The sequence below is a fragment of the Symphalangus syndactylus genome, chromosome 20 (genome assembly GCF_028878055.3).
Source record: "Symphalangus syndactylus isolate Jambi chromosome 20, NHGRI_mSymSyn1-v2.1_pri, whole genome shotgun sequence".
In the NCBI taxonomy this organism is placed as follows: Eukaryota; Metazoa; Chordata; class Mammalia; order Primates; family Hylobatidae; genus Symphalangus; species Symphalangus syndactylus.
The window spans coordinates 35,047,727-35,119,815 of NC_072442.2; the positions used below are offsets into that span (position 1 = coordinate 35,047,727).

The 72,089-nt window shown below is 40.9% G+C and overlaps 2 long non-coding RNA genes and 1 pseudogene across 6 annotated transcripts; 2 read left to right on the forward strand and 1 right to left on the reverse strand.

The window, feature by feature from the left end:
* Positions 1–22,931: 22,931 nt before the first annotated feature.
* Positions 22,932–58,612, reverse strand: LOC129482831 (uncharacterized). 5 transcript variants are annotated; one of them, XR_010117942.1, is made up of 4 exons: positions 58,396–58,612; positions 56,023–56,152; positions 54,335–54,434; positions 22,932–23,183 (listed from the first exon to the last, which is right to left on the reverse strand). It is a non-coding gene; the product is annotated as an uncharacterized lncRNA (long non-coding RNA). The 5 variants fall into 5 exon arrangements; XR_008657824.2 differs by lacking the exons at positions 22,932–23,183; positions 54,335–54,434 and adding an exon at positions 23,206–23,577; XR_008657822.2 differs by lacking the exon at positions 22,932–23,183 and having other exon boundaries at positions 54,431–54,518.
* LOC129482830 (carboxy-terminal domain RNA polymerase II polypeptide A small phosphatase 2-like) lies at positions 52,897–53,811 on the forward strand (annotated as a pseudogene).
* A 6,324-nt stretch (positions 58,613–64,936) lies between the features above and the next one.
* LOC134735160 (uncharacterized) lies at positions 64,937–67,300 on the forward strand. Its single transcript, XR_010117945.1, has 3 exons — positions 64,937–64,999; positions 66,627–66,748; positions 66,924–67,300. It is a non-coding gene; the product is annotated as an uncharacterized lncRNA (long non-coding RNA).
* Positions 67,301–72,089: the final 4,789 nt, after the last annotated feature.

Here is a 72,089-nt window from a genome sequence, read left to right on the forward strand (position 1 = left end):
GAGCCCTAGCAGTAGAAGAAACTCACATCACCTCGATGCTGAAGTCAGCCACATGTCACAATACCCCTGAGAAATGAGCCCAGGCAAAGAGTCACATCATTTAAGTGAGAGGCCCATAGATATTTTGTAATGCCTCCTGTGGGTAGCGCTCAGTAAAAGACAGTCACATAACTTAGAGTCTGTCCCCAGCGATTTGTAAGAATCCCAGCTGTGAACAGCCACCAGGCAGGACAAAAGAGTCCCATCACCTGGGTGATCAGTGCACAGATATGTCACAATGCCCCCTGTAGGCAAAGCCTAGACAAGAGATACATCACCTGGGTGTTGGACCCAGCAATATGTCACAATGGCTCGTGCGGGCAAAGCACAGGACAGAGTCACATAACAAATTGCCAGGACCAGTGTTAGGTCATGATATCCATTATGGGCAGTGCCAAGACAGGAGAATAGAAGGATATTAATTATTAATTAGGTGCTGGATTCAGGGATATATCACAATCTCATCTGTGGGCTACACCCAGGCAAAAAGTCAAATCACTAAGGTGCTGGCTAGAGGTGTACTTCAGAATCACACCTGCAGGAAGGTCCATGGATGAGATTAACAATCCCACATAAGTGCCGGTTCTGGGTATGAGAGTCAACGCTTCCTGTATGTTGCATCTAAATGCATAAGTCACAATCTCAATGGAGGAATGGTTTTTTTCCATGAAAGCCTTAATCCCTTTTGAAAACTGAGTTATCTTAGTGTAGTCACAGCCTCACAAGTGTTTTGGATCTTGGTCAGAGAGTCACAAACCCACTTGCAGACAATATCCACTTATAAGAGCCAATTTTCAAACTTTTGACTGCCTCTGAGTATGAGTTTCAGAACATCAATTATGGTCCATGTTCGTGTGAGAGAATGACAATTTTGACAGATGGCTGGGCTCAGGCAGAAGACTTTCATCCTGCAGGTGCTGAGACAAAGGATACATCAAAATACCCAAAATATGCTGGGTGCAGGCAAAAGAAGAGGCTCACATTAGCTGGTTGCTGGTCCAGTTATATGTCACCACCTCTCTTTTTGGCAGGGCTAAGGAAAAAGAGGAGAGTCAGAGCTAAATAAATGTCATAATGTCCCTGTGAGTAGGGCCTATGCATAAGAGTTGCATCACCTAGTCATTGAACCCAGCCATATATTGTAATACACAATGTATACAAGGCCCAGGCAAGAAAGGAGAGTAATATCACATAGGTACTGGGTCCAGCAATATGTCACAATACCCCCTGAGGGGAGGCTCCAGGCAACAGGGTAACATTACCTAAGTGAAGCACCCAGAGAGATGGTTCAATGCCCCTGGTTGGTAGGACTTTGAAAAAGGAGAAGTTACATAACCTAGGGGCTAGGCCTAGCTGTGTGTCACATTCATCTCCAAGATGGAGCTCAGACATGAGAGAAAAGTCACATGATGTAGGTACTGGGCAAAGTAATATGTCACAATCCTTATGTGAGCAGTCCCTAGGAAGAAATAGAGAGTCACATAGTCTAGATGATGGGCCCAGAGGTACTTGACAATGACTCCTGTAGGTAAGGACCAGGCAGAAGAATCACATTACCCGTGTGCTGTGCCCAGTTATAAAAGTCCCACTTCCTTCTGTGGGCATGACCCAGGCAGGGAGAAGAGTCACATCATCCCTGTGCTAGACCCAGAGATATGTCACAATCTCTCTTATGGGCAACGCTCAGGTAAGAGAGGAGAGTCACATCAAATAGGTGATGGACCCAGAGGTATTTTACAATGCCTTCTGTGAACTCGGTCCAGGCAGAAGATTCACATCAACATCAACTTGATGCTAAGCCCAGCAACATGTCACAATCCCTTCTGTGTAAAGGGACCAGGCAGGAGAAGAGAATCACATTACCCAGCTGATGAGCACAGAGATATATCACAATGCCCCTGTAATACAGGGCCCAGGCAGGGGAGTTACATCTCCTGAGTAGTGGACCCAGCAATACACCACAGTGTCCAATATGGGCAGTGCACAAGCCGGAGAGTCACATAACCTGGGTGCGAGGCCAAGCTATATATCACAACGCTTCCTGTGGGCAGCGCCAAGGCAGAAGAGGAAACTCACATCACCTGGGTGCAAGGTCTAGAGATATGTCAAAATGCTCACCGTGGGCAGTGCCAAGGAAGGAGAATAGAGTTACACCCTCAATGCGCTGGATCCAGCAATATGTTAATATCCCATCTGTGGGCTGGGTCCATGCAAGACCGTCAAGCCACTCAGGTGCTAGGCACTGGCAAATTTCACAATGAAAGCTGCAGAATGGTCCAGGAATTAGATTAACAATGCCACAATTGTCTCAGTTGTAGGCATGACATTCAACACCTCCTGTATATTGGGTCAAAGCCCAAGAATAATCATCTCAACACCAGACTGGATTTGTGCATGAGAGCCTCAATTCCTCTGCAGACTGACCTCTGTTCCTGTGAGATGATGACAATAGTTACTCTTGGCTGGGTGTGCATATGAGTGTCACAATCTCACCTGTGTGCTCGGCCCAGTTAGCACGCTCTGTGTACTACCCAATGGCCCTATACAGTATGAATGAGAGTTGCAATCAACTTTGAGACCTTCCTAATGGTAGGGACCCATGATCGTACTTGTAGCATTAAGCCCAGGTATGAGAGTCAACATCATTACAATTAACTAGGTTAGGATAGGAGAGTCTTCCCTTGCCTATGAGCTGGGTTTAGAAATGAGCCACCATTTCAACTCTGGTTGAATGTTTATATAGGAACATGGGCCTAGCAGCAAGGTGATGTGCGTCTTTGGCCTGGACACTTCAAGCAGGAGGCAATGTGACATATCTCTGGGCCTAGCAACTATTTGATGTGACCTTCCTTTTTTACCTGAGCTGTCCCCATAAAAGAGATGTGACATATGTCTAGACCAAGTACCTGGGTGATGTGACTCTCCTTTTTTGACTGAGCCATGTGTATTTTGGGTATTCTGACTTATCCCTGGAACTAATATCTAGAAGACAAGAAGATCCAGCATGGGCCCTGCCAAAAAAGTTTCTTGTGACAAATTTCTACGTGAATCACCTTGGAGATTTGACTCTTCTCTTTTACCTGAGCTTTGCCCATAAGAGAGATTGTTAAGTACCTCTGCAGCAAGCACCTAAATGCTGTGGCTCTTCTTCCTTGCCGGAGTCATGCTCACAGATGAAAGCGTGGCTTATCGCTGTGTCCAGCACACCAGTTATGTGATTATGCTGCCTGATCTCTGCTCACAGGAGCCATTGTGACATATTCCTGGGCTGAGAAACTATTTAATACGACTTTCGTCAATGACCTTAACTTTGTGCACAGGATAAATTGTGACATATCTTTGGATCCAGCACCTAGGTGATGCAACTCTCCTTTTCTGCATGGGCTATGCCCACAGGAAGGAGGCTGACTTATTGCTGTGTTGACAGCTGATGTGATATCTCTGTTCTTGTCTTCTTAGTTTTTAAGAATTTAAACAAGAGACACAAAGAAAAAAAGTGCAGCATAATTTATTGGAAAAAAAATATTTGAAAGTTAAGTGCAGAATACAGTACACGGTGAGAGAGATACTCCAGGGCGGGCTGCTCATAAGAGTGAGACAGCGTGGATGGTCACTGGTGAAACCCCCTTATGGGAGTTTTACATTATTATTAATAAGGAGGGGGGAAGAGGAGTTGCTAGTAAGCATGTCCTGAGTGGTCTTCTGGGTGCACATGCGCAGTAGCTGTACGTGCTTGTTCATGTGTTGCATGTCTTGTTGGCGTCTTAGATCTCCACCCAGGAGTGTATTTCTGTGTGTTTGTTTGTTTGAGACAGAGTCTCACCGTGTTTCCCAGGCTGGAGTGCAGTGGTGTGATCTCTGCTCACTGCAACCTCCGCCTCCTGAGTTCAAGTCATGCTCATGCCTCGGCCTCCTGAGTAGCTGGGATTACAGGCATGCACCATCATACCCTGCTAATTTTTGTATTTTTAGTTGAGATGGGGTTTCACTATGTTGGCCAGTCTAGTCTCGAGCTTCTGGTTTGAAGTGATCCATCTTCCTCAGCCTGCCAAAGTGCTGGGAGTACAGGTGTGAGCCACCGTGCCTGGCTAGGGGGTGTATTTTTTGCTATTAAAATAAGCATAACTTAAGTTTGAGGACAGGTAAAATCAAAATGCACATGCTTTCTAGAACAGAAAGTCCTTAATAAGGATTGCTTTGCTTGAATAAGCCCAATTGCAATGCAAATGCTAAGGCTTATTGTGTTGGCTGACAGTCACCATGGTTTCTGTATCCTGAGATCATGGTCATTTTCTGGACTATCTATTCTGCCTCAATTTCACCCTAAGAGATTTTAGGGCAATAATCATATTGGAGGTTGAGGGGTTAGGCCATTTTTTTCTGGAGCTGCTTCCTGCAGAGTGGGTGTTACTTCTGCCTAGCCTGGGCGTTAAAGTTTCCCCTGTGTGATCTAACCGGGTGTAAACCATGTCGTCCTTGGGACCAGTGGGCAAGATGTTGGCAGCCAAATGTTGAAAGCCTTACAAAACCATCATGCAAACATGGAGTTGCCGCAAGCAAGAGAGCAAGAAATCAGTTAACATTTCAAACAAAATTGGAACAAAAGTAAAAGCTGAAAGTATGATAATGATTGGTAGTATTAAAGAGAGCAAGGCAGACAATGGACATTGCTTTCATGTTCCCATGGAAGTTCCTAGGGATTCAGCTTTGTCTGCCTGGGTGATGATATCGTTAATATTTTCTTGGACTAAACCAGGCTGATTGATCTCAAAAACAGCATTCTTCTTTTAGATATAAACATGCTCCTCTTTGCCTGGCTGAGAGAAGATCCCAGGCTCTTTGGTTTTGTCGGACTACAGTGGCCACGGGGTCCCAACGTTGTTGAAGTCTATCGAGGCCTCTGCTGCTTGTTGGGGACCCACTGAGGTTTTCTGAGATAGTTTCTACTGGATTCCCAAGGCTCCACCTTATGGCGACATTTGTGCTGCAAAGGAATTCTGCATTAAAATGGTGAAAGCAGCAAAAGTTTTAAGTCTTTTCTATTTTTTGCCAATAAGCAAAAGTTTTGTGCAGCTAAGTGGTCAGCAGTCATTGGGTCCATTTATGGATGGTGAAGTTGAATGGTGGTCAAAGTTACAGCCTCGAAGGCTTCAATAAATGCGCTGAAGTTCTCTGAGAGCCATCACAGCTGTTGCTTGCATTGGATTAGATCATTTATTGAGAAGAGAAGCACTCTGATGGTCCTCTCTCCATTTGAGACTTTCTATAAGGGGAGCAATTTCTCTGGCCCTGCACGGTGTGAAGCTCCACGTGAGTAACTACAGCTGGGCTGGTCTCTATTGTACATGGCAAAGGCTGATAGAGAGGAGCATAAGGAGGAGGTGAAACAAGCTTAGATTCTACAGACGACTCTGATAGTGTGGGGGATGCTGCGGATTCTAAAGGAGGTGTGGGCCACTGAAGGCCCATGTGTGGAGCTGGTGTTGGGCTGTGGGGTCTGGGGTCCCTTCCCCTTAATAAGAGATGATCTAATGCTTCTGAGGGGCTTTCTGGCTTACTAGGCTTTAGCCCACAGGTGCTGCATAGAGCTGGGTTTTGTTGTCAGGCCATAAAGGTTTGCACATAGGATTTTCCCTGATTTCTACAGACCATTTTCCCTGATTTCTACAGAAAAGATCTAGCTGTAGGAGGGTGTTAAAGTTCACAGTCTCATTCTCCAGCCATGTTTTGTTAGCTAATCTGTATGCAAGCTAAATAGTTTTACAAAAGAAGATAAGTTTTTTCTTTTTTTTTTTTTTTTGGTTCATCTAGCCAAAAGCTGTTTCAATTTTTAAATATACATCCCAGGGGTGTTTCAATGACAGTAGAGGAAGCGGCTCCCATGGTGCCGAGAGAATCTTGCAATGTCAGAACATGTACTAAAGTCCAGGAGGCCATGGGCATCGCAATGGGACAAGTGGAACCACCAAGGTGTCCAGCGCATCCCCTCGAGACCCCATTAACTGAAGCTCTAGAAGGTCATAGGCATTTGCTATACACCGTCCTAGCTCTCACCAGCGGTGGACATCTCCAGCCTTGCCAAGATGACCCCCGCTTCTGGCTGGGGGGCAGATGTCTGGCTGACAAGCCTTTCCCTAATTTACTGGTTTGCCATTTATGATGCCCAATTACAACACCTGCAATGCTCAGATTCAAACCCCATGACCGGGCATCTACCTGACTGTGCGTCTTTTGTTCAGCAAAGAAAACCTGTTGAAGAACAATTTCAGGGAGCTGGGAAGTGCATAAAGCCTGAAGGGACAGGGTTCTCTTAATGTTCCACTCAAAACTAAACAAAACAAAATTGTAAACAGAAAACCTGACGAGAAAAATAAAGTACAATAGCCACTAGGTGGCGATCGAGTATTGCTGAAGGGACAGCAAACGATAAGCTGAGTCTGAAGTGTGGCCAGAAAAATGTGAAAGTAAGCGGCAAAGTAGCCCGAATATGAAATGTTGAGACAAACCCATGTGGTTAGTGTATTTATCAATACCACAGAAGCAGCAGCCAAAAGGAGAGCCGACATATATTCTCTCTCTAGAGAATATAGGTGATTTAAACATGTTTCCCCTAGAACTTTAGTGAAACAGCGCTGGAACAAGCAGCAATAGTCGGCCAGGTAGTCTGGAACTGCCATAGTATTCACTGCAAGTAAAGGGAAACTGAAATTAATGAAGAGGACAAAACTCTCTCCAGGCCATGGCACCAGAAATGTTGACGGCTGATGTAATACCTTGGTTCTTATCTTCTTAGTTTAAAAGAATTTAAACAAGAAACACGTAGCAAAAGAAGTACAGCATAATTTATTGCACACAAAAAAGAAAAGAATACTTGAAAATTAACTGCAGAATAGACGGTACAGTCTGAGAAAGAGATTCCAGGGCAGCCTGCTGATAAGAGTGAGACAGCATTAATCGTTGCTGGAGAAACCCTCCTTCTGGATGTTTTACATGATTGATTATTCACAAGAAGGTGGAAAGAAGTGTTATAGTAAGTATGTTTTGAGTGGCCCTGTGGGTACACACATGCAGTAGCTATATATATTTGTGCATATATTGCATGTCTCATTAGCATGCAATGACATTCCACCCAGGAATGTGTTTTTACTATTAAAATGAGCAAAGATTCAGCTTAAGGACAGATAAAATCAAAATTCACATGATCTCTAGAAGTAAAAGTCCCTACTGAAGATAGAGGGTTTCAAATGACCCCAAGTGCTCCACATCTTAAAAGCTGCTCCCATAAAGCTGGACCACTATCTGTTCCTGAGGGATCAGGTCCCATTTTTGTCTCTGAGACACTGGCAAGCCAGGCCTGACTTAAGATGAGACTATTGATTTCAAGTGTAAAATGCCTAAATAGTCAGCATCTTCAGGTTGCATTTTGGAGCTTGTCCACTTAAATGGGTTGATGAAAACGGCTCACAAGACTCACGCCTTGGAAATGGGGTTTTCTCCTTTGCTCTTAGCAGATTTTCCGCAACTCAATAATTAGCCTTCCTGATGCCTCGACTTTCACATTCGTGAAAAAGGCGCCATTGAGAGTGACGTTTCCAGGAAGGCACAGCACTTGTCAGCCCCTGCAGAGCTACGAAGCTGTTCACAAGCAGGCCAGTGGAAGATTTCTCTAAAAAGCGATTGAGCACGCGCTCTGGCTAGAGAAAAAAGAGGGTTGCGTCACAATGGACAGTGTCTCAGACATCAGGACAGTTTCCACAGCAGTTTAGGAAAGAAGGCAGCGCCCTGGGCTGCAGAAGGTGCAATGCTCTGGAAGGAACCCTGGGTGCAGCCGAAAGAGGAACCTGAGAAGCATAGGGCCAATCGGGTGAGGACAACCCGCCCGATTTGGGCGAAGGTAAGGTATCTTCGTAGGGTAATACCCCCCTCAACGCTCAGCCCAGACCTGTCCTCCAGGTCCACCTCTGTACTCACTCTCCGTGGCAAAGAGTCAGCATAGCATAAGAACTCAGCAGTGCTTTGGACCCTGGGAAGTCCACACCGCTCTGTCCCTCCCTCCAGAGCTATGCACCCCGGATCCCGGTACATGCTGGGATTATAGTTCTGAAGCCTACGGACAAACAGGCTGAGAGCAGTTAACAGACTACAGCTCCCAGCATATTAGCTGCGGCGTGTACCACTTCGCCCCTTCTTCCAGGGCTATGCCTCATCCCGGCGACTGGCGCATGCTGGGATTGTAGTCCTGTGGCCCTTTGACCAAAGGGGTGGGAGAGTTTATGAGAATACATCTCCCAGCAAGCCTAGGGAGGTGCACAAAACCCCGCCTCTTCTTCCAGTAACACTCATTGTCCCTGAGACAGGTGCATGCTAAGATTGTAGTCCTGAAGCTCTGCGACCAAAGGGCTGGGAGTGTTTATGAGCATATATCTCCCAGCAAGCCTAGGAAGATGCACACAGCCCCGCCTCTTTTTCCACAGACGCGCACTGTCCCTGACCCCAGTGCATACTGGGATGGTAGTCCTGCAGCCCTGTGACGAAAGTTCTGGGAGTCTTTATGAAACTACATGTCCCAGGAAGCAAAAGGAGGCGTCCACAGCCTAGCCTTTTCCTCCAGCAATGCGCACTGTTCCCTGAGGGCATGCTGGGATTGTAGTCCTGCAGCCCGGTGATGACAGGTCTGGGAGTGTTTATTAGACTACATCTCCTACCATGCCCAGCGAGGCACACACAACCCTGCCTCTTTCTCCAGTGACGGGCACTTTCTCTGAGCCTGGTGCATGCTAGAATGGTAGCGCTGCCGCACTGTGACCAAAGGACTGTGAGTGTTTATGACACTGCATCTCCCACGAAGCCCAGGGAGGCGTGCAGAGCCTCGCCCCTTCCTCCACTGATTAGCGCACGCTCCCTGAGCCCCATGCATTCTGGGATTGTAGTGCTGCAGCCCTGTGACCAAAGGGCTGGGAGTGTTTATGAGAATATATCTCTGAAAAAGCATAGCGAGAAGAGCACAGGTCCACCTCTTCCTCCAGTGACGCGCGCTGTCCCTGAGCACGGTGCATGCTGGAATTGTAGTCCTGAAGCCCTGTGACCAAAGGGCTGGGAGAAATAATGAGACTACATCTCCCAGAAAGCCCTGCAAGGCGCTCACACCCCTTTCTCTTCCTCTAGTGAGGCGGACTGTCCCGGTGCCCGCTGCATGCTGGAATTGTAGTCCTACAGCGATGTGATGAAAGGGCTGGGAGTGTTTATAAGACTACCTCTCCCAGCAAGCACAGGGAGAAGCGCACAGACCTGCCTCTTCCTCCATTGACTTGCACACTCTCCCTGAGCCCGATGTATGCTGAAATTGTACTGCTGCAGCCCTGTGGCCAAAGGACTGGAGTGGTTATGAGACTGCATCTCCCAGAAAGCCCAGCGAGGCACGCACAGCTCCACGTCTTCCTCCAGTGACACACACTGTCCCTGAACTCACTGCATGCTGGGATTGTAGTCCTGCAGCCCTGTGACCAAAGGGCCAAGAGTGTTTATGAGACTACATCTGCCAGAAAACCTAGCGAGACACATAAAGCCCCACAGCTTTTCCCAGTGACGCATACTGTTTTTGATCCCGATACATACTGGGATTGTAGTCCTGCAGCCTTGCGACAAAAGGTCTGAGAGTCTTTATGAAACTACATCTCCCAGCAAGCGCAGCGAGGTGCGCACAACCTTCCCCACATTCTCCAGTGAAGGGGAATGTCCGTGAGCCCCAAGCATGCTGGGATTGTAGTCTTATAGCACTGTGACCAAAGGGCAGGGAGAGGCCATGAGACTACATCTCCCTGGAAGCCCAACAAGGTGCACACTGCCCTGCCTCTTTCTCCTTAGACTAGCGCACTGTCACTGAGCTGGGTGCATGCCAGGAATGTAGTCCTGCAGCCCTGTGAGCAAAGGGCTGGGAGTGTTTATGAGAATACATCTCCCAGTACTCCCAGGAGGTGCACACAGCCCTGCCTCTTCCTGCAGTGACCAACGCACTGTCCCTGAGCTGGGTGCATGCTGGGATTGCAGTCCTGTGCTCTATAACAAAAGGGCTAGGAGTGTTAATGAGACTACATCTCCCAAAAAAGCATAGCGAGAAGCGCACAGCCCTCCCTCTTCCTCCAGTGACGTGCGCTGTCCCTGAGCCCAGTGCATGCTGGGGCTGGAAGTCTAGTCCTTCAGCCCTGTGATGAAAGGGATGGAAAGGTTTATGAGAATACATCTCCCAGCAAGCCCAACAAGTAGAAAATAACCCCGCCTTTTCCTCCAGCGACGCGCAATTTCCTTGAGCCCGGGGCTGGCTGGGATTGTAGTCCTGCAGCCCTGCGACCAAAGGGTTGGGAGTGTTTATGATAATACATATCCCACCAAGCCCAGCGAGCCGTGGACAATCCTGCCTCATCCTCCAGTAACGCGCAGTATCCTTGATCTTGGTGCATACTGGGATTGTAGTTCTGCAGCTCTGTAATAAAAGGTCTGGGTGACTTTATGAAACTACATCTCCCGGCAAGCCAAAGGAGGCGCCCAAAGCTTTGCCTCTTCGTCCAGGCACACGCACTATCCCTGATCCTGGTGCATGATGGGAATGTAGTCCTGCAGCCCTGTGACCAAAGGGCTGGGAGTGTTTATGAGACCGCATCTCTCAGCAAGCAAAGCAAGGCCTGCACAGCCCCGCCTTTTCCTCCAGTGACGCACACTGTTCACTAAGAAGTGTTCATGAGATAACATTTTCCAGCAAGCCCAGCGAGTCATGCACAGACATACCTCTTCCTCTAGTGACGTGCACTGTCCCTGATTCCGTTGTATGCCGGGATTTTGGTGCTGCAGCCCTGTGACCAAGGGGCTGGGAGTCTCTATAAGACTACATCTCCCAGCAAGCCCAAGAGGTGCTTACAGCCATGCACCCCCCTCCCGCCCCACTTTTCCTTCAGTGCCGCGCACTGTCCCATGAACCTGGTGCATGCTGGAATTGTCCTGTTGCGGGATTCACGAGGACGAGAGAGACCTCGGGTTGAAACAGGAGAATCTTTATTAAGTGCACTCAGGACCAGCTGACTCACGTCAAAAAGACTGGGCTTGCAACAAAGACAGCACCTGACTTTTATACATACTTCACAAAAGGGGCGAGCTAGCTTGAAGCAAGCTTACAGTGGCACGAAAGCAGGAATACAGAGGCAGGAAAAAGACAGGATTGCACATGACGGTTGCCAATCAACCCACATGTCCATTATCTAAGTTTCCCAGGGCATGGGCTTATCCTATAACCCTCACTATGGTGCCCAAACAGCTGCAGTTCGGCATATTCAGGCTTCTCATGACTTTCATTGTACTTCTTAGATAAAACAGAATACTTGAAGTCAGTAGTTACAGAGAACAAGAATCTATGAACTCATTCCATAAAACAAAGAAAATTTGTTTTTCTTTTCCCTGTGTTGGGGGAGTGTTGGGAGAGCCTCCAGAGCACATTAGATAATATTATCAAGACTTTTCCTGGGTCTGGGCTGTGCCTATTGCTGCCTCTGGGACAAGTCAGCCTAATACAAGAAAACTTATGTCAGTTTCCTTCCTTAGCCCCGCAGCCCTGTGACTAAAGGACTGGGAGTGCACAGTTACACATCTGTTCATTTGTCATGAGACTGTTTTCCCCCCATGAGAATACTTATAATAGCTTCTTTCAAATCTTATCTACTGATTAGAGCATCTTGCACTTCCTGAGAATAGGTTCTATTGTCTGCTTTTTATCTTGTGAGTCGATTACATTTTCATGCTTCTTCACGCATCTCATGAATTTTTAAATTGTGTAATAGGAACTACAGGCACTCTGGATTCTGTTGTATTTCTTTGAAAATTATTATTTTAAGAGGGAGTTAATTTGAATAGATTCAAACTCCAATCCTTATCTCTTCTACAGTGGCATAGCTAAAACCTTCATTGAGTTCTTCTAAACAGTGTGCATTTCTGTATAGCAAAATATAGTATTTTATTAAGATTTATTATGGTTATCTGTGAAATAGTTATTCAACAAACTAGTCTACTTCATTACTACTGGAAGCCAGAACCTCAGTTGCGTTCACTTTTTGGATTTTATATAAGTGAAATTATATAATATGTATACTTTTACATCTACTTTCTTCTATGCAACTTTATATTTATGATATTAATTCATGCTATTGCAGATAGCTATAGTTTGCTTATTTAAAAAATATTTTTTACATTGTGGTAAAGTATATATAAAATTAACCATTTTAGCTACTTTAAGTGTGCAGCTGAGAAAAATTAACTACACTCACATTGTTTTGCAACTATTATTCCCATTCGTGGGGACCTTCTTTCAACTTCCAAAACCAAAATTCAATGCACATTAAATAAAAGCTCCCTGTTACTCCCCCTCCAGCTCCTAGGAACCACTCTTCTACTTGGGTTGCCGGAATTTAACTACTCTAAGTATCTCATAAGTGGAATGATACAGTATTTGTCCTTTTATGACTGGCTCATGTCATTTCGCACAATGTCCTTAAGGTTCATGCATGACGTACAATGTGTCAGAATTTCCTTATTTTACATAACTGAACAATATTCCAATGTATGTATAAATCACATTTTATTTATTTATTCATTGATGATAATTCAGACAACACGGGTAATTCAAAAACCTTTTGGGTGATGTGAGTAATGCTGCTGTGAACCTAGGTGTACCTGTATTATTTTGTGTCTTTGCTTTCACATCTTTTGCTACATACTCAGATGTGAAATTGCGGGATCATATGGCGATTTTATGTGTAAATTTTTTAGTTACTATGCTGTTATTTTATAGCAGCTGCAGCATTTTACATTTCCACCAACAGTGTACAAGGGTTCTAATTGCTCCACGTCCTCACCAACTCACAAGTGTTGTTTTGATTTTCTGTTTTGTTTTCTTTTGGTAGTAGCTATGCTGATGACTGTTAAGCGATATATCATTTGGGGTTATATTTGCGTTTTACTAATGATTGGTTTTGTTGAGCACCTTTTCATGGACTTATTAGCCACTTCACATAATTTTTAGAGAAATGTCTGTTTAAGTATTTTGCCCATATTTTAAACAAGTAGTTTGTTTTATTATTGCTGAATTATTCTTTATATATTCTGGATAGAGTCCTATTTATCTATTTTTCTTTAGTTCCTTGTGTTTTTGGTGTCCTGTTAAAAAAAAAAATCACTGCCAAATCCAGTGGATGACATGTTTTACCTACATTTTATACTAAGAATTTTGTAGTTTTAGCTCTTACATTTTGGTTTTTGATGCCGTTAGTTAACTTTTTCTTATGGTATAAGTTAAGGGCCTAGCTTCACTCTTTCACATGTGGGTACCCAATTTCTCCAGCACTAATTGTCGTAAAGGCAGTTCATTTCCCATAAAAATCATTTGACCATATATATGAGGGTTTATTTATATTGGCTTTCTGTATTACTCCATTAGTCTATTTGTAGCATCCTATTTTGGAATTTTGTAGGAAGTTTTGAAATCGTTAAGTATGATGTCTATAACTTTGGTATTTTTTTTTCAAAATTATTTTTGCAATTTAGGGTCCCTTGAGATTCCTCATAAACTTAAAAATTGATTTTTTTATATCTACACAAAAGTAATTGGCATTTTACTTCTTGGTTACTTCCTAAGTATTTTATTCTTTTGATGTTATTGTAAATTGAATTGTTTTCGCAGTTTTCTTCTCAGATTATTCATATTACTACATAAAATACAGTTTACTTTTCAATGTTGATTTTGTATGCTACTACTCTGCTGAATTTATTAGTTTTAATATTTTGTGTGTGGAATCTTTAAGATTTTCTACATAAAAGAACATATTTTCTGTACAAAATTTGATGTAGTTTATTTCATTGTCTTTTTTAATTTCTCTGAGTGAAACTTGTAATACTTTGTTGAATAAAAGTGGCTGGCAAGAGCAGACATTCTGTCTGTCTTCTGAGCTTAGAGGAAAGAATTTTGGTCTTTTTCTCTAGAACATGTTGTTTGCTGTGGGTTTTTATATGTGAATTTTACAAAGATGGTTTTCTTTTATTCGTAATTTATTGTGTTTTATTATAAAATATTTTGAATTTTGTAAAATACATTTTCTGTATTAATGAGATAACGTTTTCTAAAAATTTTGTTAATGTGGCATATGCATTGATTAATTTTCATATGCTAAAACTTTTGTAAAGAAAGGCTAGTTAAGTGAACCAGTGAGACTGGAAAAAGAATAAAGAAATCTATACTGGTTGTGATCAATTAGTTGTAAACACCACTGCACTGAAACCAGCCAAATGCTAAAACTTCCTTGCATTCCAAAAATAAATTCTCCTTGGTCGTGGGGTGTAATCTTGCTAGTATACTGCTGAATGTAGTTAGCTAGGGTGTTGCTGAGTAGTTTTGCATCCGTGTTCATGAGGGATATTAGTCTATGGGTTTTTGTAGTCTCTTTGTCTGGCTTTAGTATGAGCTAATGCTGGCACCATGGAATAAGTTTGGAACTGCTCTCTTCAGTTTTTTGGTAGACTTTGGAAAGGATTTTTGTTCTTTAAATGCTTGATCTAAATCACTAGTGAAGCCAACAAAACAAGGGCTTTTCTTCATGAACAGGTGTTTACTGATTCCATTTCCTTAGTAGTTGTTTATTCAGATTTTGTATTTCTTTGTAATCAATTCTTGTATAACTAGGAATCTGCCCACTTTATCTAGGTTTTCCAATTTATCATCCTATCATAGTTCACAGTATACTTTTTTAAACATTTTATTTCTTCAAATTAGTAGTAATGTCCCACTTTCATTTCTCATTTTAGTATGTGAATATGCTGTTAATTTTTTGTGTGTGTAGCTGAAGGTTTGCCAATTGTTAATTTTTTGAAGAACTGAGAATGAACTTTTTTGGTTTTTTGGAATTCTGTTGTTTGTATAATCTCTATTGCATTTATCTCTGCTAAAATTTTTAATATTTTCCTCTTTCTCTTTGCTTTGCATCTAATTTGGTGTTTTTTTCTAATTTGCTAGCTTATAAAGTTATTATTTATTTGAAATCTTTGTTCTTTTTAAACGTATTTTAGTTGCAAACTTTTCATCTTAGCACTGTTTTTGCTGTTTCCCATAACTTTTGATATGTTTTGTTTTCATTTCTCTTCCTCTGTAAGTATGTTCGTACTTCCTCTGTGATTTCTTCCTTTACTTATTGGCTGTTTAATTTATACAATTTTGTAAACTTTCTAGCGTTTCATCTGTTATTGATTTAATTTGAGATCTACTATACAGCCCATCCTGGAGACTTCCCCATGTGCATTTGAGAAGAGTGTGTACTCTCTTTTGTTGGATGGAGTATATTGTATATATCTATTAGATCAATTTGGTTCATTGAGTCAGTCAAGTCCTCTATTTCCTAATTTATCATCTATCTCATTTTTCTATTCATTACTCAGAGTGGAGTATTAACATCTTCAACTATTATTTTAGACCTGCCTGTTTGTCCCTTTAATTCTGTCAACTTATGCTTTCTATATCTAAATGTTTTATTATTAGGTATGTAAGTGTTTAAACTATTTCTATCTTCTTGCCAAATGGGCATTCTATGGCTATATAATGTCTTATTGTCTCTTGTAACTTTTTAAGTCTATTTTGTCTGCTATTAATATAGTCATCCCCAGTCTCTTTTTCATACTATTGGTATAAAATAATTATATTCTTCCTTTTTTTTATAACCCTGAAGTCCTGCGGAAAGCTAACAGCAGCATTGCTTAATTTAAAAAGCGGAGAAATCTTAAATCAATAGCTTAATGTTTGTAAAAGCATTTAAATGGGAATGAGCTACCCAGTCCACCAGGAACAAAGGATATCAGTTGGGCCTAAGAATAATCATGCCGAAAAGCTCGAGGAGGAAAAGCTGCTGGGAATGAGGACTGTGATAATGGTCTTCGGGATCAAGAAGGAAATGGGGAAATGGGGATGCTCAGGGTCAGGTACATGCTTAGCCAAAGGCCCAGAAAACCCTAAGCTCTCACCTCTGTATTTTAAACTCTGCACAAGTAGAAAGTAGAGGCGCAAGGAGAGTTATAACTTTATGCTGATTGGTAAAGGCATGCTCCAACACACATACATAGGTCCCAGGTGAAAAAATCAGAGATTTATTTTTAGTGAGGGTTACAAAATCTGGAGTCTTACTTTCCAATTAAGGTTTAGTGAAAATATTTGGGGAGAATTGCATTGATCAATTCATCCTGAGGTCAAGAAAATCTTGATTTTGACATTTGGAGCCTCCAGTAAAGGATTAGCCTCCACCTAGAGGTGTTCTTTGGCCTTTTGGACTCAGAGCCATCTTGACACTACTACTTGTTACGCTGATTTGAAAGTCAGCTAAGAGCTTGCTACAGAACTCCTGACAAACTAAGTTTGACCTATAGAGGGCTAGGGCATCCCCAGCTGGTAGAAATTTTGTGCCTCCTTCTATCGTCTGAAGCAAAACTGCTGTCTCTGTTGGGCCCCCAATTGACTGAGCATTTCCTATATGACTGCTCCTGTTTCATAGATGAGCCAGGGAAGCTGAAACCTCATGATGTCCACTGGGCTGCTCTGGCTGTTTAACCTGTGCCAGCCATACAGAACCTGAAATGAGTGGTTGCTCCTCTCAATGGTCAGAACTCAGGGTTTGGGGTAATTGCCCATATTCTATCTGTTTGGTTATCTACAATGGAAACTGTAGACTGTCTGAATGTCTTTGGGCTACAAACCGGAAACAGTCTCAGATGCTGATCTAACTGGGTCACTCATCTAGAAGTCCATAGTAAGCGTTTGTTTTCTAGAGAGTAACCACAATCAAGCTGCAGATTGAACCAAAATCTGTGTCTAACGCAGAGTCTAATACTGCAAGCCAGACTTGGGGTTGCTGGTGAAAGTTGACCTATTTGTCTCATGGTTGAACAATTCCTAGACCATACCTAGCAGAATAACCAGAAGTGGACTTTTAGCCCACTTCTTGAGATACCAGTCAGCACTGTTGACATCTTCAGCGTAATAGTCAGCTGACTCCAGCCATACCATGTGTCCCTTGAAGCTAATCTGTCCCACCTTTTAGGCTTTTCAGACCAATTGAGATCTGACTTTTTGGCATGTATCACCACATCTACTAAAACTGGCCAACTCTATGATGTTCCCTCTTTTTCCACACATGTTGGTTAGATAATTTGTTGATTAGGTATGCTTTTCTCTAAAAGGGGATTATCTGTTCCTGACTGCCTCCAAGATAAGGATGAAATGGTTGGGGGATCTAGGAATCTATTTCTCAAATTTGGAATTTCATGCTAATAATTCCTGGGTGAAATATGTCTTTCTTTCCCATAACTGCAATTCTAGGCCAGCCTGGCTTGTGTACCCTCTGAGTTGCATCCCAGCCTAGTAGCACTTATGGGACTCCAACTTAGTTCTGGTTAAGTTTTATGTAAATATTCTTGTCTCTATTTTACCTGGCTCTACTAGATAAAATGTCTAGAAAAAAGTAGAGGGCGTCTAGAATAAAGGTGAGATTATAGGTACCAGAATGAGACGCACTGGATCTGTGGAGGTAGAGGGAGAACAACAACCTGGAACCTGGGGAATTAATAACTTAGACCTCAGAAGCTACAGAAAATGGTGGGACATTAACAACTTTTTTTCTTTCTGAATAACCCCTTGTGCAGCCCACGAAAGAGTCTGGGAATAGTATTAGTTTGATCAGACGGTAAGGCAGAGGCTGTGGATTCAGCTCCTTTCGGTCCCTCACATTACTCTTAAGAATCCTTTGAGACTATTCTATCTCTGTGATGTAGGCATGAAACTCTAGTGGGCAGTGTGCATTCTTGGTGCCCATGGTTCAAGGACACAGTTTTTCAGATGATGGACAACCATTGCTTCTTCCTGATGAGACTTAGTACCCTGTGGCTGAGCTTAAGCGGGACCCCAGGCAGCATTGATTGTATTTTCTTCTTCCTCTATGAACTGGGATTTCTCCTTCTGTTTTTCTACTACCTAGAGATGAATCTGTATTTGTCAATATTTAGGTAAATCACAGCTTCTAGCATAGCTCAACTCTTGCCTATTTCTCTTCTCACTTTATGACATCAATTATATTGGCACAGAGAGATACCCTTAGGTGGTGTCTTTCAGGAGCAACTAGAGAAGCATACTTCTAGAGAAGCTGGTAGGACAGGGCAGGCGGGCCAGTGAGGGTCAAAGCTTCTGTACAAATTTTCGAGCCTAGCTGTGTGTGCCAGATGAATCCAGGAAAGATCCCAGATCCCTGGAAGGGATTATTAAGAGAGGATCCATTAGATTAGAACGCTAGGGTGGGTGTTCATCCGTCACCTTCTGAGTCAGATTTTCAGGGTTAAGTCTGTGGCAGGGCTGCAGAGAATTGCTCACCTGGGAAAGCCTCTGATCACGTGCAACATAGGTGGCTCCGGCACAGGCCGAAGTCCTCTATTTGAGGAACACCATACGTGTGTGGATGTATCTGTGCTCTTCCTCAGCAGAGCACCATTGACTGAATGATTGTTTGAGAATTACGCGTAAAGTGCCCTATATTATTTGGAATTTAGTAAATTTTGGAACAGAAACAAACAATATTATCTACTTTCAAATTGAATAACAGCATGAGCAACTTCCAGGAAAATGTCACAGGAGGAAACTCCGGGGCCTTGCTCATCCCTGGAAACCTTGAACATCCTGATGCAACCTGTAGGGTTAAATTTATCAACACTTAGCTTTTTAGCATATAGATTTTTATTTATAAAAAGATATTTTCTTTGGACCTTTATTTTGTTATATGCCATGAAGAATAATTTATTTTCTTTGTGATAAGAACATCACATTTTTACACCTCACGTATTAATGATGCCATCCTCCATGTAGTTTTTGTTGCTATGGCCTGAATGTTTATGTCCCCTTCCAAATTCCTATGTGGATAATTTTAGGCATGTGGCCTTTGGGGAAGTGGTGAAGCCAAGAGTTCTTCATCTTCATGAATGGAATCAGTGCTGTTTCAAAGGAAGTTGAAGGGAATGCCCTTATCCCGTGTGCAAGATGGTACCATCTATGGGGAACAGGGCTCTCACCATCTACTAAATTTGCTGCTGCCTTGATCTTGCACTTTCTAGCCTCCATAACTGTGAACAATACATTTCTGTTGTTTATCCTTTACCCAGTCTAAGGTATTTTGTTATAGCAGCCTGGATGCACTATGACACTTTCTTAGTCACTTTGGTTTATTTCTGAATTTTTAGTTTCAGTGACCTATGAGATTTTTAATCAATCAAGATTTTTCACAGGGGTTGCCAGTCTTGTTTTTTTTTTCTTTTTTTTGGAGTTTTCTTGTCTTTTGTTATTTGTGTTTTCATCTATACAATATTTTATAGTAACGTGTACTTCCAATATTTAATGGTATCTGTATAGGAACAAAATTGAATTTATAAATAAACTTAAGGACAACTGATGTTGATAATATTGAGTTTTTCTGCCAAAGAATATGATACAAACTGTCTATTTGCTTATGTCTACATTCATATATTTTATAAACTTTCTATGTTTTTCTCATATTCTGTACACATTTTTGTAATATTTATTCCAGTTTATTTTATTCTGCTAAAAAGTAATGTGAGACACAATGAAATTGTAAAGCATTTATTTGAGTAAGAGCAATTGATAAGTTATAAAATATCAGACCAAAAGATATTTAGTGCTTCATTGACAGTGTAAGAAGCAAGTATTTATTGGAAAAATGTAGAAACAAAGAAATCATTTGACTGGTGGTAGCACAACATTTTTTATTGTTTTTTGTTTGTCTGTTTACCTTTTTGGACAGTTTCTATTTATATAAGGTTATTGGCTACTCCTGATTGGTTGAGCTTCATTTCTCCTTTTTAAATAGGCAGCTACAAGAAATAATTTAAGTTTTGCTTGTATTTGCAAATCAAGCAAGTTTGCGATCACTTATGAGACCTAACTAATTTTGTCTGCTCAGAGATTGAGACATGATCTCCATTTTAACTTACTTTAACAAGTTTTCTGTACTTTTACTTTCCATCTAAACTGTAACTTATAAATTATTATTGTTGTACATAGGTAGGCCCCTGTTGTGTATGCTTTGAAGATATGTCCTGCTTTCAAACTCGTTTGTATTATGTTATTATTGAATTTGCCCCATTTATTGGAATTATAAAATGCAATCCCCCAACTACAAGAGGTATGAGCTCTGAGGAGATCACAGTAAAGATGAATCAGAAGTGAAAACAGTTCTCCAACCCACACATACAGTAAAAACAAATTTCACGTGGGTTCAATGAGTAATTATCTAAAACTTAAAATACCCTGAAAACATCGTTTATCTCATTACGATGTAATATGGAAATTACAAGACAAAAAAACCCTAAGACTTATTTTTAAAACACAAATGAAGCTTTTTATATGATGAAATAGTCCATAATTTAAATGTAAAAAGCCAATAGGAAATATATGAAATAAAATAAAATTATATGTAAAAGTGACATTGCCTGTATTAATTTAACAATATCTTACAATAAAATAAGTTGAAACCTACAAAATAGAAGGAAGTTTAAAATTAGGCAGATATTATCAGCCAGGTGAAGAATAAATATGTATGTCAATAAGCATTTAATGTATTTTGTGTTAGATTTTATATGAAATAATAAAAAGTAAACAAACCAATAGCATGGTAGTTTCACCCTGATTGATTCAAACTGAAAAAATATTACTATTTCTCCATTAGAAGTTGGATTTACGGATTGGCCTCATGCTGCATTCAAGGCACTTTGGCCAGGACCGAACACTCATTGCCAAGAGTCAGCAGGCTAGAAGTTTGCTTTTAAGATGTTCCCCGGCCTGCGACCAAGACACTTCGTCTTGACTACTTCTTCAACTCTGACATAGGTTTTGCTGATATAAATGCAAATCCAGCTCTATACCTACCAAGCATCTACGTGGCTAGAGCTGCAAATTGAGCATTAGGCACTAGGCAAGAGGTCTTCCCAGGTTTCCAAGCAGACTTTCTAGAATTTCCCACAAATACTGATTTTGTCTTTTTCAGACCCCATCTCCCAAAGAGAATCAGAGAAGCGGGCTGGAAGCCATTTAGAATCTCCAGCCTCCAACATGGTAATAATGGACTTGGCTATAAAGAGGCAATCTAGTGACCTCAAAGACAGCAGCCCAGATTCTGGGCATTGAATTCCTGCCTCCCCATGAAAGATCTCATCTGAGTCACATCAAAGCCCACACTCTTCTTCAACGTTCACCTTCCAGACACATTCCAAAACAGCCCCTCAGAATTGTCTTGAGATGAAACAAAAGGTGATGAAGCTCCAGGTTTGGAATGCCTGCCTCATTCCTCCCTCCTGAAAAGTCTACACCTGCTGGTTAGAACTCTCACACCTTAGGGAGCCCGGCCTCTCAGAGCACATCCTCTAACAGGACCTCCCGGCCTTTTCCTCCTTGGAGGAGAGTGCCCAGGAATAGCAGGGAATACATGGCCTCCACTCTCACGTGACTTGATTGACTGATGAACTGATGTCTGAGGAGGAAAAATATGCAGGGAGCAGCCTGGGTTTTTGAATCCCTGATCCCCAGCTATGACGCCTGTGCAAATGGAGGGAGAATCCCCAAGTGTTATTGGGTGGTAGACAGATACTGCCTAATAAAATTAAGTAAATGTAAGGTGACTTGAAGGGGAATTTATCATATGTCATATACAAAATTTTAGTTAGTGAACTTTATTTAAAAACAGTCACAATTTGTAAGGGCAATAAAATATAATTTTAATAGGAAGCTATGAAAATTATCTGCACTTGCTATGTAAATGACTGAGTTTGGGGTAACTAACTGAAGGTCATGAGCTTGATATCTGCTACTTAATTTCCAAAGTCATTTACTTGGAAATGGTTGTCATTTTTGCTCTAACTATATGAAAATTTTTGCTTGCAAAGGGCATTTCTATGAAAGAAAAAGTAGAAATTTTGCCAATTTCGGTTATTAAAACGATAAAATTCGTTGGTTTGTTATTCTTAACCAAATGCTCCTAAAGATAGCACGTAGTACCATGTTTTGATCGGTTTTTCTTTTCCCACCTTAGGTCAATTGCTTTTCATTTTATTCATCAAACTGTATTTACTGCAAATAGACACTGCAGTTGTCATGTACCTTATGGATTTGTACTTTGTTAGAAATACGAATTCTCAGGCCGAGTATATTGTCTCACGCCTGTAATCCCAGCACTTTGCAAGGCCGAAGCATACGGATCACCTGAGGTCAGGAGTTCAAGACCAGCCTGGCCAACATGGCGAAACAGCATCTTTCTACTATTTACAGTTCACATTGTACCTTGCAATGAATATACATTTTATCCAAAAACCTAAAAAATAATGAAATTGGGGGTAGGGGCATGGCTGGAAGTATAGCTAAAACAAAAATGACACATGACTAGTAGTTGTTAAAACTGGGTGACTGGTCTGTTATACTTTTTTTGTATTTTGTATACGTTTTTAATGTTGTGTAATAAAATACTTGTACAAAATGACAAAATTTATCTACACTTAGCTCTTAAGGTCTTGGTTACCTTTGGGAAGGAGAAAGTGTCAGGGGCATGAACAAATCTGATTCTTGGATACACAAGTGTACTTATTTAGTAATAATTCATCAAGCATTCCATAAATGTTTTGTGCCTGTATTGTATGCATGTTATACATCAATAAAAATTTAATGAGTACATATTTGCATAACTATCCTAAATTAATATTTCGGAATAATAGTAATGTTTTGTTTTGTTTTAAAGTGGGGTGTGTTCACTCAAGACATCATCAGGTGTATGTTAATGTTCCAAGTTATTTATTTATGTTTTAACTTTTGGGTGAGCCCCCCTAGGTCTTTTAATTTTTACCTCAACACAGTAAGTAACATGGTTTTAACTTTTTGGAATGCAGCTTTGTTTTCAGCAAGCTTCTCCCCGAAGAATGACGCTCCTCCAGGCCAGGGAACACAACACAGTGACCGGTGCACAGGATGCACTGAGCACACACGGCACTGGGTGAATCGGGAACACAGCGAGCAGCAGAGCCTGGGTCTGCAAAATATACATTGTAGGAAAAGCAGGTAAAATTGAAAGGTCACAATTCAGCAGCAAACGTTTTTACATTCATTTGAGAAATCCTTTCTAACAAAAGCTGCTGGTTAAAGCCATGGTTTTATGGCTTGCCTACACATTGTAATCACTTGCACAACTTTAAACCATATTTTTTTCAGATCCAGCTCCAAGGATTCTGATTGAATTGATCGGTTACAACTTGGGTTTAAGGGATTTTGAAACTTTTCCTCCCTGCAGGTGATTCTGTTGCGCCAGGGGTAAGAAGTGCTGGATAGGGGTGAGGGATGCTTTAGCTGTGAGAGATTTCCACGTACGCTTCAGGATTTGCCCCATCACATATCTGGAGTTCGGGATCTTAGAAAACATTCTTGCCCTGTTAAAAATTAAAGGATGGCTTCAATACATACTTAGCTGTTTGGCTACACTGCAGAAAAAGAAAATGCCTTTCCAGAGATCAGTTTTCTGAGACAGGATTTTGCTCTGTCAGCCAGGCTGGAGTGCAGTGGTGTGATCATGGCTCATTGCAGCTTTGACCTCCCAGGCTCAAGTGATCCTCGAACTCCAGCCTTCTGAGTAGCTGGGATTGAAGGCATGCACCACCAGGCCTGGATAATTTTTCAATTTTTTTTTTTTTTTTGTAGAGATGGCTTTCTCTATGTTGCCTGGGCTGGTCTCAAACTCCTGGCCTCAAGTGATCCTACCACCTCAGTCTCCCTAATAGTTCAACCTACAGGCACCAGCAAGTATGTCCGGTGTATTTATTAAAATGTAGCTACTAGAATATTTAAAATTCACATGTGCATCACATATTATTTCTTAGAGAATTGCCTCCCTTTTGAAATCTGAGGCTGCCTGCTGTAAAGCCTAGATGTGCCAGGAAAGTAAAACATCTGAAATTTTAAAATAACTGTCATTATATTGCTTCCATGTATGAATAACACATATATATTATTCATAAATGCAAATAATCTTACATAGAAATGTAAATGCAAATATTTTACAGGCAGGGCCAGTTTCTAGTGCATGGAGGAAGCGCTGCCAGAAAAGGATCCAGGAAAAACCTATAATTCTTGCTTTATTCAACCCAGTGTCAAATCACATATGTCACTCATGGCCTGAGGGGGCGGGGTAGGGAATTGAACTATATCCAATCATGGGTGCTGGAGGGGAAAGTATCTAATCAGGTGCACAGCTGGAGAAGAATGGGCAGCTTTTTGGATCTAGGGAGGCCTTTGCCTGTCGCTCCACTCAGAGCTCAGGACACTAGAGCCACCTCAACATAATCGCCTGTTTTTTAGTTGTTTTAACACTCCAAAAGAGAACTAGTTTTCTCATGCGTTTTCCAAATGTGTGACGAGCAGAGCCTCAAATCTACCACCCTGTTACCCCAGCCTAACTCTGGCTTGCAGTCAGATTTTAAATTTCCAGTTTTTTCCTGACACTCACCAACACTAACTAAACTTCCATAATTCCAGCATTATCAACTGTTCTTTATTGTACATTTCAGATGCAGTATTTTAATTCTTCATTTTTTCAAAAAGCAGTGGATGTCACTTTTTAAAAAAAGATTTTCATTTGTAAACATTTTACAGGAGATGAAAGCAGAGAATAATCCCCTGACACCCCACTGTAAAAAAAAAAAAAAGCAGAAAACTTTTGTGCCCCTTTCTTTCATCTTCCCCTGGCACAGACACCGCATCAGAAAGTCTTTGGTTTGAGGTTTCATTTTGGAAACTTCACAGGGCAATACATCCTCAGCCATCCTGTTATTTTCCTGGTTTTGAGTTTCAAAACTGCTTGAGAATTCCCCAAGATGCCAACAGTGGCCATGACTCTTGAAGTGTCTGGTAAATAGCATCCCTTGTGTCATCTCCTCTCAGGGAACAGCCCAAGGTATGGGAATGCAGCCTCTCTGTGGAGTGGTTGGATGCACTGTACCTGGAAGGAATCTCCAGGTACACCCATGCGCTAAAAGCAAACCCCTTAGGACATTAAGATTTTCTTACCCCAACGCTTAGTTTCCATTCCTTAGAGACACATTGCAGGCCAGGCAACTGGATGCTGATATTGAGGAAAAAGTGTTCTCATATTGGTGAAGGGAGAGAAAATATTTCAAAGGACAAAGAAATATTTGTCCTTTGAAAATATGCTCTACCTCATCAGCCACCGAATCTGCAGTGGCAACCTGGTTTTTTCACCATCCCGGGTTTCTGTGCCACCTGATCACAATCTCATCTTCCTGTATGGACATAGAAATAACTCAGAGCAAAGTTTCACCTGGGTCAGTATCTGTAGCATGAACCAGTCCTTCAACCAACCCTGTACTGTCTCCCACTTCTGGGTTCTTAATAGCACTTTCCCCTCTTTTACCTTTTAGTTCCCCACGAACCCTTTTTTTCATGTGCACACCGTGTGCCCAAGGCAACCCTTCAGTTGCCTGAATCCAGCACCTACTAAAATTCAGATGTCCAGTAGTTTAAAACCATGGGCCTAGACCAAGTTTTTGCAGAAGGAAATACAAGTTAGAAATTAGCGGATCTATTCTCCCATTTGAAAATAAAGAGATTTTTTTCCCTTTTCTTAATATAATTTAGAAAACTTTTATTATTAATGTTTGTCACAGAATCTTACTCTTTTACTTAGCCTGAAGTGCAATGGCATAATCATAGCTCACTGTAACCTTAACCTCTTGGGTTTGAGCAGTCCTCCTGCCTCAACCTCTTAATTACCTAGGACTATAGGCATGCACCACCATGCCTGGCTAACTTGATTTATTTTTTTTAATATTTTTTTTAAGACAGAGTCTTGCTCTGTGGGCCAGACTGGAGTGTAGTGGCATGATCTTGGCTCAATGCAACCTCCACCTCCCAGCTTCAAGCAATTCTCCTGCCTCAACCTTTTGAGTAACTGGGATTACAAGCACTCACCACCATGCCTGGCTAATTTTTTATTATTATTATTTTTAGTAGAGAAAGGTTTTCACCATTTTGGCCAGGCTTGTCTCGAACTCCTGACCTCATTATCCACCTGCCTCAGACTCCCAAAGTGCTGGGATTACAGGCTTGAGCCATCGTGCCCAGCCATATTCATTTTATTTTATTTTTTTGTAGTGACAGAATTTCACCATGTTGCCTGTACTGGACTCAGACATTTGGCTTCAAGAGATCCTCCTGCCTTGGCCTCCCCAAATGCTGGGATTACAGGCATGAGCCACCGTGCCTGGCCTGGAAAAATTTATATGTACCTTCTTTCTCCTCTTCTTTGAAATATAAGCAAATCATTTTAACACCTAAATAAGCTTTTTGTCATTCTTCGTGACACAGAATTCTCTTTATCTAAGACCTGGAAACTATTGCTTTGTTTTTTAGTTTGGCAAAGATTTATTTATTCTTTATTTTCAGTCTTTTAAAGTAGGCACAGCTCAGCACAGTGGCTCATGCTTTTAATCCCAGTGCTTTGGGAGGCTGAGGTTAATCGCTTGGGCCCAGGAGTTTGAGACCATGCCAGGCAGCATAATGAGAGTCCTTCTTTGTAAACAATTAAAATCAACTAGCAGAGCATGGTGACACAGGAGGCTGAGGTGAGAGAATCATTCGAACCCAAGAGTTTGAGGCTGCAATGAGCCATGATCACACCACTCTACCACTGTACTCCAGCTTGGGTGACAGAGGGAGATCCTGTCTCTAAATAAATAAGTAAATAAAAAATGTGTTTTTACATACATAAAAATAAGTAAATAAACAGATAAAAATAGACATGGATTCGCTTAGAATAAAGCTAATTATAAGATAACAGAAAAGTGAGCATCAAAGATGGGGTTCACCCTAGCAAATGATTCCAGCCTATTAGGACACTCACAGAATATTCCCTGCAGCATGACCGACATGAAAGTAGGATGTCATCATGTCAGGCTGTACCAGTGTCAGAAAACTAAACACTGTGGGGAAGAACCTCCCTTATGGAATGTTATCAAAAGGTGAGCCCAGATCCTGCTCTGATGGGCTACAGAGATGAGTTCTTGAGATAACACCTTGCCAAAACATGCATAGAGTAGTTTAACCTTTTTTTGTGTGTAACACTTTCTCCACTTTCCTGCGAAATCCTCCCTAGTAATAGTGTTAGCTTTTAAGTTTTGAGGGTCTGCTAGAATGGAAGCTGCATGCTGCAGGAGACACCTGGGGCAGGAAACTAATACAAACTGTAGCCACAGGCATAAATACTCATGGCCTAATGTAAAGTGAAAACAATACAAAAGTCTTTACTGTTATTCGCACAAGTGAGTGAACAGAGACATTCCACGTAACCAACTTGCCACTGAGACTAATGAAGGCCAGATTCCACTAGAACCAGACTATGAGTTACTCATAGGAAGGCCATAGGACAGAGCCCAGAGAGTTTTCATATTTGAGTCTGGGTCCTGGGTCTGTCCTGGTCTTCTTGGGTTTCTGTCTGTAGAGATCCCTATGTGGCTGCTTTCACCATAGACTGGTGCTGGCTGTGGTTGCTGGTTTAGTGCACTTGCTCTTTTTCCAAAAAGAGGGAGGAGTTGGCCACATCAAACAGCTCTTCATCAATCTGAATGCAGCACTGCAAAAAGTGCGTAGAAGCCACCCAAAGAAAAATCAGTATTTTCACCATATGTGACACCTCCATTAGAAATTCTGCTTTTCTCTGCATTCCAGCCTGGGTGACAGAGCAAGACTCCATCAAAAAAAAGGAAAGAAAGAAAGAGAGACAGAGAAAGAAAGAAAAAAAGAAAGAAAGAAAGAAAAGAAAGGAAAGAAAGAAAGAAAGAAAGAAGAAAGAAAGAAAGAAAGAAAGAAAGAAAGAAAGAAAGAAAGAAAGAAAGAAAGAGAGAGAGAGAGAAAGAGAAAGGGAAGGGAAGGGAAGGGAAAGAAAAGAAAAGAAAAAAGAAAAGAAAAGAAAAGAAATTCTGCTGTTCAGATTAGGCACATATGGAGAATCTGTATAAATCTCCAGCAAGGAAGGAAACCAGAGGACAAGTTAAAGTCTTGGAATTCACATCTGAGTACACAGACTCGGTCTCTAACCCTCTTTTTATTCTTCCATCTATGGATTGGGTATGAACATGACAGTTACATAAGAGTTCCAACACCTGACAATCTGCTTCAGTCCAAGAAGAGTGCCCTCCCTCTTCTTCCCCCTACAACTCATGGTACTAAGAAGTGGTGTGGGACTGCCCAGATGAATTGACAAGAGAGGTCTGGCATGGAGGAGCCTGTCCTGGGCTGCCCTGTGTTATTTGTAGGTGCACCCCGCCAGTAGCTAGGGGCATCAGTGATGAGGGCTGAGTTGACATCTGTGTTTTCAGATAAGGCTTTTACATTGAGCCTTTGTAAGGCCAAAACTCAAAAATATCAAGACACAATAAAAGAACATCTCCCTCTCTTGAGCATCTGTCACCAACGAGTTGGATACAGAGCTGTCTCAAGAATGTGGGTTCCTGGTTTCTTAACTGCTGTTGGGTTCTGTCACAAATAAAATGTGTTAAACTCTTCAAGTTTCCATCTCCTGGGCCCCTTCTTTCTATAAGACCTACCCAAGGGCTCCACTATGCTACTGATTGCTCAGTCTCCTCTTTCACGTCAACTCTTCATTTGTACACAATTATGCAAACACAACTTCCCCTTAATTTCCTGGAAAGACCTTAATGCAGCCTGGGTTCCAGGAAAGAAGAGACAGCTGGAACATAACTTTGTTATTCTTACCATCTCTGGGACCCAATAAAAGTCACTGTGTATTCAAGGCTTCCCCAGCCTCCTAGCATGCACAGTGGGGATGATGCTAACATCTACTTCCTAGGGAATATATCAGATGTATATAAGATAAAACATAAAAATCATGATGTGGTGTCACCTGTAGATAATGCACACATTTACAGATGGAAGCATTAGGAGAATAGGTGGGAGGTAGCATGGGCCACAACTCAAACAGGCCTGGGGTCTGCCAGGGTGATCTTGGGAATGTCACTTCTCCACTGGGCCTTTTTCGTTCTGCTCCAGTATGAAGTTGAAATTAAATGTAGATACTGTCCTCTGGCATTTACATAGTTTAGCCGTGTGTCCCACCCAAACCTCATTTTGTATTATAACCCCCAGGTGTTAAGGGAGAAACCTGAGGGGAGATGATTGGATTATGGGGATGGGTTTCCTCGTGCTGTTCTTGTGATAGTGAGTGAGTTCTCACGAGATCCGATGGTTTCACAAGCATCTTGTGTGTCCCCTGCTCTCACTCACTTCAATTGTCAGCAACTGTAATTGGAAGGTTTCTGAGCCCCACCCCCCTACACCATTATGCGGAACTGTGGGTCAATTAAACTTCTTTTCTTTATAAATTACCCAGTCTCAGGTACTTCATCATTGCAGTATTGAGTACTGACTAATACAGGCATTCAACTTCCTAGTGCTTTCTCTTTACATTTAGAATCATATCCATGTGCCTTATCTCGCCTTTGTCAGGGGAAGCCTTCACAAAGTCTCCCAGTACTGCGTGGTTACTGACTCAGTTTTTTTACTCAAAAAAATGGCCTACTGCCTGATGCCAGTAGTATGGCACTTGGGTTTTGAGGAAAATATCATCTTGTAGATTGTCCAACAAGGAGATAGGAGTCCAGCTCAAATTTGTTTTCTTATACTGGCTTTAAGGCAGTGATTAGAAAAGGCCTAAGAGGTGGGTTCTGCAGGGGATTGCTGGAAGGAAAGCAGGAATATGGAAAGTGATGAGACATGCACAGTCATCTCTTCTTGCCTCTTCACAGGTCATATGCAAATTCAGGGAGAGTTAGCATGAAACACACAATGGAAATTTGGGCCTTAACGTCAGCAGACTGATTCTTCATGGACTTCATTTGGCCATACTGGTTCCTACCAATTTCGGCCAATGTTTAAAACTCTTATAAGCAGAGAAAATTTTAGTGTTTCAACAAGCCCTTTCCTATCTTTCATTCTGAAAATCCATTTTTTAAGTCATTTTTTAACAGTGTAGGAGTACAAATTCAGCTTCTGTCTAATGAAACACAGAAAAGGATATCACTTTTGTATTAGTTCAGGCTTCTATGCCAAAGAGCCATAAATAGGCAGCTTATAGAAAATAGGACTTAATTTCTCATTATTCTAGGGGTTCATAATTTGAGATCAGGGTGTCAGCATGGTTGAGCTCTGGTGATGACTTGCTTCTGAATTTCAGACTGCATACTTCAGGATTTATCCTCATTTTGCAGAAGGAGGATGAGAGCCCTCTGCGGTTTCTTGTATAAAGCCACTAATCTCTATTATAAGGGTCCCACCCTCAGGAGTTAATTACATCCTACCTCCTTATAGCATTATACAGGGGATTACAATTTTAACACAAATACAGGAGAAAATTTATTGTAACTCTCAAGTTTTTTTTTCTTTGTTTGTTTGTTTTTTGTTGTTGTTTTTTTGAAATACAGTTTCGCTCTTGTATCCCAGGCTGGAGTGCAGTGGCGTGATCTCAGCTTACTGCAACCTTCATCTCCCAGGTTCAAGTGATTCTCCTGCCTCAGTCTCCCAAGTAGCTGGGATTACAGGCATGTGCCACCACACCTGGCTCATTTTGTAGTTTTAGAAGAGACGGTGGTTTCACCATGTTGGCCAAGCTGGTTTCAAACCCCTGACCTCAAGTGATCCAGCCGTCTCAGCGTCTCAAAGTGCTGGGATTACAGGTGTGAGCCACCACACCCTGCCAAGATTTTTTTAAAGCTCTCATTTTTCTCCTACTGGGTTTTTCCTGTTTGCTCCCTCGATCTTTCTCTCTCTGTCTCTTTTTGTGTAAATCTTTTTGTCTAATTCTATCTCTCTATTGTATGCCTTAAACACAGGAAGCAAGCTCCAATGCTATGAGATGCTCCATGTAGAGACCCACATAACAAAGAGCTGAGGGAGTGCTCAGACCAGTAGAGAGAAGGAAAGTCAGGGTCTCTGTCCACACTACTCCCTACCAATTATCACATGAGTCAGCTTAAAGGCTGATGCTTTCCCAGTCCAGATTCAGTTAAGAACACAGCCCCTGTCTCATAAAAGATCTGAAGGCAGGGGAAGCCAGCGGAACTGTGTCCGGATTCTGGTCCATACAAATTATGAGATATTATATGCTGTTGAAAAGCGCTGAGTTCTAGGGCAATGTTGTCAGAAAGGAGCAGATATCTAACCTCATCTCCCAGGTCCCAGGATTCCCCATCCCTCTGCTTATCTCTTCCTCAGGCTGTCTGCAGCCAAACTACTCCCTTTCTAACCTCTGCCAAACTCACACCTATGAGTCTCTTCACTAAGGGTGGCTTCTCCCTGACACATACTTGTGCAGATGCCTCCCTGTTGTCATCCTCTTCATGGATTAAAAGTCACCTCAGTGAGGCCTTAGGTCCTCCCATGCAATAATTTTCCAGCTTTTCTTCTCAACATTCTACTTTATATTATAGTCCTTGCTCTTTTCTTTCACATATACTTGCTTCAGTGCTTTTGTCCAGCTGTCCTCAGACCGTTTGGTCCTGGGTTGGGGGGTGCAGGCATGATGTATTAATTTTCTGTACCACATGTTGGACCCACCAGGGTAGCTGGCAAAGGGTGAGTACAAGGGAAAAAAGACTGGCTAAGTGATTATATGGGGGATCTCTAATATCCCTTCCTCTTTTGACCACCTGATAATGTGGAGATCATTGATAACAGCATCAGGTGTGTGACTCTTTCTTGTTCTAGCTGCTCCAGCAAAGCTCAGCGGGCACCAGAAACACAGCGTGCTGTAACCACCTCCAGGCCATCACTAACACTACAGCCCCATGCAGGAGCGCTATGGAACAAATCAGGTACCTTTATTTTTGTGTCCTCAAGACACTGGTTCTTTAAGGTCCTAGGGGACAAAGTAGCAGGATCTGAAGGCTCCAAGTACAATGAGTGACCTTGGAATCTCCCTTTGCCACACTTTTGCCTCTACCTTTTGGGTTGTGCTATTTATTCATGAGGTATCCTTCCCTTATCCAGTGAAATTATTTTTTACCACTTTCAAATGAAGACCTTAAGAACCCAACAGTATCTGGGATTTTCCCTGGACTTCAGACTCAGAGTCCAACACTCTGGCACATTTAGCTCTATCTCATCTTCATTTACCCAAGATGCCTCTGAAGTGGCCATGCCTCCCTCTGATTTGAAGGACATGCAGAGAGTGTATGCATTTTTGCACAGTCTCAGAGCAAAGTGTCTTGGTTCGCTAACGAAGAACCAACGCTGGCAGACACTTATGAGTATGTAAAATCATTGAGGTCACCCACTTTAGACACCCCTATTTATGAAGAAGAAAACAGGCTTTCCTGTAGGCATTGTCTACATTAGGCTGAGGTGGAGCATAGCTCATTTTACTTCCAGGTGCCCACAGAGCTGGATGCAAAACCCCAATCCTGTCATCTTGAAACTGACATGGAGAGGTCCCCATGTGAAGAGAACCCTGGATCTGCTCATTCTCTGTGCCCCTGAATGTGAAGCTGCGGACTCTAATTTCCCACCTTCAGCCACCACTTGCTCTGTGCTTCCCATATTGTAGGGAGCTGATGACAATTCCCATTATAGTGAGGGGGCACAATAAACTAGACGTGTGGGCCTGGAGAAAAGGAAAAACACTTTTCTATTTCTCTCAAACTGCAGAATCTCTTGTCAAATATTTAATTTTGATTATATCTGAGCTTGATAATATGTTCATGTGTTAACAGCTGCTTAAATTTATTTTTTCTGTGAAGTGTGGGATAATGTCTTTTGCCATATTTTAAATCAACTTCTAAAACCTCTCTTTAGAGTGGACATGTGAGCATCTTTGTGATATGAACTGCACAAGTTTGTTGTCAGTTTGTTCTTTTCGTTTTTGTTAAAATGTTTTGTTTTATTCTGGTTTGGATGTCTTTTGGAGTTTTGTTTTGTGGCTATTTATTACTTCAGTGTAACTTCTCCCCTAATTGACTTACAAGTTTGTACATACTCAATGAAATATTTTGGTAAAATCTTTGTAAAAACTCTGTAGTCAATTTTACAGTTTACATAAACATAAAACAGTCAAGACTATCTGATGAAAAAGAAAGGTTGAGAGCTTAAAATGTAAAATATGACATAGCTAAAGTAGTGTGTAAAGGGAAATTTATAGCACTAAATGCCCACAAGAGAAAGCAGAAAAGGTCTAAAATGGACATCATGACATCACAATTAAAAAAACTAGAGAAGAGCAAATAAATTCAAAAGCTAGCAGAAGACAAGAATTAACTAAGATCAGAGCAGAACTGAAGGAGATAGAGACACAAAAAAAACCCGTCAAAAAAAATCAATCAATGCAGGAGCTGGTTTTTTGAAAAGATCAAGAAGAAAAATGGACTGCTAGCCAGACTAATAAGGAAGAAGAGAAGAATCAAATAGACACAATAGAAAATGATAAAAGGGATATAACCATCGATCCTACAGAAATAAAAAGTATCATTAGAGAATTTTATAAATACCTCCTTGCAAATTAACTAGAAAATCTAGATGAAATGGATAAATTCCTGGACACATACACCCTCCCAAGTCCAAACCAGTAAGAAGCTGAATCCCTCAATAGGCTGATAACAAGTTCTAAAATTGAGGCAGTAATTAATAGACTAACAACCAAAAGAAGTCAAGGATTCACAGCTGAATTCTACCAAAGGTACAAAGAGGAGCTGGTACCATTCCTTCTGAAACTATTTCAAACAATAGAAAAAGAGGTACTCCTCCCTAACTCATTTTACGCGTCCAGCATCATCCTGAAACCAAAACCTGGCAAAGACACAACAAAAAAAGAAAATTTCAAGCCCGTATCCCTGATGAACATCGATGCCAAAGTCTTCAATAACATACTGGCAAACCGAATCCAGCAGCACATCAAAAAGCTTATCCACCACGATCTAGTCAGCTTAATCCCTGGGATGCAAAGCTGGTTCAACATAGGCAAATCAATAAATGTATTTCATCACATAAACAGAACTAATGACAAAAGCCACATGATTATCTCAATAGATGCAAAAAAGGCCTTCAATAAAATTCAACACCTTTTCATGGTAAAAACTCTCAATGAATTATGTATAGATGGAACCTATCTCAACACAATAAGAGCTATTTCTGACAAATGCACAGCCAATATCATATTGAATGGGCAAAAACTGGAAGCATTCCCTTTGAAAACCTGCACAAAACAAGAATACCCTCTCTCACCACTCCTATTCTATAAACTATTGGAAGTTCTGGCCAGGGCAATCAGCCAAAATAAAGAAATTAAGCATAATCAACTAGGAAGAGAGGAAGTCAAATTGTCTTTGTTTGCAGAAGATGTGATTGTACATTTAGAAAACCCCATCCTCTCAGCCCAAAATCTCCTTAAACTGATAAGTACCTCAGGAAAGTCTCAGGATACAAAATCAATGTGCAAAACTCACAAGCCTTCCTATACACAATAATAGACAAACAGCCAAATCATGCACGAACTCTCATTCACAATTGCTACAAAGAGAATAAAATACCTAGGAATCCAACTTAAAAGGGATGTGAAGGACTTCTTCAAGGAGAACTACAAACCACTGCTCAAGGAAATAAGAGAGGACACAAATGGAAAACATTCCGTGCTCATGGATAAGAAGAATCAATATTGTGAAAATGGCCATACTGCCCAAAGTAATTGATAAATTCAGTGCTATCCCCACCAAGCTACCACTGACTTTCTTAAGAGAATTAGAAAAAAAAACTACTTTAAATTTCATATGGAATCAAAAAAGAGCCTGCACAGACAAGACAATCTTAAGCAAAAAGAACAAAGGTGGAGGCATCACGCTAGCTGTCTTCAAACTATACTAAAAGGCCACAGTAACCAAAACAGGATGGTACTGGTACCAAAACAGATATATTGACAAATGGAACAGAACAGAAGCCTCAGAAGTAACATCAAACATCTACAACCATCTGATCTTTGACGAACCTGACAAAAACAAGCAATGGGGGAAGGATTCCCTATTTAATAAATGGTTTGGGAAAACTAGCTGGCCATATGCAAAAAACTGAAACTGGTCGTCTTCTTTACTTGTTATACAAAAATTAACTCAAGATGGATTAAAGGCTTAAATGTGAGACTTAAAACCATAAAAACCCTAGAAAAAAACCAAGGCAATACCATTCAGGACATAGGCATGGGCAAAGACTTCATGACTAAAATACCAAAAACAATGGCAACGAAAGCCAAAATTGACAAACGAGATATAATTAAACTAAAGAGCTTCTACACAACAAAAGAAACTATCATCAGAGTGAACAGGCAACCTACAGAATGGGAGAAAATTTCTGCAATCTATCCATCTGACAATGGGCTAATATGCAGAATTTAGAAAGAATTTAAACAAATTTACAAGAATAAAACAAACAAACACATCAAAAATGGGCAAAAGGTATAAACAGACACTTCCCAAAAGAAGACATTTATGCAGCCAACAAACATATGAAAAAAAGCACGTCATCACTGGTCATCAGATAAATGCCAATCAAAAACACAATGAGATACAATTTCAAGCCAATTAGAATGGTGATCATTAAAAAAATCAGGAAACAACAGATGCTGGAGAGGATGTGGAGAAATAGGAACACTTTTACACTGTTGGTGAGAGTGTAAATTAGTTCAACCATGTGGAAGACAAGGTGGTCATTCCTCAAGGATCTACAAAGAGAAATACCATTTGACCCGGCAATCACATTACTGGGTTTATACCCAAAAAATTATATTCTATTTTAAAGACACATGTACACATATGTTTATCATGGCACTGTTCACAAAAGTAAAAACTTTGAACCAAACCAAATGCCTATCAATGATACACTGAATAAAGAAAATGTGTCATGTACACACCATGGAATACGATGCAGTCATAAAAAGGATGAGTTCATGTCCTTTGCAGGGACATGGATGAAGCTGGAAACCATCATTCTCAGCAAACTAACACAAGAATAGAAAAGCAAACACCACATGTTTTCACTCATAATTGGGAGTTACACAAAGAGAGCACATGGACACAGGAAGGGGAACATCACACACTGGAGCCTGTCGGGAAGTGGGGGACTATGGGAGGGATAGCATTAGAAGAAATATTCCTGGTCTAGGCCACTATTTAGATTTTCTAACTTTTGTTTCAAAAAATTGATGTTTCAAAAATTGATATTGATATGTAATTATATAAATATATATTTCAGAAAAAGGAATTAACATCAATTTTGCTTTTCCAAAATACTTTATGGTTTTGAGCACTTCTAGCCGTGACATTTTTGCTCTAGGTTGTTGCTCTATATCTGGTATATTCATCATAACATCTTTTGTGCCCTTCACACTTATCCTTCAAATTCCCACTCTCCTTAAGTGTAAATTTTCAAGGCCAGAGCTCCCATATCTTTCCAATATTACTTCTTGAAAAGAAGCTTCTATGTACTGCTTTCTCCATGGGTCTTGGTTGGATATAATGCTAAAAGAGCTGAAAATATTAATTTTTTTAAAAAATTCAGTTATGAGATTAAGGTAAATATATCTTATAAATCTAATATACAAAATTAGGCCAGCTGAGAACACAATGATAGTTGAAGCAAAAATCTGAGATCCTGTTTCTCTCAATTGATAGATGAACTTAACTACAATTGGGCGAGAAAAGCCAGTTGAGTTTGTAGCACTCTACATGAGAAAAAAGTCAACCATAACCAAATTTAGATGAAAGAAAATTTGGTAACATTTATGCACTACAGAACAGTGTAGTTAGATAAATATCTGTACACTCCATGATTCTCCCTCAGGAAAGAAAAAAGAATGAAATGTGTATGCAAACTTCTGACTTATTGAGTTACACCAGGAATATCCAAAGACTGGATATTGCTTCCTTTAACATGTAGTGCTGACGAGAATAGAGATAGAGTTTAAATGACAGCTTGAGTCAACTGAGAATAAAGACAAATGCTTCTTACAACAACAGAGACTGTAGTGCCTGCAACAGTGACCAAGGGAAGAGACTAAAGGCTCTCAAGGGGAAACAGAGGTAAACCTTATTAACAAGAAAATACAGTAGTCTAAAGAAGACACATTTTGACAACAGATTGGAGAAGCTCCCAGAATGACTATTGTGTCTGAATGTTGTCAATTTTCCCATGAACAGAGCAGTTCCATAAAGGATAAAATAGGTAGTGGTTTATTAATGGACCAAAACCTTAACAAAACCACAGTATCTAAAAGCAACCAGGAAATATAGCCTAATCAGAGGAGCAAAATATATGTTCAAGTGAACCTAAAGAAGTGGAGATCTATAAATTATTTTTTTAACTTACAATCATTTTATTTTTCTTTATTTTTTCATTTTATACACAGGATCTTACTCTATCTCCTGGGACAGAGTGCCGTGGTGCAATCATAGCTCACCGTAACCTCAAATTTCTGAAGTCAAGCAGTCATGCCACCTATGTCTCCTGAGTAAATATGACCACAGTTGTGCACACTACCACACCTGTATAGTTTCTTTAAAAAAATTTGTACAAACAGAATGTTGCTATGTTGCCTCAGCTGGTCTCAAATTCCTGGTCTCAAGCAATCCTATTGCCTCAGTCTCAAAGTGCTGGCATGAGCCACCATACCTGGAATTTTTTTCTCTTTTAAGGAAAAAGGACTTTAAATCATTAATAGTAAAATAAAACAAAGAAAGGCATTGCATAACAATAAAGGGTTCAATTCAACAAGAAGACTTAACTATCCTAAATGTAGATGCACCCAACTTTGGGGAACATAGATTATAAAACAAGTACTTCTAGAACTACAATAAGACTCAAGTAGCCACACAATAATAGTAGGGGAATGCAACTCCCCTCTAACCGTGTTTGACAGATTATCAAGGCAGAAACCTAACAAATTCTGGAGTTTGATTTGACACTTGATCAATTGAAACTAATAGACATTTACAGTATACACCACACACCATCTAAGGAATGTAAATTCTTCTCATCTGCTCACAGAATATGCTCTAGGATTGACCACTTCCTAGCCATAAAGCAATTCTCAATACATTTTTAAAAAATCAAAATTATGCCAACCATACTGTCAGGTCACAATGGAACAAAGATAAAAATCAAAACAAAGAAAATCTCACAAAATCACAGAATGACACTGAAATTAAACAACTTGATCCTGAATGAATTTTGGGTAAACAACAAAATTAAGTCCTTAAATTAAAAAATTTTTGAAATAAATGAAGAGTCAGAATATACCAAAATGTCTGGAATGTAGGAAAAGCACTGTTAAGAGGAAAGTTTATAGAGCTAAATGCCTGCATCAAAATGTTAGAACGATCTCAAACTAACAATTTAACATCACACCTAGAGAAACTAGAAAAATAAAAACAAACTAATCCCAAATCTATCAGAATGGGAAAAATATTCACAATCTATGATCCTGACAAAATCTAATACTGAGAACCTATAAGAAACTTAAAGAATTCACAAGCAAAAAATAACCCCATGATCAAAAGAACACATACAAGTGGCAAAATAACATATGAAAGAAGCTTATCATCATTAACCATCAAGGAAATGTACATCAAAACCACAATAAGACACCGTTGTATACCAGTTAGAATGGCTTTTGTTAAAAAGTAAAATGATAATAGATGTCGATGAGGTTATAGAGGGAAAAAAAACCTTTATACACTGTTAATGGGAATATAAATTACTTCAGTCACTGTGGAGAGCAGCTTGGAGATTTTCCAAATAACTGAGAGTTGAACTATGATTCAACCCAACAATTTCACCACTGGGTATGTACCCAAAAGAGAATAAATTATTCTACCAAAATAGTTCATGCACTTGTTGGTTCATCACTACACTATTTATAAGAAGAAAGACATGAATCAATCTAGTTGCCTATTAGTGGTATTTTTTTTTCTTTTTTTGAGATTAAGTCTCACTCTGTTGCCCAGGCTGGAATGCAGTGGCACGATCTCAGCTCACTACAACCTCCGCCTCCCAGGTTCAAGCAATTCTCCTGCCTCAGCCACCCAAGTAGGTGGGACTATAGCCACATGCCACCATGCCCGGCTAACTTTTGTATTTTCAGTAGAGACAGGGTTTCCTTATGTTGTCCACTATGGGCTCCATCACCTCATCTCAGGATCCACCCACTGAGGCCTCCCAAGGTGCTGGGATTACAGGCATCAGCCACCTTGTCCAGCCTATTAGTGGTAAATTGAATTTAAAAAGTGTCACATGGACACCAATAGTACTTCGCCTTAAAAAAAAAAAAAAAAACAAAAGAAAACTTATACTTTGCAGCAACATTAACGCAACCAGAGGCCATTATACAAAGCAGTTAATGCAGAAATGAAAAATGAAAATACTGCATGTTCTCACTTATAAATGGAAATTAACACTGGCTACACATGGACGTAAAAATAATAGACAACTCTTAGATGGTGGAGAGAGGGAGGGATCAAGAACTGAAAAACTGTCTATTTAGTACTATGCTCACTGCCTGAGTGATGGAATTACTCATACTTCAAACCTCAGCATTATACAAAATACCCATGTAAAAATCCTGCGTAGGTACCTCCTAAATCTAAAATAAATTTGGAATTCTAAAAAGAGGTCTTACTCTCTCACCCAGACAGGAATACAATACCATGATTATAGCTCAATGCAGCCTCAAATTCTGGGAAACTGAAGCAATAATCTTACATCACCCTCCAACTTCCTGACACTACAGGAACATTCCACCATGCCTGACTAATCTGTAAAAATATTTTTACATATAGCTTCTCACAATATTGCCCAGGGTGGTCTCAAACTCCTGGCCTTAAGTAATTGATATGGTTTAGCTCTGTGTCCCCAACCAAATCTCATCTTGAATTGTAATAATCCCCACATGTCCTGGGAGGGACCCCATGAGAGGTAATTGAATCATGGAGGCAGGATTTTCCCATGCTGTTCTCATGATAGCAAATAAGTCTCACATGACCTGATGGTTTTATAAGTGGAGGTTCCCCTGAACAAAGTCTCTTGCTTGCTGCAATAATGATGAGACCTCCCCAGCCATGTGAGTCCATTAAACCTTTTTTCATTATAAATTACCTAGTCTTGGTTATGTCTTTATTAGCAGCATGAGAATGGATTAATACAGTAATCCTCTTGCCTTAGCATTCAAAGTAGATGGAACTACATGCACATGTCATTGTGCCTGGCTAAAACACCTAGCTTTAAAGATGCTCAGTCAGCTAAAGAAGAACATAGAAAACTAAACAGAAAAAGAAAACAATGCATGAAGATGATGAGATTATCAACAAAGTGATTAAAACTACAAAATAGAAACATAAAGTGTGGAGCTGAAAAGTAAAATACCTGAATTTAGAGATTCACTAGAAGGTCCAACAACAGTTTGGTCTAGCAGGAAAAAATGCAGCAAGCTTGATAAGAAGTCATTTGAAATTACAGGGTGAGGAGGCTAAAAATAATTTTAAAAATTAAGAGAGCCTAAGAGACTTATGGGATACCATTAAGATGGCCAATATACTCATAATGGGAATTCTAAAATAAAAACAGAGAAAAGAGAGCAGCAAAGTTATTTCAAGAAACAATCAGTGGCTGAGAACTCTCAAAATTTGAGGGAGAAAATGACCTAAAATTTAATGAAACTTTATCAACTCTAACTAGTAGTAACACAGGGAGACCCGTGACAAGACACATTATAATAAGAGATTCAAAAATTAAAACACAGAGAATCTTGAAGTCAGCAAGAAAAAAGGGACTTAGCATGTACAAGGCTACCTCTATAGGATGACCAGCAGATGTCTCAGCAAAAAAACTTACAGGCAAGAGACTGTAGGATGACATACTCAAAGTGCTGAAAAAAATGGCAAGTACCAACCAAGAACACTATGTCTGCCAAAACTATCCTTTCAAATGAATTAAAAGATAAAAATAAAGAATATCCAAGATCAATGAAAACTGTATAAATTTATATACACTAAGCCTGTCTTAAAAAATGCTAGTCATTCACATTAAAACATAAAATAATGATGAGAGCAACAGAAAATTATGTAAATATGTTTTCTAATAGAGATAATTATGTACACAATTATAATATTCTTTGTTATTATAATGAAGATGCAAAGAATACTTTTAATTCTGCTATGTATTTGAGATTACAAAGACTTCAAAATGACTATAAATCTGTGCCAATAGATTCATAATACAAAATGATACAATTTGATACATCAATGAAACACATAGGGAGCCATAAAGGGGCAGGATTTTATATGCAGTAGTAGTTCTTTTTGGCAATATCTACAGTAACAACAAAGAAAATACCTATAGTACTTAGGATTTTGAGACTAGTCTGGGCAACGTTTCTCTATGAAAAATAACAAAATTAGCCAGGAGTAGTGGTCACATCTGTGGTCCCAGCTACTCAGAAGGCTGAGGTGGGAGGATTGTTTGAGCTAAGCCTAAGAGGCACAGCTTGCAGTGAGCAGAGATTGTGACACTGAACCCAAACCTGGGTGACAGAGAAAGAAAGATCCTGTCAAAAAAAAAAGGAAATACCTATAGTACACACACACAAAGACACACACACACAGAGAGTAGTGAGAAAAGAATTAAAACATGTCACTACAAAAATCAATAATACACTAAGAAAGAGAGCAAGAGAGAAAAACAGGAACAAAATAGTTACAGGACCGGCCAGGAGCAGTGACTCATGCCTGTAATCCCAGCACTTTTGGAGGCCATGGCAGGTGGATCACGAGGTCAGGAGATCGAGACCATCCTGGCTAACACGGTGAAACCCCGTCTCTACACAAAATACAAAAAAAAAAAAAAATAGCTGGGCGTTGTGGTGGGCGCCTGTATTCCCAGCAGCTGGGGAGGCTGAGGCAGCCTCTGTCTCAAAAAAAAAAAAAAAATTAGCTATAGGACCTGAAACAAAAAAGAAACAAAATGCAATAGGAAATCATTCCCTTTTAGTAATGACTTTATATATAAATAAATTATGTCAATCAAAAACATACTTTCACAAAATAAATTCATGAAACAAAATTCAACTCTATGCTTACTACAAATGAACAAATTATGATCTGGAACACATAACCAATACATCAAAGAATTAAAAAAAAATTAAATGCAAAATCAAATTCTGCCATGGTAGACAAAATACATATTATATCAAAAACTTCCTCAAGAGACAAGAAGAAAAGGACAACAAAAACATCAACAATAAAAGCAGCAACAATAAAACAACATACAAAAATAAAAGCAACAACAGTAACATATGTGCCTTACACCACAGTTCCCAAATATATGAAGCAACATTTTACAGAACTGAAACATGAAGTAGCCAGCACCTAATAACAGAAGATGACTTTTATATCTGACTTTTAGTAATGTAAATTAAAAAAAACCATAAGATGAATAAGTAAACAGAGTACTTAAACAACACAATAGAACAATTAGACCTAACAGTCACATTTATAACTCTCCAGTCAACAGCAGAATATGCAATGCTTTTAATCACACATGCCGCAATATTCCAAATAGACCACCTGCAATATTCCAAATAGACCACCCGTTGTTAAGTCAAAAAACAAATCTTAGCAAATTTAAGCAGATGTAAATTACACAAATATTTCTAACTACAATACAATAAACCAAGAAGTTAAAAACACTAACATGTCAAAGAATAAGTAAAAATTAAACAACAAATTCTCAAACACACTGTTGCTCAAGAGGTTATAGACTTAATATTGTTAAGATGTCACTACTACTGAAAGTGGTCTATGGATTCAATATTCTTTCTTTTCTTTTCTTTTCTTTCTTTTCTTTCCTTTTCTTTTCAGATGGAGTTTTGCTCTTGTTGCACAGGTTGAAATGCAATGGCGTCATCTCAGCTCACTGCAACCTTCATCTCCTGGGTTCAAGCAATTCTCCTGCCTCAGCCTCCTGAGTAGCTGGGGTTACAGGCATGTGCCACCACACCTGGCTAATTTTGTATTTTTATTAGTGACGGGATTTCTCCATGGCTGGTCTCGAACTCCTGACCTCAGGTGATCCACCTTCCTTGGCCTCCCAAAGTGCTGGGATTACAGGCATGAGCCACCACCCCTAGCTGATTCAATGTACTTTCTATCAAGATACAAATGAAACATTTTGCAGAACTTTTAAAATATTCTATAATTTTTATGGAATTTCCAGTGACCACAAACAGCCAAATAATGTTGGGAAAAAATATAAAGACAGAGGCATCATACTCTCTAATTTTAAAACATACTACAAAGATATAGTCATCAAAACAGTTTGGTACTGACATAAAGACAAATGAATGATGAAACAGATGAGAGAGTCCAGACATAAGTCCTCATGGATATAATAAAAATATTTTTAAAAAGTGTTCCAAGAATTCAAAATAAGGAAAGAACTGTCTCTTCAACAAACAGTATTGGGAATAATAAAAATTTACATAGAAAAAATAACAAAGTTAGACCTTACCTTGCACCAGATGGAAACATAAACTCAAGGCTGGGTGCCGTGGCTCACATCTGTAATCCCAGCACTTTGGGAGGCTGAGGCAAGTGAATCACAAGGTCAGGAGATCAAGACCATCCTGGCCAATATGGTGAAACCATGTCTATACTAAAACTACAAAAAAAAAAAAAATAGTTGGAGGTGGTGGCACATGGCTATAGTTCCAGACACTCGGGAGGCTGAGACAGGAGAATCTCTGGAACACGGGAGGCAAGAGTTTCAGTGAGCTGAGATCACACCACTGCGCTCCAGCCTGGTGACAGAGCGAGACTCCACCTCAAATAAAGAAATAAACTCAAAAAGCTAATTTTTGGTAGCTATTAAAATGAAATTTTAAATTTTATTATTCAGATAATTTGCTATCAGCATACAGAAAGCTACGACTTTGTTGATTTTCTGCAATTTTACTGACTTTGTTATGTAGTTCTAACAGTTTTTGGTGTAGTGTTTAGAGTTTTTCACATATAAGATTATTTTGTCCACAATCAGAGGTCATTTGGCTTCATCCTTTCCAATTAGAATGATTTTTATTTCTTCCTCTTGCCTAATTTCCTAGGCTAGGACTTCCAGTACTATGTTGAATCAGAGGGCTGAAAGTGGGGAAGATTTTCTTGTTCCAGATCTCAGAGAGAAAGCTTTCAGCTTTTCCCTAATCAGTATAATGTTAGCATTACTTTGTCACAAATGGCCTTTATTGTGTTGAGGCACATAACTTCTATTCCTAACTTGTTGAGAGTTTTCATCATACTGAATGTTGAATTTCATCCAATGATTCTTCTGCATACGCAAAAGCTACAAAAATTAAAATACCTAATGTGATGGTTAATACTGGGTGTCAAATTGATTGGATTGGAGGATAGAAAGCATTGATCCTGGGTGTGTCTGTGAGGGTGTTGACAAACGAGATTAACATTTGACTCAGTGGGCTGGGAAAGGGAGACCCACTCTTAATTGGGTGGGCACCATCTGATGAGCTGCCAGTGGATATAAAGCAGGCAGAAAAACATGAAAAGGAGAGACTGGCCTAGGCTCCCAGCCTACATCTTTCTCCTGTGCTGGACGCTTCCAGCCCTCAAGCACCAGACTCCCAGTTCTTCAGCTTTGGGATGTGGACTGGCTCTCCTTGCTCCTCAAACTTGTAGACAACTTATTGTGGGATCTTGTGATCTCTCTAGGGAACCCTGACTAATACACCTAGCAAGAAACTTAACTAAAAAGGTAAAAGATGTCTACACTGCAAACGACAAAACGTGGATAAAAAATATAAAATACAAATGAATAAATGAAAAAATCTTGTGTTTATACACCGGAAGAATACTGTTAATATAACTGCCCAAAGTGATCTACAGACTTAACGTGATTTTTATCAAAATACCAATGACATTTTTTCACAGAAATAGAAAAAATATTCTAAATTTGTATGGACCCACAAAAAACTCTGAATAGACAAAGAAACTTTGAGCAAAATAAGCAAAGCTAAAGGCATCACTTTATCAAACTCGAAAACTTGCTATAAAGCTATGGTAACCAAAACAGCACTGTACTGGCATAAAAACAAACACATAGGCTAACGTGTCCAATAAGCCCAGAAGTTAATTTATACACCTAAAGCCAACTGATTTTCAACAAAAGTGCCAAGAACACACTTTAGGGAAAAGCTAATCTCTTCAATAAATGGTGCAGGGTCATTTAAATATTTACATGCAGAAAAATAATACTAGACATTTGTGCCTTGCCATATATGAAAATCAACTAAAACTAAAGACTTAATTGTCATGCCACAAATTATGAAACTATTACAGAAAAATGTAAAAAAATGCTTTATAACATTGGACTGGGAAAAGATTATTAAAAAAAGATTTCAAAACATAGGCAACAAAGTCAAGAACAAGCACACAACATTATTTCAAACTAAAATGCTTCCTCATATTAAAAAAACAAAAGATTGAAGAGACAGCTTAGGTGATGAAAGAAAGTGTTTTCAGGCTATACATATGACAAAAGGCTAATATTCAGAATATATAAGAAACTTTAAAATCTCAAAATAAAACACACTTATAATCTAATTAAAAAATGCAAAAGGTCTTAATAGATGTTAGTCAAGAAGAGGGATATAAAAATGGCTAACTGGAACATAAAAAGATGTTCTACATTACTAATCATCAAGGAAATGCAAATCCAAACCACAATGAGGTACCACCTCACTCCCATTAGAATGGCTATAATAAAAATAAATAAATAATTAATTAAAACAAGTACTAATGAGGATATAAAAAAAGAGTAGATGTATCCATTGTTGGTGGAATTGTAAATTAGTATGGCCATTATAGAAAAGAGTATGGAGGTTTCTGAAAGAAATTAAAAATAGATCTATTATATGATCCAGCAATTTTACTCCTGGGTGTATATCCAAAAAAAGGATATCACTGTGTCAAAAAGATATTTGCATTCCCATGTTAATTACAGAACTATTTATAATAGCTTACATATGGAATCAATTCAATTGTAGAGCAACAGATGAATGGATAAAAAAATGTGCTATATATACACAGTGAAATCCTATTCAGCCATAAGAAAGGATAAAATTCTGTCAGTTAAAACAGCATGGATGAACCTTGAGGATACCATGTTAAGTAAAATAGGCCACATAGAGAAACACAAATACTTTATGATCTTATTATCTCACTCATTTGAGGAACCTGGAAAAAAAGGGTTGATATCAGCAAAGAGTACAATAGGGGTTACCAGAGACTGAAGCAGGAGGATGGGAAAAGGCTGCTTCACAGGTATTGTGTTATGATTAGATAGGAGAAATAAGTTTTTGTTTTTTATTACATAGTAGAATAAAAATAATTAATGAAAAGTTATCGCATATTACAAAATAGCTAAAAGAGACCAGTTGTGGTGGCACATTCTTGTAATCCATAAATTTTGGAAGACTGAGGTGGGAGAATCACTTGAAGCCAGAAGTTCAAGATGAGCCTGGACAACATAGTGCAACCCTCTCTCTATGAAAAATTAAAACATTAGCCAGCATGGTGGCAGGTTCCTGTAGTCTCAGCTAATTGGGAAACTAAGGTTAGGAGATTGTTTGAGGTTACAGTGAGCTAGGGTTGCGCCACTGCACTCCAGTCTGGGTGTTAGAGAAAGATCCTCTCTCTAAAAAAATTAATACATAAAGATAAAATAAAATAGCTAGAGAAGAAGCTTTTGAATGTTCTCACCACAAAAATAACAAATGCATGAGGCAACAAATATACTAAGTACTCTGATTTTTATTGTTATACAACATATATATATATGTTTCCCCAAAATATGTACAATTACATGCGTCAATTTTAAAAAATGAATGAAGACTATAATGTTAAACCTATAGCTGTAAAATTCCTAGCACAATACAGAAGCGTGAAGCTTCATGTCAACTGGTCTCGGCAATAATTTGGGGGATGTAACATCAACGGATGAGACAACAAAAGCAAGGGAATACACATGGTACTAAATCATTGTATGAAAAATATCCCAAACAGGCAAAGCAGAACATGGAATAGATATATGCACACTTATGTACATTGTAGTATTACTCACAAACATACTACCTAGAAGCAAATGTCCCTTTAAGGATGAGTAGATTCAACAAACAGGGCACGTATATTCACTGGGATAGCATTCAGCCATAAAAATTAGGAAATCTTGAAAAGTACTACAATAAGGACAAATCTTCAAAACATTCTGCTAAGTAAAATAAGACAGTCAGAAAGGAAGACTGTATAATTACACTTATGTAAAATATTTAGTCAAAGAAACCAAGTGTTATAGTCTCAGCAGTGCACCAAGATGTAACAGTCTCTGGTTGTCTGCGATAACACCCAGAGTTCTTTGTTCTACCTCTAAGGAGATTAAGGAGCGTGAACACAAAGGTGAGGTTGGAGTGAAAGTTTAAGAAGCAAGAGAAGAAAGCTCTTTGCCAGCAGAGATAGGTGTCTGAACGCGGTGCCCTCTACGAGGCTGGGGTCCAGGGTTTTTATGGACTGGGAAGGGAAGGGAACGTGCCCAGTTCACAGGCTGTCTTGAAAAATGTGTGGCTCAGCTTGGCCCAGGACTTTGTCCCAGGACCAATCAGGAGCTGAAGGGATGATTGATAGATGCTACTTAGCTTGGCCCAGGACTTATCAGAAGCTAAGGTGAAAGCTTGGCCCAGGAGCTTGGCCCGGTAGCAATCAGGGGCTGAAGTCATTATTCAGAGGTCAGACTTACAGTCCAAATAAAGGAGAGTGTCAACTGGAATGCACCAGAGCCCACTGTGCCCATGCCGACAAAAGAAGAAGAAACTTTTTCCTGGGAGCCCATTGACTGTACAAAGACAAAGGCATTTCTTTTTTTCTTTTTCTTGTCTTTCTTTCTTTCTTTTCTTTTTTTTGAGATGTAGTTTTGCTCTTGTTGCCTAGGCTGGAGTGCAATGGTGTGATCTCGGCTCACAGCAATCTCCGCCTCCTGGGTTCAAGCGATTCTCCTGCCTCAGCCTCCCAAGTAGCTGGGATTACAGGCCTGCAGCACCATGCCCGGCTGATTTTGTATTTTTAGTAGAGACGCGGTTTCTCCATGTTGGTCATGCTGGTCTCGAACTCCAGACCTCAGGTGATCCGCCCACCTCTGCCTCCCAAATTGCTGGGATTACAGGCCAAATAAAGGCATTTCTATGCTAGGTCAGTCTTGTTCCTTTTTCTGAGTGAGCTGGAGGTTTGTACAGGTTTTTATCTAAATGGGCCAGAGGTTTTTCTATTTGTGCAGCCATGGGCATGTCTCCAAGCACAACGCTATGTGCTAGTTACCTTGTTGGTGTCTGCAGCTTGATATTTTCCAGGCTTCGTTATACATTATGTAGGGATGAGGCACTGACCAGGGACTTTCCAGGGACTCTTCTCTTGCTATATACCTAAGGCAATCTAACTAACTTCTTTCTTAAGTAATGAGCATTTACTTTTACTTTTGTAAGACAAAAACTCTCTAAAACCTATTGCAAAACAATAGAACTATACTTACCACTTCTAAACCATATACTTAAAATGTTAGAAATGACAATGGCATGTTTTTAACTACAATTAGAAATTTAAGGCTACCTAAAAGGCACAGTTAGAAAATCTTTCAAACATTACCTTCAAATAACAAAGAGTTCTTCTCACATAATTATATAGATTTAAAGTATAAGTTGATTATGAATTTAAGATTATTTCCCTGACTACTCACCAAGATAAAATAAAATAATTACTAGAAACCAAGAAAAGAGGGAAATTTATAGCATTAATGTCCACATCAAAAAGCTAGAAAGGTCCTGGCGTGGTGACTCATGCCTGTGATTCCAGTAATTTGGGATGCGGGGGCAGGCAGATCACTCGAGGCCAGATGTTCAAGACCAGCCTGCCCAACATAGCAAAACCCCATCTCTACAAAAAAATACAAAAATTAGCTGGGTGTGGAGATGCACATCTGTAATCCCAGCTACTCAGAAGGCTGAGACAGCAGAAATCACTTAAAACTGAGAAGTTGGGGTTGCAGTGAGCCGAGATCATGCCACTGTACTCCAGCCTAGGTGACAGGGTGAGACTCTGCCACAAGAAAAAAAAGTAAACTAGAAAGATCTAAAGTTAACAGACTAACATCTTGATTAAAAGAACTAGAAAACCAAGTGAAAACGAACCAGAAAGCTAGCAGAAAACAAGAAATAACCAATATCAGAGTAGAGCTGAAGTAGATAGAGACACTAAAAACTCTTCCAAAAAAAAAAAAGTCAACCAATCCAGGAGCTGTTTTTTTGAAAAAAAATTAATAAACTAGATGGAACACTAGCTAAGCAAATAAATAAGGAAAGACAGAACAACAAAACACAAATAAAAATAATAAGGGAGATATGTCATCACTGATCTGACAGAAATATGAACAACCATCAGAGAATACTATAAACACCTCTATGCACATAAACCAGAAAATCTAGAAGAAATAGACAATTTCCTTGCAAAATAAGCCCTCCCTAAGACTGAACCCTGAATAGATCAATAATGTGTTTTGAAATTGAGGCAGTAATAACTACCCTACCAAGCAAGCTGAATTTGACCAGAGGTACAAAGGTACAAAGAGGAGATGGTACCTTTTCTCCTAAAACTATCCAAAAAAAAATTGAAGACAAAGTTCTCTCTAACTCATTCTATCAGGCCAGCATCATCCTGACACCAAAACCTAACACAGATACTACAACAACAACAACAAAACATCATGCCAATATCTTTGATGAAAATTGTGCAATAATCCTCAATAAAATACTGGCAAACCAAATCCAGCAGCACATTAAAAAGTGCATCCACCACTATGGAATTGGCTTTGTCCCCAGTATGCAAGGTTGGCTCAACATATGCAAATCAATAAATGTGACTCATCACATAAAGAGAACTAAATACAAAAACCACATGATTATCTCAATAGATGCAGAAAAAGCATTCAATAAAATTCAACATTCCTTCAAGTTTAAAATTCTCAGTAAACTAGGAACTGAAGAAACATACCTCAAAATAATAAGAGCCATGTACAACAAACCCACAGCCAATATCACACTGAATGTGCAAAAGCTGGAAACATTCCCCCTGAAAACTAGCACAAGAAAAGGATGCCCTCTCTCAACATTCCCATTCAACATAGTATCGGAAACCTTGGCCAGGAAAATCAGGCCAGAGGAAGAAATAAAGAGTATTCAAATAGAAAGAGGAAGTCAAATTATCATTGTTTGCAGATGACCTGATACTATATCTAGAAAACCCCATCATCTCAGCCCCAAAGCTTCTTAAGGTGATAAGCAATATTAGCAAAATCTCATTATATAAACTCAATGTGCAAAAGTAGCTAGCATTCCTATACACAAACAACAGGCAAGCAGGGAGACAAATCATGAATGAACTTCACATTTGTAGCAATTCACAATTGCTACAAAGAGAAAAAAATACCTAAAAATACAGCTAAGAAGGAAAGTGAAGGACCTCTTCAAGGAGAACTACAAACAACTGCTCAGAGAAAACAGAGTGGACACAAAACAAATGGAGAAACATTCCATGCTCATGGAGAGGAAGAATCAGTATCATGAATATGACCATATTGCCCAAAGTAATTTATAGATTCAATGCTATTCCCATTGAACTACTGATGTTCCTCAGAGAAATAGAAAAAAAAAAAACTTCTAAAATTCATATGGAACCAAAAAAAACCCTAAATAGCCAAGCCAACCTTAAGGAAAAAAAAAAAAAAAGCTGAAAGTGTCACTCTACCTAACTTCAAACTATACTAGAAGAGTACAGTAACCAAAACAGCATGGTACTGGTATAGAAACAGACACATAGACAAATGAAACAAAATAGAGAGCCTAGAAATAATGCCACAAACCTACAACAACTTGATCTTTGACAAAGTCAACAAAAACAAGGAATTAGGGAAAGGTCTCCCTATTCAATAAATGGTGCTAGGAGAACTGGCTAGCCATGTGCAGAGAATTAAAACTGGAACCCTTCCTAACACCATATACAAAAATTAACTCAAGATGGATTAAAGACTTAAATGTAAAACCCAAAACTATAAAAACCCCAGAAGAAAAAATCTAGATAATACCATACAGGATATAGGCATGGGCAAATATTTTATGACAAAAAGGCTGAAAGCAATAGCAACAAAAGCAAAAATTGACTAATGGGGTCTAATTAAACTAAACAACTCCTGCAGAGCCAAAGAAACTATCATCAGAACAGACAACCTAGAGAATGGGAGAAAAATTTTGCAACCTATCCATCTGACAATTGTCTAATATCCAGAATCTATGAGGAACTTAAACAAAATTTACAAGAGAAAAAAAACAACCCCATTAAAAAGGGCTCAAAGAACATGAACAGACATATCTCTAAAGAAGACAAACATGTGCCCAACAAACATGAAAAGCTAAACATCACTGATAACTGGATAAATACAAATCAAAACCACAATGAGATACCATCTCACACCAATTACAATGGCTATTAATAAAAGGTAAAAAAAAAAAAAAGATGCTGGTGAGGTTGTGGAGAAAAGGGAACACTTTTACACTGTTGGTAGGAGTGTAAATTATTTCAAACATTGTGGGAGAGAGTGTGGAGATTCCTCAAAGACCTAGAAGCAGAAATACCATTTGACCCATCAATACTATTACTAGATATACACCCAAAGGAATATAAATAATTCTATTTTAAAAATACATGTATACATATGTTCACTGCAGCACTATTTACAATAGCAATGTCATGTAATCAATCTACATGCCCATCAATGATAGACTGGATAAAGAAAATGTGGTACACATACACCATGGAACACTGTGAAGCCATAAAATGTAATGAGATGATGTCCCTTGCAGGGACATGGTTGGAGTTTGAAGCCATTACTCCCAGCAAACTAATGCAGGAACAGAAAACAAAACACCACCTATTATTATTCTAACTTATTAGTGGAAGCAGATCAATGAGAACACATGGACACATCAGGAAGAAAAACACACACTGGACATCTGTTTCCTGGCATGGGGGAAGGGAAGGAGAGCATCAGGAAGAATAGCTGCGGATTCTGGGCTTAGTACCTGGGTGATGAGATGATCTGTGCAGTAAAGCACAATGGAACACATTTATCTATGTAAGAGACCTGCATATCCTGCACATGGACCCCTAAACTTAAAATAAAAGTTGAAAAAAAAGTGTTTATCACATATGGACCCCTGAACTTAAAATAAAAGTTGAAAAAAAATGAATATCTGGTAGATTCTCTATGTTAGACCCAAACTGAGGATCCTGAAGCTCCCACTGGGGGAATCGTGGCTGGGGGCACATTGGGGAGCCGCTGCCAAGGCCATCCACCCTCCTTACAGGCCGCCTCCCTTCCCGGCCAGTGACGGAAAGGAGAGGGGGAATGTGAACAGCTGTGGAAGTCAGACTCTCAGGAACTGAATTAGGCCCCAGCCCATGCCACCCAGCCAAGTCCAGCCAGCATGCCCGCCAGTCTTCCCAGCCAGCCAGCCCAGCACTCAGGATTGTTAGATGGAACAAGGATCCATCATCACCCAGGCATGGAGGAAAGATGCCCTGGTCCTTACCAAGGAAGGCCTGGTTTCCAAAGTCCTTTCCGAAGAGGCCTCATGTTTGTCACATCTTTGAAGGCCCCTTTCTGCTATTCTTGCTCCCAGCATGTCGGGCAGTTAAGCTCCCCCGCTGAGCTCTCCACACATAAGGAGGAAGTCAACACCATTGCTATGTCGGATCAGCTCCAGGGTCTCCAGTATCAGTTTTATCAGATCCCAGGAACCTGCCTGCTCCCAGAGGTGACAGAGGAAAATCAAGTAAGGATCTGTATGGTCACGGACCTGGATGAAACCCTTGTGCATAGCTCCTTTAAGCCAATCAGCAATGCTGACTGCCTACTGCCTATAGAGATTGAGGGGACCACTCCCCAGATCCATGTGCTCATGAGGCCTTATATGGATGAGTTCCTGAGATGAATGGAGGAACTGTTTAAATGTGTTTTCTTCATTGCTCTCTTCATTCCAGCCTGAGCAAGTATGCAGATCCTGTGACGGGTGTGCTGGACCGGTGTGGGATGTTCTGGGGCTACCTATACCATGAGTCGTGTTTGTTTCACCAGGGCTGCTATGTCAAGGACCTCAGCCATCTGGGGAGGGACCTGAGGAAAACTCTCATCCTGGACAACTCGCCTGCTTCTTACATCTTCCACACACAATGCAGAGCCTGTGCAGTCCTGGTTTGATAACATTCCAGACAGCAGCTGCTGCACCTGACATCAATCTTTGAGGAGATAAGTGGAGCAGAGGGCGTCTACACTAGCCTTGGGCAGCAGTGGGCCCTTAGCCTTCCCTGCTCCTCAGCAATGGCCATCACAGTAGGGGACTTTCCCACACTGTGCCTTTGTGATCAGCCTGAAAGAGTGAAGACTGGAACACCTACTCACATGGGCCTGGAAAGAGTGAGAACTGATTGAAAAGAGCTTTAGGACAGCTTCGATGCTGAGTGGGTGAATGCCAGACCAAGGACACCCAGAGCTACCTGCCATCAAGTTGTTGGGTTCCCGAGATGTGGGTGTGAGAGAAAGAGAGCATGTGTGTTTTTCCATGAACTGGGGCCCCAAGTATATAGTGTTTCAGTGGGGGAGAAGCTGAAAGACAACGACTCTTCCCAAGCTAGCTTGTCTCCTCTCCTGTCACCCTATGAGCCCCTGAGCTCCATAGGGATGAAGATGATTGAAGGCTCCATTGCAAACCTGGTCTTTCTTCAGTGCTGCAAGGCCTATGCCAAGGAGAAAGGAAGGGTATGCCTTTGGGTGTTCCAGACACACATCTTTCTGAAATATTTCTCCAGCCAGTTGTTGCAGACAAAAGATGACATTTCTGGGAAGATGGGGACTTATGTCCAGACCAGTACCCAAGCTATCAGGTCTTGTGGCCCAAAGGCTATGCTTACTTACCTCCAGCCAAGTGCCTGGGACGGATCTTTTCTGCATCTCCCCAAGGCTCACCACTTAGCCATAGCCTCAAATCTGTGGGGAAGGATGTTGTCTCCCCGCCCTGCAAGAAGACAAGTAACTGATTTGTGTTCTTTTGACTCTGTTTTAAAATTCTCTTAAAAAAAGAAAGAAAACGTATCTGAAACTGAAAAAAAAAAGGAAAAAAGATGACATACTTACATAGGTGAAAAACGCATAGATATATCTATGAGAAACGAACGCTGCTAATTCACATATAAATTAAACATCACATTGTCATAAAGTGTACCGAGTTAAAAATCATCATTCAACTCATGATATCAAGCTTTAAAAGCAAAAATACAATTACCTGATCTGAGAAAACATACCTCCGCAGAAAAGAAACACAATAACACAGAATTGAAAATAAGAAGAGATTTTAATGCATAAAATCCTGAATACAACATAGACATACAATGAAAAATAACTCCTTTCATTTTATTAAGACGGAGTCTCGCCCTGCCGCCCAGGCTGGAGTGCAGTGGTGCGATCTCAGCTCACTGCAAGCTCCGCCCACTGGGTTCACGCCATTCTCCTGCCTCAGCCTCCCGAGTAGCTGGGAATACAGGCACCCGCCACTACGCCCGGCTAATTTTTTGTATATTTAGTAGAGACGGGGTTTCACCGTGTTAGCCAGGATGATCTTGATCTCCTGAGCTCGTGATCCACCCGCCTTGGCCTCCCAAAGTGGTAGGATTACAGGCGTGAGCCACCGTGCCGGGCCGAAAAATAACTCTTTAGATATCTACAGCTTTCAAGTGTGTGCACTCATGAACAGCAGACATTTTAAGTCATTGGCATTTAATAAATTGCAGTAAAATTATACAGAAAATACATTACAATCATTAATAATAGGCTCTAATGGGAAGAATTTAATAAATAATCATTAAAAAGACAGGAGAATTTTATTATGTTCTCAATATGTTGCTGCTATTCTTACCACATAATATAATAAAACTATATGACTATAATATAGCTTTCAGGAGCTAAAAAAGCCTTCTATTTTCAAATAAAAGAACAACATAAATTTTGCAAAACACAATGAGCATTACTGAAGTATAAAGTAAATATTTGGAATTAAAATATACCATCATTTAGATACAGACTAAAAAAAAGAATAGAAATGTTAATGATTCTTTTCTGCCTGAAGTGAGCTTAAAATTACAACCAAAAATTTTAATAAATATGTAGCACCTACAAGAAATTTTATTGACAGCTTACATAAAGTGTAAATTTGAGCAATTTAGTTTAGAATTTCTTAATCTGAAAATCACCAGCTTGACATTCATTTCAGAAAGTGAAACATAAAGGAGAGTAACATAAGCAAGAAGACAGAATGGGAGGTTCCGCATGCACATCCCCCACAACATAATGCAGCTGCCACAGCAAACATAAGTGCATTCATGAAAGCCTTGGAATCCAGTTCAGTTTGTGACACCCAGCTGGAGGCAAAGACCAAGGAAGACATCTTCAGAGGGTGAGCATTTGACCAAGTGGCAAGCTTGCCAATCATGGTCTTGGCTTCAAAAGAGAATACAGCCACATCTTACTGTAGACTTGGATATAATTCATTTGACCTTGGTCCTGACACTGCAACAATCTGCCAGAAACACAAGAGAATTCATACTCACCTGAGACTTAGGTGACAGGCCTGCAGAACTTGGTTCTCTCTGTAGTCCCTGAATCAGGCAAAACACACCTTCTTTCCTTCTCCAGCCATGGTCCAGAAGAAATCTTCACATTGATACGATGAAATGCTAACTAACAATATGAAAAATACTAAAGTATAAATGTGACTACAAATGGCAAATACACGCTGAAATACAGAATACACTAAATTGTTATCATCTTAAACTAGACTATTAAAATACAAGATGTTTTACATTAAGTCTCATGTTAACCACTAGGAAAAAAAAGCTGTAGAAAAGGAAGTAATTAAAGCATATACAAACAACAAATTTACACATTGGATATGGTGGCTCCTGCTTATAATTCCAACACTTTGGGAGGTCAAGGTGGAAGAATCATAAGCTCCTTGGGTGTTGTGGTATGTGTCTGTAGTCCAAGCTACTTGGGTGGCTAACGTGGGATGATTGCTTGAGCCCAGGAGTTTGAGGCTACAGTGGGCTGTGATATGCCACTGCACTTCAGTCTGAGCAAGAAAGTATAACTTTGTCTCAACAAAAATTAACAATACCACAGGAAAGACAGAACCAGAAAAAAAAGAAGCAAACTTAAAATGGACAGAAAACTACAAATTTAAAATAGTAACTGCTTACCTATCACTACTTTACATATAAAAAGATTAAATTATCTAACAAACAGATACTGCTATAGGCTGAATGTCATCTCCAAAATTTAGGATAAAATTTAATAGCCAATGTGATAGAATTAAGAGGTGGAACAGTTAAAAATTAATTAAGCTATAAGCACTCTGCCCTCATGAATGGATTAATGTTCTTATTATGGGAATGGGCTAATTATAACAAGAATGGATCTGTTATAAAGAAAAAAAACTCTCCCTCCCCAAACAACTCTCTCTCTCAAATCTTTGGCCACGTTATTATCCAGCAACAAGACCTTCAACAGATACCAGTGTCATGTTCTTTTGCCTTCTCGGCCTCCAGAATCATGAGTCAAATAAAATTCTATTCTTTATTAATTACCAGTCTGTGATATTCTGGTATAGCAGCACAGAAGAGACTAAAGCAGACAGAGTGGATGAATGAATCTTTTAAACCTCATAATATGCTGCTTATAGGAGACTCACTTTTGAATTAAGAGCATAGGCTAAAAGTGAAAGAATAGAAAATGATAGTCCATGCAAATAATAACCAAAGGGGTGCAATGGTAGTTATGCTTAAATTAGACAAAATAGACTTTCTAGCAACGTCTGTCACAAGCATGAAATACGTTTACCATATAATAATAATAGAGGTTAATTTGTCAGGAGAATATAGCTATATATATTTATGCACCCAAAAGGGAGGCTTCTAAATATAAAAAGCAAATTTTGACAGAACTGTAGGGAGAAGTAGAAAGAAATCCAATAATAGAAAACTTTAATGAAATGTACAATAAAGGACAAATAGTTAACAGCATTGTAAATTGGCAAGGGAAAGCTGTTCTCATTTGTTGCATTTAAGAATGCAGCAAAAAAAGTGGGGAACTTATAATTTTACTGCAAGCCTGAGTTAGGCTGAAAAACGGGGTGGTCGATTAGAGGTCCCACTTGCCATACATGAGAAAAACACCGGGGAAAACCAGTCCTCCACTGGAGAGTTAAAATAATTAAAGAGCAGAAAATTAGACTAAAGTAGCTCTAGTGCTCTGTGTTCACAGGTGTAAAAAAAATAAGAAATCTAAAACCTAACTCAAATACATTTCCTATAAACCACTATCTTAGCCTGAAACAATGCAGGTTTAACCAATCATAAATATGCAATTAACGTCTTAATATGTAACCAGGAAATTTCCTTCTCGATAGTTCAAATAAGGCGACTACATAACTGTAATCAATTCTTGAATTTGGATTGCTTTCTCATGTACCTTATAAAAGCCTTTACTTTATGTCCCTCTGGTGGACCACAAATCATGGCTGGGTGCTTTCCATTTCACCAATCACTGTTTGTTCACATAAACTGGTTAACGTTTTAACATAGACTCCCGTTACTTTTTAACAAGAGAGACCGGGGACCCCACGGGCTGCAGCTTCTCCCACGCACACACCCAGTCGCGGTTCTCCCTGATGACCCACCTGGCATCCCTGAACAACCGGCGAAATACTCAGGGCTGTGGGCCCAGAGCAGGGCGCTGCCCATGGACAGGACCGGATGGGCCGGGCGGGACGTGGGGGTCCCCGCTGCTGGCTCAGCGGCCATCTTGCAGCCACAGGGGACTGAGGGCCAAGCCTCGGGAGACGCGGAGCTAACCCTGGGGAGGCCGGTCCTGCCGGTTTCACAGCCTGCTCTCCCCTCTCGGGATGCCGAACGCCGCATACTCACCATTTCCCAGCTTCCAGGATGTCCTGGCACCTTAACTATGCGTCCCCAAGGACCTACAGATCACGGGGCAACAGGGGCTGGGAGAGAATAGCCCGGGGCTCCCAAGGTGGAGGAGGCGAAAGAGAAGACGGATCCCAAGCTCCTGTGCCAGCGCCAGCGAGAGACAAAGGCCCCGCCAAACGCCGGAAGCCACGCCCTCCTTTCCTGTCATCTCCAATTGCGCGCCTGATTGGGAGGTTCCCACATCAGTGTCACTGACTGGATAAAACTCCGGGACACACCCACCCCCGCCTGACTCCCGCCCCTACCCCCACTCCCCCTCAGCGTTAGTGCATTTTTCTTTGTTTTACTTTCAGTTCTGGAACACATGTGCAGAACGGGCAGGTTTGTTACATAATTTTACATGTGCCATGGTGGTTTGCTGCACCTATCAACCTGCCATCTAGGTTTTAAGCCCCACATGCATTAGGTATTTGTCCTATTTTCTCCCTCCCCTTTACCCCAACTCCCTAACAGGCCCCAGTGTGTGATGTTTTGTTCCCGGTGTCCATGTGTTCTCATTGTTCAACTCCCATATATGAGTGAGAACATACGGTGTTTGGTTTCCTGTTCCTGTGTTAGATTGCTAAGGATAATGTTTTCCAGCTTCATTCACGTTCCTGAAAAGGACATGAACTCATTCTTTTTTACGGCTGCATAGTATTTCATGGTGTATATGTGTCACATTTTCTTTTTCCAGTCTATCATTGATGGGCATTAGGGTTGGTTCCAAGTCTTTGCTATTGTAAACACTGCTGAAATAAATATATGTGTACATATGTCTTTATAATAGAATGATTTATATTCCTCTGGGTATATACCCAATAATGAGTTTGTTGGGTCAAATGGTATTTCTGGTTCTAGATCCTTGAGGAATCATCACACTGTCTTCCATAATGGTTAAACTAATTTGAACTCCTTCCAGCACTGTAAAAACGTTTCTATTTCTCCACAGCCTCACCAGCATCTGTTGTTTCCTGACTTTTTAATAACTGCCATTCCAACCGGCGTGAGATGGTATCTCACTGTGGTTTTGATTTGCATTTCTCTAATGACCAGTGATGATGAGCTTTTTTCTTTTTTTCTTTTTGTGTGTTTGTTAACCACATAAATGTCTTCTTCTTCTTCTTCTTTTTAATTTATTTTATTTATTATTATTTTTTAAGACGGAGTCTTGCTCTGTCACCCAGGCTGGAATGCAGTGGCAGGATCTTGGCTCACTGCAACATCTGCCACCTGGGTTCAGGTGATTCTCCTGCCTTAGCCTTCCAAGAAGCTGGGATTACAGGCCACCCGCCAACACACCCTGCTAATTTTTTGTGTTTTTAGTAGAGACGGGGTTTCACCATGTTGGCCAGGCTAGTCTTGAACTCCTGACCTCATGATCTACCTGCCTCCACGTCCAAAAATGCTGGGATTACAGGCGTGATCCGCTACTCCCAGACAAATATCTTCTTTTGAGAAGAGTCTGTTCATATTCTTTGCTCACTTTTTGATGTTTTTTTTTTGTGTGTGAATTTGTTTAAGTTCCTTGTAGATTCTGGATATTAGACCTTTGACAGATGGATACATTGCAAAAATTTTCTGTCATTTTGTAGGTTGCCTGTTCACTCTGATGATAGCTTCTTTTGCTGTGCAGAAGCTCTTTAGTTTAATTAGGTCTCATTTGTCTATTTTGGCTTTTGTTGCAATTGCTTTTGGTATTTTAGTCATGAAGTCTTTGCTCATGCCTATGTCCTGAATGATATTGCCTGGTTTTCTTCTAGGGTTTTTATGGTTCGGTGTTTTACATGTAAGACTTTAATCCATCTTGAGATAATGTTTGTATAAGGTGTAAGGAAGGGGTCCATTTTCTATTTTCTGGATACAGCTAGCCAGTATTTTCAGCAGTTATTTTTTAAATAGGAAATCTTTCCCCATTGCTTGTTTTTGCCAGGTTTAGCGAAGATCAGATGGTTATAGATGTGTGATGTTATTTCTGAGATCTCTGTTCTGTTCCATTGGTCTATATATCTGTTTTGGTACCAGTAGCATGCTGCTTTGGTTACTGTAGCTTTGTAGTGTAGTTTGAAGTCTGGTAGCATGATGGCTCAAGCTTTGTTGTTTTTGCTTAGGATTGTCGTGGGTGGACAGGCAAACAGGCTTGAATAGTTGGGGTCACATGCCCAGAGTACCATAGCTAATTAAGAAGTGAGCTGAGACTTGAAATGCACATGCTCTTTCCCTTACCTGGGTCTGTTGTATAATGCATCTTAGCAGCTGTTTAAGGTAGGAATTAGAACATTTGGACATCTTTTTAACAACTTTTTAAGCATTTTGATAATGCAGGAAAGACCCTCATTTCATCCCTGAGCCCCTCTCTCACCACGCTGCACCCCACTGCTGACCACATCATGGGGTGGCCATTAAGAATCAGGCAGGCAGCGGGAACTGGGAATAAACAAGCAAGAATTATGTTGCCCAAATTTGCTCATCTTAGAAAGTCTCCTCAACCATTCTGTGTGAAGTGGTTACTCCAGGGTAGTTGTGCCTTAACTGCGCTGGATCTCAGTCTGACTTGTCTTTTTGAAAATCACTGGATTACTCTCATGAACTGGGGTATTTCTCTTTCTATTTGAAAACGGCCAACTGTCCTCTGCAGGTGTCCTGATTTGCTAGTTTAGATGCTGAAGGTAGCGGTGAGAAAATATTTGGTCCATATCAGAATACCTATTCTCAGCTAGAGGATACATAGAAATTTCTTAATAATATCTAACCGTTTTCTCAATAACCATTACATTTAACGGCGATAGCTTGGAGGGCAGGGTGGGACACAGATGACACAATCTTCGAAGTTTAATTTGGTTATAGGTTTTTTTGTTCTTGTTATGTCTTGATTAGTTTTTGGATACAAGGTCTTGCTCTGGTGCCCAGGCTGCAGGGCAGTGGTATAATCATAACTCATAATTTGGTTGTAATGGTTCTTTAAAAAATATTTTTGGCTGAGTTTGGTAGCTCACACCTGTAATCTAAACACTTTCAGAGGCCAAGGTGGGATGATCACTTGATCCCAGGAGTTCAAGACAAGTCTGGGCAACATAAGTAGGCTCAGTCTCTAGAAAACATTTTAAAAATTGGCTGGGTGTAGGGTTGCATTACTATAGTCCTAGCTACTTGAGAGGCTGAGGTGAAAGCATCACTAGAGCCTAAGTGTTTGAGGCTGCAGTGACCTGTGATTCAGCCACTGCACTGAGAGATTGAGATATGTGTGTGTAAAAAATAAGTATGTGAAAAACATTCAAGCATGGGAGAAAAGTGAAACCCATGGTGGGGGATGTGGAGAAAGGTGAGTATGGCTCCAGCAACTCAGTGAGACTTGGCTTTCAATCTTCAAGATATGCCCATCCACACCGAAAAAATAGCCTAGCACACGCCAGTTCGCACACTACACCTGCTGAGATACGAGTATGTACCTTTTTTAAAAAAATAAAATCTTTTCTGATGGTTACAAATCTCTCAGTATTTGCTTGTCTGTAAACGATTTTATTTCTCCTTCACTTATGAAGCTTAGTTTGGCTGGATATGAAATTCTGGGTTGAAAGTTCTTTTGTTTATGAATGTTGAATATTGGCCTCCACTCTCTTCTGGCTTGTAGAGTTTCTGCTGAGAGATCCGCTCTTAGTCTGATGGGCTTCCCTTTGTGGGTAACCCAACTTTTCTCTCTGACTGCTGTTAACATTTTTTCCTTCATTTCAACTTTGCTGAATCTGACAATTATGTATTGGATTTGCTGTTCTCGGGGAGTATCTTTGTGGCGTTCTCTGTATTTCCTCAATTTAGATGTTGGCCTGCCTTGCTAGATTGGGGAAGTTCTCCTGGATACTATCCTGCAGAGTGTTTTCCAACTTGGCTCCACACATCCCATCACTTTCAGGTACACCAATCAGATGTAGCGAGGCTGGGGTAGCAGGTTTCACTTTATTCCAATGTGAAATGAAAATGTGATGGTTTACAAACAAGACGAAGTTGTTTATCAGCTGTGGGGTTGCTACACTTGCTAGCTCATGCTCACTTCCTTTGAAACATGGTATCTGGACAGACCATATTCATAAGTAGCTCTTTGCAAAAGCCCAGACAGAAGCCCCAGTCAGACACAGCTCCCTCCGGCTCACAGGGCAGCAACTTCCTCCTCCTGTATGGGAGAAAAATACATTCCCATTGTAGCCTCCAAGCATTCCCATCTGGGGTACAGAGAATAAGGAAGAAAGTTGGGGCCTGTAGTGGCACATTTTGCAGTGCCTAAGGGCAGGCAGGCCAGGACTGGGCACATGTATGTCTCCAGGACCACCACTGCTGAATCCCTCCTCCTCATCTGGAGCTACAACCAGGCCAGGCTATCACAATTAATAAAACCACTACAGCTCTCCTCCTGTCACAAAGCTAATGTGCACCCAACCCCAGCCCTACACAGATCCCTGGCTTCCTATACCAGGACACAGAAAAGCCTCCTATCTTTTTCACTTAAAACCTGGACTTTAAGCTAGGTTGGGCCTGGGGATAGTGGCAGCAAAACCAACAGCCAGATGTATTCCCTCCAGATGTCTACACTCATGCGCACAGGCACATTCCACAGTTGCTGGAGGATGAGAGGCCTGAGAGGAACATGTTTCCCAGCTGCTAACTGATGTCCACACACCCCATTCACATGTCTTCATTTAGGCCTCTGCATCGCATATTTGCTCAGCCAGTGCAAACACATCTTCTGGGGGGACATCATTAATTGCAGCACCAGCCCCACTTGTTCTGTGAAGGAGTCAGGAGGAATCTGCTCAGCTCCTAATCCCCCAGGATAAAGGTGCTGCCCCCTTTTCAGCACTCACATCCAGCATTGCCATCTCGGGATGGGTTTTTCAAACACAAGCAGCATGAGGTAGCAAGCATGGTGTGACAGGCTCAGGGCCATGGACAGCTGGCTGCTGGAGAAGCAGCACAGGGCAGGCACATCTGTGGGTGGCACCATGACAAGCCAAAGCAGCCGCAGCCGCTACCCCCAACAGCCCTAGCCCAGATGGCATTCAAATCTTCCAGGATACTATTGGGGTTCCCGATGCCCATCACTCACCCGCTCATTAGAATGGACTTGTTTGTTAGTCAGGGAATAAGGAGAGGGGGTGGGGGGATGTAGATCCAGGGTGGGCACCGCCTCCCATCCATAGTCCACCTGACTGCAGGCCAGCAAGCAAGCCCAAGCAGCTCTGGCTGCATTTTCTATGTATACTTTCCACAAAGGTAGCAAACAGAGGTCAACATTAGCTGTTGTGATATAAAAGTCTATGCCCTGTTAAGACCTTCTTAAAATGCTATTGTCTTAAGCCCTCTTTCTTCTAATAAAATTTATACAAATAAAAACATACAAGCTGAACTACTATAAATGAAATATTAGGATTTTTTAAACCCATAAACAGACATGAAAACAGTCACTGTTTGATTGCAGAGAAAGTGAGATTCTAAAGCAGCTGGCCCCAAAACAGCCTCACCAAACCCCAGGCAGGCCAGGCAGTCTGAACACTACAAGGCCACGTGATGGTCACAGAGGATGACAGCTCCCATGAGTATTCTCAGGCACTGTGTTTGCTTCTCACTCACAGTCTCAGATGCCTCCTCACCAACACTCTGTGAGGGGAGGCCCCGCCTCACTAGAGCACAGGAGGTTCCTGAGCTCTTCCCAGAAAATGGTCATCAAAGGGTGGAGCTAGGGGAAGCCCAGACAGATCAAGTGAATCCCTAGGATCTCCTTAACCTCCCTCAGTTCCTCCACATGGGCCCCTGAGGGAAAGCGAGCAGCCTCATATCTCCCTTGATAGGGTTCCAGTCCTGTCAATCTGGACTCTGTCATTTTATGCTACATTAGAGTGTGATAATGCAACCCCAGTTCCCTTATTTGCCATCTCTCAATGCCAGGCCAGGCCCAGAGCCCTTTGCTGACACAGCCCAGGGGATGCTCGAGGCCCACCTCGGCGCAATCAGTGAGAAGGGCAAGGAGGTGCAAGTAGACACAAATCCCCGTGGACATGGCCTCAGGCACGTTCCACAGGCTCAGGGCCTCCCTGATGAGCTCACGGCCCTCCTTCAGGAAGCCTGCAGAGCACAGCCCCAGAGAGCAGTGCTCAGATAAGCATGCAGGCCCCACATCCCCCACCCCATGACGCTCTTTTCCACTTTGCAGGGTTTCTGCACTGGCCAGTCGCCACTGCTTTCTGGTGGGATGTCCGAGTTGAAGTGAGTGTTGAAGGCCACAGAGCTGATGGAGCTGACTGCCTTGCACATGTTGTAAATCACCTCCTGGCTCCAAGGGTCGGCTGTGGAGACACAGCTTGATGGCAGGTAGCCCCACTCCACCATCAGTGGTGCTGGGCTTCCGTGATCTGCACCTTCCAGCTCCTTGCTGAGATGTCTGCTTCCTTCTCTAAGGGACTGGGTCACGAGGCACCTCTTGCAAGGACCAGCTGCCAGAACAGGCTGGACACTCTTCCTCAGCCTCCCCAGAAGCCCCGCATGTGCTGTCACCTGTTTGATGATCTCCGTGGTAAGATTATGAGAAATTTTTTAAAGCAACTTTTCCTCTCTCATTTCTCTATATTTTTTTTTTTTTTGAGATGGAGTCTTGCCCTGTCGCCCACGCTAGAGTGCAGTGGTGCGCTCTCTGCTCACTGCAAGCTCCCCTCCTTGGTTCACGCCATTCTCCTGCCTCAGCCTCCTGAGTAGCTGGGATTACAGGCGCCTGCCACTACGCCCAGCTAATTTTTTTGTATTTTTAATAGAGACGGGGTTTCACTGTGTTATCCAGGATGGTCTCAATCTCCTGACCTCGTTATCTGCCCAGTCGGCCTCCCAAAGTGTTGGGATTACAGGCGTGAGCCACCGCGTCCACCCCTCACTTCTCTATCTTAATAACAGCACTGATAACTTTTAAGCCCTAGTAAGCTGAAACTGCAAGACAAATGATCTTCTGCCTTAGAAGGGCCATCTTAGGGCAGTGTGTGCCCAGGTAAGAGCCCCATGGTTGCTAATGGAAGCGGGGAGCTGGATGGGCCTGGCCCCATAGCCTAGTGAAAAGTAGAGCCCTCTCATTCCAGAGCATCAAAGTATCAGAGGCTGGGGAAAAGGTGCTTGGATGGTCTGCCAAGAAGCAGAAGGCTAGAAGGCCTTGCAAGAAATCCCAACAGCCTTCAAGGTGCCTGAGAGGGCTGGGCTCATTCCAGCTTTCTTTGCTTTCATCCTGTCAACAAGAAAACCTACTCACAGATGGCAGGAGGGCCTGAGGCTGCCAGTTATGAACCAGGGGCTATAGGCACCTTGATTGTGGCTCTTTCTTGAAGAAGCTACTCAGGCTGGTTCTCGAAGAGCAGTTCCCTCATTATCCACTGGTCCTTGTTCCAGCCCCAGGTCTGCATAGGGACTAGGCAGGGAGGCAAGGGCTAGTCCTGTGCTCTACAACCTGCTTTGAGACATCTCTTTTGTTACTTCCTCATGGACAGCCTCAAACTTCCAAATGAACAGACCAGCATGGAGCCTCCAGGAAAGTGCACAGAATTCTGTCTAGTACCCAGAAGGAAGGGAGTTCCCAGTGAAGGCAGGTCCAGGCTGCGTTCACCTCTTCAAAAATGTTCTCCTCACAGTCCAGCCTCAAGGTGTACATCCTCTGTACATGGCAGGCTCTGCCTTGGGAACCGTCCAGCTGCACACCTGCAATGTGGTGGTGACCCTCTTGAATGGATGGTTCTGGGCCCCATGACAGGCAGCAGAGAGGGAGATGCTCAACCACCAAGCCCAGAGCCCTGCCACAGGCTTCTGCGAGGCCTCCACCTGCTCTGGGTTCTTGCCCTGAGAGGCTGCCCTGAAGTCAAACAGAAGCAGGTGGGCCTCTCTTCCAGGGCTGCTCTCTCCCCCACTGACAGCTCCCTAGAGGGGGACTCGGACAGCGGGGACAAATTCTTCAGGCAGAAGCACTGGAGTTTAGGCTGACCGGTTCATTCCATACCCCCACATGACATGACACAAGGCAGGGGCTGTGGGACAAAGGCATTGCCTTTTCTTCTGGCATGAGGAATGGCTTAGGAAGCAGGGGCTGGTGGGGCTGCGGTTGAGCGATAGGCTGTGGGCCACAGGGAGTGGTTGAACACTGAGTAAGTGTCCTGGTTATCTGTCCACAGACCGAGAACAAGTGGCATCCCAGGAGCCTGTGAGGGGCTGGCAGAGACTTACTGGTTCCAGGAAAAGCCCCATGTGGATGTAGTAATGCTGCCTGCTGGTCCTTGGCTGTAATTACAAACAGGTACGTGAGGTCCCCATGCATCTTGCAGCTCCCAGAGAGTGGGTTCCAGCTGCTCATGGTAGGCACTGTTAGTCACTGAACGTGCTTCAGGAATGGCCAAGCTTGATTAAGCCAGGCCTCTTGCTGTGAGACCCTCCACCCAACTGAGGACCCTCTTCCTTGTTCCCCCTGGCAGTTTCACCTTCCAGTTCTGGTTCTGGAGACAAGATGGCCCCTCTTGGAACCCTGGGAGAATATGCTCAGGTGACACACAGTCGACAGGACCCATTTCCAAGACATTCTTCCATTTCCCACTGTTTGAGGGGCCGAGGCCAGTGATCAGCACAGGACCACCCAGGGCCAGCTGTCTGCACCTAAATGTGATGCTGTTCTGGATGTCTCAGGGCCAGAACCCTCCAGGTGAGATGGCTGGTCCTCAGCACCTGGCTTCCATGCTCCTTTTTCCTCTGTTCAATCCTGGCCCCAATGCCTCCCGCAACTCTCAGGTCACCATTGGAGAAGATGCTCAGGAAGAACAAGCAGCTGCAGTCAACCCTGCTGAAGGTGGCAGATGGGTCCAGGCTCTTGAGCTGGTCTTGGACATGGTACATGTAGATGCAGGCTTTGAGCAGTGTGTGTAGCTGTTTCTGGAAGGAGGGGAAAATGGTGTTACCAGGGTCCTAAACCCTGGAATGACCCATCTAGGACAGTAAATAGTTAGCAAGGTGCTATCATGTGTGATTTTAATTTTCAACTTTAGGCTTTCATTTTCAAATTCCACAATAAACACATAAGGTGGGGTTCTAGTTTTAACACACACACAGACACGCACGCACGCTCTCTCTCTGTCTCTCTCTCTCTCCTTCCTGCTAGTGGGCAAGTATCCTTGTTCAAAAAGCCTTCTGCCAAATGCCTCTGAAGCCCAGGCAGGTCTTGGGGAGCCACAAGGCCACTTCCTCTTTGTGCACTAGTGTCTTGGGTAGGCATAGCCTTCAGAGCTTTGGGGCCTCCATCACCTTGCCCTGCTTCCAGAGGCAGCCCTCATGTAGGGGTGTCCTAAGAACTTTTCAGGGCCATCAACTTCAGCACTGTCTTCCAACCTGTATTAAACGATATTTTAACGGTGGTTCTTTCGGGAAAGAGGAAAGGTTCTGTTATCAACTACGGGACCATTGAGCTACAGATCTTTTTTACAGTTGCTCTTAACAAGCAGGTAGGCCCTGGGAACATGAGCAGCTTCCCCGCAGGTAACTTGAGTGCATGAGAGCTTTGGCTTTACAACCATGCCAATCTCACCTCAGCAGTCGGCGAGCTGCACTGGGCAGACTTCCCTACTCAAAGGCTGTGAAGCTTTTCTTTCTTTTATTTAAATACATTATTTTTCTGTATAGAATTTGATTGGGCTGATATCAAGCCAGGCTTGGTACTGCCTGATTTTTTTTAGAATCAGAACTCTGTTCTTTAACTCATGAGATAAGAAGTTAGAAGGCTCTGGTGTGACAGCCTGAGAAGCAGAGCTGCGCTCCAATCCCACCTTCATGTGTTCATCTGTGAAGCAGAGCCCTCAGAGGAGTGGAGAAGTGCTACCTGGCCCTGCTTCTGGGGGTCCTCCCCAAGGCAGTCCACCTAACTTCCAAACCAGCCTTCCCTCACGCACAGCCCTGAGCCGTCCTGCAGCTCCTCAATGTTACACATCTCTAAGAAGTGGTCCAGCATGTTGCTGTCCAGGTGCAGTGAGAAGCAGGTGCTGTGACATGTCTTCATGGACCATGAGCACCAGGTAAATCTCCTGCACCATTTCCTTGGGGGACACCTTCAGGGAGAAAGCCCCAACAACTGATGACAGGCCACATGGCAGAAAGCAAGGACTTACCATTTCCCCAGCCCAAAGTCCTGAGAATCATGCCAAAAATTCTTCGTTTCCCACTTTTTGAAAATTTAAAAATCAAATCCCAGGTTCCGTCTATACAGGCCATGCCCACCTGCACCTGTGTCTGTGTGTGTGTGTGCGCACGTGTGTGCAGAATAGAGCCTGGTCCATTGACTATTCCTGCAGACCAAGAAAAGTCCCTATGCAGAGTAAGGGGAGATGGAAGAAATGAGGGAGAGAAAATGGCAGCCTTGCCTCCTCCCTTGACCAGTGCTAAGGCCCCCAGGGCAAATGGCTTTTGCCTTAACTTCCCCTTAACAACATACAAAGTACATTCATTTTTACTTTCCTCACTTTCTTAACATTATAAATTTTATCTTTATATATTGTGTGTATTTTCTCAGAGATTTAAGAATTTTATGTACCATTATAGTAGAAAATTGTATACCTGTGTATATACTTATATTTAACAGAGCTTTATATTTTCATGTGGTTTGATGATGCTATCCAGCATCATTTAATTTTTCAACATGATTAACTGTCTTTAGCATTTTTTTCCTAAGGTTATTCTAGTAGTTAACAACCTTAGCTTTTTTATTTTGATCTTTGAAAGTGTTTTTTTCTAGTTTTTGAAGCGCAATATTTCCCAGATCAATTATTCTTGGTTGCTAGTATTTTTTGTTTCATCACTTTGAAATGTGGAAAGTTCTCAGCATCCCCCCTTTTTCTCCCAAATAATGTTTATGCCATTTTCTCCCTATATTCTTTTTAAAAGACTCTTTCTCTGAATGTATTGGTCAACCTGTTTGGTCCAGTAAGTCTTTTATTTCACCCGTATTTTTCCCATTCTTTAAATTATTAGTTTCCAGGACTCAATATTTGTGAATAATATATGTTCACTTTTCTTTTTTTCTGCTCCATTGTTTGCTGTTGTGTGTCTCTGTAGTGAATTTATAAAACTCTGTTATTGTATTCTTCAACTCCATGATTTCTGTTGGGTTTTTAAAAACAGCTTTTATTTCTTTGCTGATATCTTATTTTGCTCATTCATTATTTCACTCGGTTGTCCATTTTTATTATATTTTTGTTCATTGAGAATGCTTAAGATGATTATTTTAAGTTCTCTATCAGATATGCAAAAAATCTTCATTTCTTATGTTTCAATTTCTGGATATTTATGTTTTTCTTCCAATGGGGAATATTTCCTGCCATCTCTGTGTGCCTTGTGATTTTTTTTTTAATGAGATCTGGGGATCTATTGAGCAGCCATCAAATCTAGCATTTAGAGACTGGCTTAGTAAAGGAGGATACTGACAGCAGTAAGCCAGGCTATAGATTATAGATGCTTCACAAACACATTCTCAGATAACGTTTTCTCTGCACTTGTGTGTGTTTCTAAGTTAAAGATAATTTTTTCTCAATTTTTTTAGATTCTATTATCTATTTTCTTCCCCAGTTGACTTTCTGTGGTACTGCAGTTTCTCTAATGCTGTAACAAGAATTCATCTTTCTTCTCAGCAGACACAAACTGTCATCTATGTGAATCCATCATGTCCTTGAGCACTCCACATCAGGAGAGACAGAATCGATTCATCAGACAATCTCTCAGAAACCAAACATTTCAACACATATTCTACTGTTTTCATTCCCTCCTGAGGGAGATACTGGGAGTTGGGCATTTTCTGGTGAGCCCAGTTACTGTTCTGGATAAGAAAAGAAACTGTAGTGGACAGTCTGTAAGCCAGACTTGATCACCTTTCCGCAACGATGAAAAAAATTTCTGAAATGTAAAAAGAGATGAGACAACAGCCATGTACAAAGCAAGGTGAAAATAAATGAGCAGTTAACACATAGGAGAGGTCCAAAGGTCTCAGACAAGGCCAGAGTTTGAATATGGTTTGGTCATCTCTGCTTCAGTGGAAATTGTTTTGGAAAAGCCTACTTTTATTTTTCTTGCTGTTACAGAGGAACTTTTCCTGTCTTATGCTTATTCTACTCTGCAATCCTCTAAGGCCTTTTCTCTCCCTCCCAGAATTTTCCAGTGCATTCTGACTGAGAGCCAAAATTCTCCCAGAATCTTGTGGGAACCTAAATCATCTGACTAGTTTGTCATTGCTTTTGGGGATGTGGGAAAATCTGTGCACACTTCTGGAGACCACTGTTATGCCATTTTTTATAAATCTGTTGTGTCTCAAGTCAGAAGTGTGTGAGGGTAGTTGTGGAAGATTGGGATTTGGTTTAGAAATTCCAGAAACACCAGGGACAGATGACAGCTGTTTTCTGCTTTATAATGTCAAGTCTTGTGAAGGCTAAAACATAATTCTACAAAAAATTAGCCTGAAAAACTTTCTAGGCAAAAAAGTATCTTATTAAATAGGAAAATCTAATTATTTTATTTTAAAATTTTCTTTTACTTAGTAGGACCTAATCATAGAAATGTAAATTCTATATACCAACAGCCTCTACTGCAGGGTGGTTTATTGTATGTACTTATTGTACAGATTTCTTACAAAAACTTTTCCCATAAGGGAAATTAAAACATTGTTCAACATATATTGAATTCCCAATTATTACCTTATTTCTCACTTATTATTTTATGATTCCATCTTCTTTAATATGAAGATTACTATGACTGTGTTTTCACTTTCTGAATTGTCATATGTCACATTTCTCTGTGGTTTCAGTTTCAGAAGTTCTAAAATAGCATGTTGAAATGTATATGTTATGTATAAATTATATAATTAATAATTTATTAAAATATTTGGCTTGTATGTTTAATTGACTGTAGTCACAATGTTACTATTAGCAATTTCTTTCAGTTTCTCCAACTTTTATTTGAATAATAGTACAACTTATTCCCAATTTTTATTTTATATATCAGTGTTTTATACTGTGTTTACAATATTTATAGTTACTGTAGTTAGAAATGTAAGACTTTTCTCCTAAAGTCTAGATTACAGCCTTACATTTTGTGTAAGAAAAGCAGCAATGCATCAGTAGCATAATTTAAAAGTTTCTCTAGTATTACTTAAATGCTTATTGCTTAAAACTTTTTCGTCACAGCTCTTTATGATAATTATGTGTTTTCTTTTTTTTGTTTTTTTTTTTTTTTTTTTTTTTTTTTTGAGACGGAGTCTTGCTCTGTCGCCCAGGCTGGAGTGCAGTGGCGCAGTCTCAGCTCACTGCAAGCTCCGCCTCCCGGGTTCACGCCATTCTCCTGCCTCAGCCTCTCTGAGTAGCTGGGACTACAGGCGCCCGCCACCACGCCCAGCTAATTTTTTTGTATTTTTAGTAGAGACGGGGTTTCACCGTGGTCTCGATCTCCTGACCTCGTGATCCGCCCGCCTCGGCCTCCCAAAGTGCTGGGATTACAAGCGTGAGCCACCGCACCCGACCAATTATGTGTTTTCTCTAAAATATTGTTGACAACTGTATCCAAATGATTCAAAATTTATACATTTCATGGATTCACAGGAAGAGTTGAAAATTGTA